This window comes from Tasmannia lanceolata, unplaced genomic scaffold, assembly GCF_043159265.1.
Source record: "Tasmannia lanceolata isolate RefF3 unplaced genomic scaffold, GAP_Taslan_0.1 ptg000019l, whole genome shotgun sequence".
In the NCBI taxonomy this organism is placed as follows: Eukaryota; Viridiplantae; Streptophyta; class Magnoliopsida; order Canellales; family Winteraceae; genus Tasmannia; species Tasmannia lanceolata.
The window spans coordinates 28755744-28827832 of NW_027518696.1; the positions used below are offsets into that span (position 1 = coordinate 28755744).

The 72089-nt window shown below is 40.0% G+C and overlaps 2 protein-coding genes across 2 annotated transcripts; both read right to left on the minus strand.

The window, feature by feature from the left end:
• Positions 1 to 19460: 19460 nt before the first annotated feature.
• LOC143852475 (uncharacterized) lies at positions 19461 to 40644 on the minus strand. The gene is made up of 5 exons (XM_077361860.1): positions 40075 to 40644; positions 39746 to 39918; positions 39174 to 39487; positions 20549 to 20677; positions 19461 to 19534 (listed from the first exon to the last, which is right to left on the minus strand). Exons 1-5 carry the CDS (start codon positions 40642 to 40644, stop codon positions 19461 to 19463), a joined length of 1260 nt encoding a protein of 419 aa, XP_077217975.1.
• Positions 40645 to 40764: 120 nt separating this feature from the next.
• On the minus strand, positions 40765 to 45827 carry LOC143852476 (uncharacterized). Its single transcript, XM_077361861.1, has 7 exons — positions 43659 to 45827; positions 42830 to 43571; positions 42521 to 42697; positions 41949 to 42109; positions 41371 to 41693; positions 41017 to 41179; positions 40765 to 40896 (listed from the first exon to the last, which is right to left on the minus strand). Exons 1-7 carry the CDS (start codon positions 45825 to 45827, stop codon positions 40765 to 40767), a joined length of 3867 nt encoding a protein of 1288 aa, XP_077217976.1.
• Between the last annotated feature and the right edge of the window lie 26262 nt (positions 45828 to 72089).

The following is a 72089-nucleotide window of genomic DNA, read 5'->3' on the forward strand; positions in this document are numbered from 1 at the left end:
TTCATCTTTTATGTGAACTTGGGATCACTAAGGCAATCCGAATTCCACACAAAAGAGACTGACAGAGTGCCACCTAGATGTGGGATCTAGGACCCATAATTAACCAGAAATCTAGACTCATTACCTGGTTACAAGAATGGAAGGTATGGGGAGTTATCCACCACATGTACCATTCCTGCCCGATAATCGGTCTCCAATTTCAGAAGTTAACTCTTTTAAATTTATTTTAAATGACTCATTCAACTCTTTGTTAATGTGCGAACTATGTGACATGCATCCTATGATCTAATTTCAATGTAGATCCTAAATGTGTATCTTGACTTCTTAATTTGTTTGAATTCAATCTAAGTGAATGTTCTCCTAAAATTGACCTATGGCACGGTTGCTATACATAGCAAACGTCCGTGATGAGGTTGGACTCCTAACTCTAGGACTCCCTAAAACCTAAGACTCCCTAAAACTTAGGACACGACACGACACCAGTGTTCCTAAATTGGGCTCTAATGATTCTTATGACGGAAACCATAATCCAATGGTTTCGAGAGACACGAGATGAATCGATTTCAGTTCTTGAGGTTAATTAATTTCAGATTTCAAGGATTTTCAGTTTCTGGACATTTAAGGAATACCAGAGGTTCTAGGGTTCACCAATTTCGGCCCAGAATAGCATCCACGGAAGGGAATCGTGCGCTCTTTCCTTGTGCAATTTAATACTTAAGTTATAGCATCTTATTGCCTGGCATATCTCAGGATTTCCGTGGACAGTAACCTCGGAGCCAACAATATGCTATAGCTTAAATATTCAAATTGTCAAAGATCGGTTGCAATTGAGATACGATTATGGATGCACTGGCCATTTTTCCAGGAAAATTTAATGATCCTAAGATTTCTGTTTCAATGGATTAAGGACTTAATATGTGACAGAGATTTAAGGTTCTTTAGAGATTTTCAGATGAATTTCAATTAATTTCAATATTTTAATGGATTTTATCAATTTTAAACCACATGAGTGATTTTACAAGTGAACTTATTGTAAAGGAATTCGAAATGAGTTGAAACTTCTACACCAGCAAGATATGATGAGATGTAGCTTACTGGAAGATTTTTACAGATTTTTACATTAAGCTCATATTTAATTTTGATTTAACAATTAATTGACCAGATTGTAAAAATAACACAGAAACTACTAGAAATAGAAATCTAAATTAATTGAAACTTCTACAGTAGTAAGATATAAGTAATAATAGCATGGTGTGAGATTTTCATGAATTTTAAAAACTATTTACTATCAATTTCGGATTTTTCAATTTTCAGACCAGATTATGAATTAACACTACATCCCATAAAAAACAGGATCCAAATCATTTGAAAATTTTACAAGAACAAGAAATGTAGAATATAAGACTACTGTAAAAAGTGTGAGAATTTTATCTGTGATATGATGTCAGTAAAAATTCTCCCAAAATCTGATAATTTTCAAAGAAAGTATAAAATAATATACCAACAAAAATCCAAAAATTCTCAAAAAGTCATGGTAGAATGTATCGGTATCATATTATTTTTTCACGAAATTTCATTAATTTTAGAATCCGTTCAGTATATAATTTATTTTTCTTCGTCAAAAAGATATTTTTGAAGAGTTTTCTATTTTTAAAACACGATTTTCGAGAAATTACGACTCCGGAAAACGTCCTTTAATCTTGTTCTGATGTGATGAACACAAGAAAAATTTAAAATTCCAAAAAATAGATCATCCTGAGATGGCTATTTTTTCGAATTTCGTAATTTCTCGGCCATTATTTTAAATAAAATTCCACTCTTCACTCAAATTCTAAAAAACCTTTGATCCAATGTCCGATCCGATCCGATAGTTATTTTACTCTATTTAGATAGATCATTGTATTAAATTTCGAAACGAAACGGAATTGAAACACTCATGCAGATCATGATTTTAAGTACACACATTTAATATTGAATTAAAATCATTTAAATGCTTGAAAATCATGCAAAAATCTAAAAAAATACCAAATAATTTGGGAAAAATTCGAGAACAGTGTACCTACCTGTGGTGGAGATCCCCGCCGAATCTGAGAGCTGAAAATCCGAAAGTCCCGCCTACGTGCGACCCGCTTCCGCTTTCTTCTTCCTTTTTCTCTTTTTTCTTTGCTTTTTTTTTTCTTTATTTTTTCCTTTGTTATCTTCACTGTAAATGGGGAGAGAAAGAGAGATGGGGAGACAGATAGGGAGTGAATGAGACAGAGGTTGAGAGAGAGGCTGAAAGAGAGTAATAGAGAACGAGAGAGAGAGGCCAAGAGAGTGTGAGATATAGGCAGAGAAAGTGAGACTAAGAGAGAGTGAGAGAGAGATTTCGAGAGAGATGTAGTGAGAGAGAGAGCTGCAGATAGAGAGTGAGAGAGAGATACAGACAGAGAGAGAGTGAGGGATAGGCAGAGAGAGTGATATGGCTGATTTGTATAGAGAAAAAAAGAAGAAAAATAGACTCTGTTTTTCACTCTCTTCTGTTAGAGGGAACGTGGGTGAGAGAGATGGGGAACACGGAGGGAGATAGGGGGAGAGAGTGAAGGAGACAAAGGGTGTGAGAGTAAGAGAGAATGAGAGAATGGTAGAGAGAGAGAGAGAGAGAGAGAGAACGTGGAAAAAAACAGAGCATGCGATGCTCTGTTTTTTTTCATGTTTTTTTCTTTTTATTTTTTTTAAAAAAAAACTGCTGTTGGGGAGGGGTAGATGAAGGAGAGTGAGGGAGAAGAGTTAGAGGGATGGAGAGGGAGGAAAATACTCGATGCTCTGTTGCTTTTCTCTTCTCAAAAAATAACAGAGCCACTATTCTTTTTGATGGGCTGGAGTGGGTAAGAGGGTGAGATGAAATTGTGTTGATGGAGTGAGAAACGGAGATGTTGGAGATGGAGCCAAAACAGAGTGAGGGGGTTGGGCGATGGAAGAAGCCGAGAGATCTTCCCCTTTTTTTTTCAGAAAACCGAACCATCTCCTCCTTTTTTTTTCTTCTTTTTTCCTTCCTTTTTTTTTTTAGAGTTGCCGTTCCCTCCTCCTCTCAAAGTAGAATGTTGCTCTCTTTTCTAATTCTCTTTCTCTTCTCTTTTTTTTTCTTTCTTAGAATAGAGGAAAAAGGATGTTGCCCGAAGAACTGCCGAGAGTGCTCTCTGTTGCTATATCTTCTCCCCTTTTCTTTTTTGTTTCTTTTTCTTTTCTTACAAAATAGGATATTTTCTTAAATCAATCCATTCTTCCTTTCTTGATCGAACCCATATAGCAACCTTCTTCTTACAATGTTCAATTGCCAAGCATATCTCAAGATGGGGCCCACCCCATGGAGCCATCCGAACCAACTATTTGACGAGCCGCAATGCAAATTAGTTGCACCCAGCGAATCCTTTTTGTCGCATAATCTGAACCGTCCATTAAACATGCATCAATATATGAATTAGTTGCGCCCCTCTAAATCATTTCGGTGGGCCGATCCGAGCCGTTCAAATAACTGGCTATCAATTAATTGGCTAGGATTACTCATAACGTGGGCCCCCTAAGTCACTCCCATGGGACGATCTAAATTGTCCAATTTGACGAGCCACAGCTTTAAATTTTAATTTTTCACAATGATGGGTCCATATCAGATTGGCAAAAATACACTCCGCCCATCATGGAAATTGATCTTGTTTATCGGATCCAAATGAATTTAAAAACCATATTCTTCATTAAAAACAATGCAGGGCACACCTGTTTGATCTCATTTTAATAGGAAATGCTCAATGCGGGCCCCCCAAACGGGTCCAAATTTCAATAAATGTTCAATGCGGGCCCACCGAATGGGTCCGAATTCTCCCCTGGCTTGGATTCTTCTGAATAACCATTCTCGACACTTAGCGAAAAGAAAAATGCGGAACATTGCGGAAATGATCGGAAAGATTGAGAAAGCATAAGGGACGGACACGGGAATGGGAAACACTGAAAAAGACTGATAACAAGAATACTAACTTCTTTGTTGATTAAAGCAGAGCAAAATGGGGTGTCTACAACAACCTGAAGATACGCCCAAGAGAATTCCGAGCAAGAGACCTAGTCCTGAGAAAGGCTGCTATCTCACAACCAAAGAAGGTGGGCAAACTCTCCCCGACCTGGGAGGGGCCGTATCGAGTGAAAGAGATAATTCGCCAGGGGAGTTACAGACTAGAGACGCTCGGGGAGTACCAACTACCCCACGCCTGGAATTCAAGGAACCTCGGAAAATACTATCAGTAATTGGCCGCCCGGCACGAAAGTGACGTTGAAAAAAATTTTTGTTTGAATGTGAATGATAAAAGGGACTCTTTGGAAATCTCCCAGCGCTCCTACTCGGAAACCCAGTTCACTAAAACTTGGGTACTCGCTGCTTGGTTCGCCTCGGCTCGTCTCCACAAAGACCGAGAGCGCACTCCTGGTCAGGAACGGGCTCGGACAGAAAAACCAAACCTACTCGGAAACCCAGTTCACTAAAACTTGGGTACTCGCTGCTTGGTTCGCCTCGGCTCCTCTCCACAAATACCGGAAGCGCACTCCTGGTCAGGAACGGGCCCAGACAGAAAAACCAAACCTACTCGGAAACCCAGTTCACTAAAACTTGGGTACTCGCTGCTTGGTTCGCTTCAGCTCGTCTCCACAAAGGCCGGGAGCGCACTCCTGGCCAGGAACGGGCCCGGACGGAAAAACCAACCCTACTTGGAAACCCAGTTCACTAAAACTTGGGTACTCGATGCTTGGTTCGCCTCGGCTCGTCTCCACAAAGACCGGGAGCGCTCTCATGCTCAGGAACGGGCCCGTAAAGAAAAACCAAACCTACTCGGAAACCCAGTTCACTAAAACTTGGGTACTCGCTGCTTGGTTCGCCTCGGCTCGTCTCCACAAAGACCGGGAGCGCACTCCTGGTCAGGAACGGGCCCGGACAGAAAAACCAAATCTACTCGGAAACCTAGTTCACTAAAACTTGGGTACTCGCTGCTTGGTTCGCCTCGGCTCGTCTCCACAAAGACCGGGAGCGCACTCCTGGTCAGGAACGGGCCCGGACAGAAAAACCAAACCTACTCGGAAACCCAGTTCACTAAAACTTGGGTACTCGCTGCTTGGTTCACCTCGGCTCGTCTCCACAAAGACCGGGAGCGCACTCAGGGTCAGGAACAGGCCCGGACAGAAAAACCAAACCTGCTCGAAAACCCAGTTCACTAAAACTTGGGTAATATAGCTGCTTAGTTCACCCCCGTTCGTCTCTACAGAGACCCAGGTTAATAAAAGCTTGAATGCCCGCCCGGAGTGCCGTTCTGTTCGGAAAAAAACTGTTTTACAAGTATTACTGGCCCACAGTGTTGAGTTAATTAGTATTAGCCAGAGGCAGACATGAGTGGAGACAGTGGACAACGAAATGTTACTTCTATTCATGAAAAAGTGGGCCTCGAAGGGCTATTACAAAAAGTAGGGCCTCCAAGGGGCATTACAAAAAGAATCAAGAAACCGTGCCCAAGAAGGGAAAATGGGGAGCTCAAGACACCCCATGACCACCATCCCGTGGGGGATCTGCCCCCGGAACCTCTGCTGGTACGATGGTGCCCTACTTGTCGTCACGGGCCACCGGCGGATCGGGAAGGATAAGGCCCGTCAGAACGACAGCCGGGTTGGATCTCTTGACCTGCTCGAGGCAATCCATGAATCCCAGTTTGTAGGATTCAGTGGGCAAACTAATGAGCTCGTCCTCTTTCTTCTGCACAGCCTCTTCTATTGCCGCTATCTGTCTCTCCCGGGCTCTTTCCCTTTGTGCATTGAGGGCTTCGGTGGCCTTATGCTTCTGGGCGGCCATCTCAGCCTTGAGCCACTTTATCTCCACGCCCCTCTCCCCGATGGACCTATGGAGCTCGGTTGCCTCCTGCACCAGTTTGTCGTTCTCCTCCTCGGACTTAGTGATAGCGGCAGAGAACTTCCGACTCTTCTCGCGGAAGTCACTATAGTACAATCCGATCTGATAAAGTGAGGAGAAAATGGCCTCATCAGTCGGTCTGGAGGCTCGTTCAAAACCTGAAGCTGGTCCTGGGTCAGTAGGCCTTTTGTGACAATCTCCATGGCCACCCGGCTATCACCCAGGCCGGTGTCGCTCTTCTGAACGGCCCAGTTAGGCGGGAAGACGTTGTCCCCGGACCTCGCGGGGGTGGGACGGGCTCCGATAGCTGAGTCCCCCGACTTGGAGCTCCCCACTCCCCGGCCATAGAAGCCGACCAACTTCACAGTGGGCTTGCCCTTGGGGAGTGGTGCGTCCTTAGTTGGCGCAGGACTTGAAATCTCGGGGGCTTTCCTCTTCTGGCCCTGCTGACCTTGGCCCCTGCCGAAGGCCCCTTGCCACACCTTCTCCAGCTTTGATTGCGTCTGCATTTCTGAAATCCAACAGCACAAACAAAAAAGTGGTCAGGGACAAAGAAGAGAAAAGAGGACTTAAAATCAGGACTCACCACATACGTGCCGGGGTCGCAGTACTGATGCCGAGCCCGACATGAACCTCTTCTCTAGAGAAGTCCGCACAGTGAATCACACCCTCCCGATGTAACTCATCACAGACTAGGGCCAACGTTCTCAAATCCTCGCCCTCCAAGAGCGGTTTGTGGCTCAGTGCAAGTGTGTCTGGGGTATCCCACTTCAAAGGAATCGACCAGGGCTCCGTGGGCTCGCCGTCCTCAATATAGAAAAATCTGTTCTTCCATAGGTGTATGGAGGATGGAATGCCAGTAATCATTTTCACCTGGGGGCGTTGGCTAATATAAATCCAACCCCCATCCTTGTGTCTCTTCAGGTGCGCACACATCCGAAACAGTGGTAGGGACAAGGTCTTTTGGAGCCAGCCCTGGACGAGGTATATGAACCCGACCAGCGTCCTCCACGAGTTCGGTACGACTTGAGCCGGAGCCAGGCTGTAATAGCGAAGGACCACGACGAAGCACGGATGCAAAGGGAACCTGAGCCCGGCTCTTAACGACTCATCATATATACAGATGTCGGTGCTGTCGTTGCAAGCCTTATCTCCCTATATCGCAGCCCTCAGCCTGAACCTTTGGGGAATACAATATCTATCTCTAATGTCCCCTAATCTGGACTTATCAAGGATATTCTCCTCGTAAAGAACCTGAATGTTGGGATCGGCATCCATCCGAGCCCTAGCAGTGACCTCGACGGTCCGGCCCGGGCGGAATGTGGTGGACGCCTCGGCGGCGTCACTACCTGCGCTCGCCTCTGTTCGGAAGAAACTATCAGTTGGGGGCGAGGTGGTATTCAGATCGAAAATCACCTCGTCCCCACTATCTACGACCTCTACACTAACATCAGGACTCGCCATGTACGGGCCGGGAGTCTTGGTCGGATTAGTTTGGGTGCTCTCCGACGAACTAGACTCTGAACTACTCGAAGATGCGGACTCCCCTGAAGAGGACCTAGAACCGGACTCCGAACCAGACTCAAAGCTAGAGGCACTACGGGACATGAGGAACGCAGGAAAAGAAACGAATAAAAGATGCGCTCAAGAAGATTACCGGTCTGAACAGAGCTCCTAATTCGCGGACGGCCACAACCACAAGCTATCCGAGCCGAGCAGGCAGAGCAAAAAGCAAGAGTAAAAAGTTAAAATTGAAAAAATGAAAGGTGAAAACCCCTTCTTATAGCCTCCAAGCTTGAGGCGGTTCGCATTCATGAACCAGGTAACACCACGTCTCTTTCATTAATGGAGGGCACACACTTCGAGGCAAGGACGTGAGTAAATGCGGGCGTATAAACTACGCGTGTACGGAATGGACGAGCGTATAAACTACACCCGTCTAAAAAAAACTGCCCGTCCCAAGCCATTCAGAATATGACGCGTCCACTAAAAGACAAAAAATCTGCCCGGCCCCAGCCGGACAGAATATGACGCGTCCGCTAGACGACAAAAATGTGTCCGTCCCAAGCCGGCCACAATATGACGCGTCCACTAAAAGACAAAAATCTGCGAATATGACGCGTCCGCTAAAAGACAAAAATGTGTCCGTCCCAAGCCGGACAGAATATGACGCGTCCGCTAAAAGACAAAAATGTGTCCGTCTCAAGCCGGCCAGAATATGACGCGTCCGCTAGACGACAAAAATGTGTTCGTCCCAAGTCGGCCAGAATATGACGCGTCCACTAAAAGACAAAACTCTGCCCGGCCCAAGCCGGACAGAATATGACGCGTCCGCTAAAAGACAAAAATGTGTCCGTCCCAAGCCGGCCAAAATATGACGCGTCCGCTAGACGACAAAAATGTGTCCGTCCCAAGCCGGCCAGAATATGACGCGTCCACTAAAAGACAAAAATCTGCCCGGCCCAAGCCCGGACATAATATGACGCGTCCGCTAGACGACAAAAATGTGTCTGTCCCAGGCCGCCCAGATAGCTTGGCCGGACAGATTTCACGCCAAGTTTCTGTCCGTCCCAGGCCGCCCAGATAGCTTGGCCGGATAGATTTCACGCCAAGATTTTGCCCGTCCCAGGCCGCCCAGATAGCTTTGCCGGACAGATTTCACGCCAAGTTTTTGCCCGTCACAGGCCGCCCAGATAGCTTGGCCGGACAGATTTCACGCTAAGTTTCGTCCCGTCCTAGGCCGCCCAGATAGCTTGGCCGGACAGATTTCACGCCAAGTAGATTTCACGCCAAGCTTCTGCCCATCCCAGGCCGCCCAGATCTCTTGGCCGGACAGATCCTCCCTCTTAATTTTTCCACCCGCCCCAAAGTACAGCCTCACACTTCCCAAAATCATCACAATGACTTGGAGAAGTGGGGGGCAACTGATGGGGGATGAAAAACAACAACTAATGAGTTGTCGACACGCGGCCCCGGAAGGGTCCACCACGAATTCGACACCTGTCCAGGGGTAATCTGGTAATTACCTGAGAGTAGGTAAACCTAAACCCACAGAAGGACCGACACCTGTCCTGGGGTAGGCAATGCAACTACCCCATGCCTCCCTCTATAAAAGGCCTCTCAAGGCTCAAAGTAAAGGGTAATAACTTCTAAGCTACCACTCTTAAAATTTGGCTCTGCACTCCTGCTCGTACTGACTTGAGTGTCGAAAGGCCCGTCCGGAGCAACGACTCCGGGTCGGTCTTCTGACCTCGTTTGCTCTTGTGCAGGACTTAGTCTCCTTCACTTCAGCTCCTCGAGTCCTCAAGCCCAGCTCTTACGTCACTGCCGTATCTGTTACCGATTTTAGGCCTAACAGGATGCGTTAGATAGCCCATTGTTCTCCTTAGGACGTACAGCCTAGTTGCACATAGGATGTAGAGCCCACCTGCGTTAGCTTAAGATTAACTTACATATTAATTAGGGCATATAAGAACTCCTAAAATTCACAATTCACTGTAACCTAAATAACGTTCCAGAAGCTTTTAAAATCAATCCAGTCTTTTAGGTCGAGTCTAGTTTAATGGTCCAGATGTCTTAGGCATCATAGTGTAGAATAGGCATGCAAGAACTACGTTGCCTTGATTCCTGTGAGGCGGGGATACGTAGACGGCTTTGGATGAATACTAGACCATCTAAAGATTCCGACAACAACGTTTAGAGTCTTAGGGTTTGTTGTTAGTGTTTTTTAGAGTTTGTGTTTGTGGTTATCATTTTTTATAGTGTGTTTTCTTTCAGATTGATGTTATTTCTTTATTTGATTATTCACATGCTTAGTTGTAGAGTGTTTATGTCTATATCACTTTGCTTGTTCACATGTTTAGCTATAGTTCTTTATTGCTTATTTGTTCATTATCTCCTGATCATATGCTTAACTGTTGCTCTCTATCTTTGCTGATTATTATTCTTGTTATTATCTACTAACGTTTGTTCATTTTGCAAGTTTATCTCATTACCTATAGATGTGCATGTGTTTGTTTACTGCTTTATTCGATGTGATGAGTTAGGACTAGATGGGATGAATAGAGACCGGAAACAGGGTTATCTGTTATTGGATTGACTCTATTTTTTTTCGCCTCTTTGAGAGACGGTGGATTCTAGTGATCATTCTAATGACAAATGATACTGGTTCTACCTCTCTTTAAGCATGGATGTTAGATATGGTGTGGAGATAGGTAGTAGGATTATCTGTTCTTGGATAAACTCTACTCTTCTCTGCCTCTTTTAGAGACAACAGATTCTAGTGTTCTTTCCAATGTCAGATGGTTCTGATATCAATTCTCTTTAGGACTTGGATGTTTTATTTTCTTTTACTCATCCCTGGGTCATGCATGTTTAGGTAGACGTTCTCTCGGAGATATTTTTCCCATTTCACATGATTTTCACCCAAAACTCTTCAAAATTAATAAAATATGGCATAATAGACCGAGTGCCTGCGCTCGGGCGAGTTGGATGCTCTTCGGACCTTCTCAATTCGTAATCAGGCACGGACCCATATATATTTCTGGTTATCCATTGCACAGAGGATTAGTTTTTTGTGTTCCATGGCCTATCAATGGATGGCGACTCTGAGTTGTTTTAGGTAGGTCTTGGTTTTGAGCATTGGCTCCGGATCAAGAGGTATCTCAATTATATCGCCACTCGTGCTATGCTATGAGGGTGACACCATTTCGAGAGTTCCTTGGTAGAGCTCTCCTTCATGTGGGGATCCAAAAGGACCGACGAGGGACTCTTCCTTGCCACCTCCTCAGGATCAGGGTCCACAAAAGGCAACATCTCTCTCTTAAATTTTACATGGTGTAAGCCTGTATGATCCATTATTTTTCAAAATGTAATGTAAAGGTCACTCCACAGGATGATCCAAACCCTCCAATTGATAGGCCATAACATAAATATATAGGCTATGGCCCAAAAATCATTTTCATAAGATGATCCCAACCCCCAAAATTATTTTCATAAGATGATCCCAATCCTCCGATCTATAGAGGTTTCCATATAATGTAGGATCGAAGGGTAAGATTATCCTATGGAAATGATTTTGAGGCCACAACCTATTTAGGCTGTAGCCCATGACATGGAAAGTTTGGATCAACCTATGGCGTGGCTCCCAAAGTAGCGTTTGAAAAAATAATGATGGACCACACGGACTTACAACATATAAACTCTCCTTTAAGAGAGACATCTTGCCTTTTATTTAAGAGAATGAGAGAGGGAGAGAGATTTTTTTTTCAAATGATTTAATGTTGCTTTTATGGATGAAATGAAAGATTCTAGGTATATCCAGGGTTTTAAATTTCGACCGGAATCTGAAATTTCAGGTTTCTGTCAACCCTAAAACTGAAATCAGCAATATCCGAAACATCACAGGATTTCGACCGAATTTCGGTCGAAATTTCATATTTTCCAAAATTTCATCTGAAATTTAAGGAAATTCAACCAAAAATCTTGATTTTTTTAGTTATTTAATATTTTCCTGAAATTTCGATTGAAATTACCGATATTTCGGCTGAAATTTGGTATGAAATAAAATATTATTTTTAATTGTTTCGTCGGATTTCAGCCGAAATTTCGATTTCGGTGAGGACAAAAACGCATTCCGGCACCAAAATATGAGGACAAAAACACATTCCGGAACCGAAATTTGAACCATGGATATCTCTACATTATCTACAACTAAGTTGTTGTAATGAATGATCAATATAGGTAAATGAAAAAATTAACAGCTATTTAAGGCACACAAACATGCTATTAGTAATTAAAAAAAAAATTGAGGGCATTTTCGTAGATAAGTTTTTATCTATGGTGATCCCCATTCACGCATCGTTGGTCCTTCAAAGGTAGGTTTAGTCACGCCGGACTTTGACGGCCAGCGAAAATGGGGCGATAAAGTCGTGTTCCCTCTTTCTCGGTTCCTTGGCTTAAAAACTTTTTTTTTGAATGATTTGGCCTAATAAACTGGTATTTTCCATGCTCCTCCACAGCTCACCGTGCCGGCGAGTCTCTCCTCTAAATAGTATATTTGAATGAATAAAGTCACCGTATTTCAATCAATAAATCACAATAAAATATCCACAGACACAGTCCAAGCTTTTGAAAAAAGAAAACCCTAATATTCCAATCTCTCCGTTGGAAGATGATCAGAGAGAGAGACCAACAATCAAAAATGAAATCTTACTGTCTAAAATTTGCTATTGATAACACAGCAGCATGCAATTAATCAATTTGTTATCATTAAAAAAATTCAATCTGTTGATGAAGTACAAAACGCTCTTCAAATCTAAAAAAACCCTTTCTCTCTTTCCACTCCTCTATCAATATTTTTTCCTGTCAAACAATCGAATAAAGAATGATTTCTTGAGTATTATCTACACCAAAACCGCTTCTCGAATTGTAACCCCCCATACCACCAACAGCAGCAGCAGAGTCTGAATCCCTGCAAGCCTTACGGCTCCCGTTGGGGTTGTCTTCCCTTTGAGGGGGTTTGTAATACATGCGAGCCGTCTGAGGGCAGTGAGAGTGAAAGCGAGCCACGATCCTCACCCCCAAATCCAACATCTCCACGTATTTCCCCATCTTTCTCTCTTCCCCTTTTTTCCCTCCTCTTTCTTCTTCTTTCCTGTATTTGCTTCTGCCGTTCTTACTCTATTCTTCTCTTGTAAGAAGGGGAAGAAGCAAGGATAGAAAAAAAGAGGGATAAAAATGTGATTTAGAAGACCTCCCAAGTACAAGAGCCCATGAGATGGGTTGCTTCTTGTTGAGGTTTGAAGAGAGGAGAGCGTGTATTTATAAGACCCCTCTTTACTAATTTCCTCTGTATTTCCCCTCTTTGCTCTTTTCCGCTCTATTTCCTTTCAACCATTCGCTTTACTCGTTTCCTTCGAGTTTCCTTTCAACCAATCTTTTTCTCTGTTTTTTTTTAATTTCTTTTTGGCAATTATAAATTCGCACCCACTGTAGGATAATTTGCACTCCTTTAAAGGAGAGTGTCTGGCAGACTTTAACGCTTTTTTAAGTGGGTGAATTATCTTACTGTGGGTGCGAATTTATCATTCTCCTTCCTTTTTTATCCTTCTTTGACCGTGTGGAGGAAGAACGTTTCAATGTTAGCCGCGTCTTCATTTGCGACCCAAGCGTGTCAGTGCGAGTTCGTACTGACCGTTTGTAATGACTTCGTATGGGAAACTACATAAATGCCCTCGTACTCTCTATTGTCGTTGCTGCTACTTCAGTCAAGATTTCAACTACGTATTTTAATGACTTCGTCTGGATACTGATATTGGCACTACCATGTTTTGATGATTGCACTAACTCTTTCTGCTTTTTTTATTATTTAAACAGTTGTCTAAAGTTAATTCAGTTCCCAAGAAGCTCTTGGAAGCCAACTAAAAAAAAAAAAAAAAAAGTAGAGACAAGCTGAGTTTGATCAATTATCAAAACATGATATTGGCTACATATTGGCACTTCCATAGTACCATGTGTAAATAATTGAACAGATTCAGCTTGTCTTTCTGTTTTTTATTGCCTTACATGAGCTTTTTGGGAACGGTAATACCTCTCACAATTATTTAAATAATAAAAGACAAGAAGTACATATTGGCACTACCATGTTTTGATAATGGGCCTAACTCATCTTGTCGTTTTTTTAATTGGCTGCTAAGAGCTTTCTTCGAGCTTTTGGGGACTAATAATAATTTTGGTAATTGACAACAGGTTAAATAACAAAACACAAGCCGGTTAAATAACAAAAGACAAGGTGAGTTCGGCTCCTTATCAAAATATGTTGTGACAATACGAGTAGCCTTTAAATATTGCCATATATCCCCAAACATTTCATATGCCCACACATAATCTTACGCCCAAAATCGGTAACAGATAAGGCAGTGACAGAGGAGCTGATTTGGTGGGTCCAAGTTGCTGACTTATTAGAGAATTGAATCCTGCACAGAAGAGCACAAGGTCAGAAAACCAACCCGGAGTCGTAGCTCCGGATGGATCCTTCGACATTCAAGTTAGTAATGGGCACAAAAAGGAAAAAACCAAAGCTATGAATGGTGGTCTTTTAGGGATTCCAATCCTCTACCTTGGCATTTGTGAAGGCTATTTATAGTGAGGGCCTTAGGTAGTTGGATTACCTGCCCCCTGACAGGTGTCAGCCCATGAGTGGGCCAAATTTTACCTGCCCTTGCCAGATTACCTGGTTACCACTGGGAGTGGTGTTAACCTGTTAGTAGGCCCTCCCTCTTGTGGGCCACATGTTGACAACTGATTGCGGGTTACTTTTCATACCCCATCATTTGTCCCCCGGTTCCTCAAGTCTTGTTGATGGCTTGGGGAAGCATGAGAGATTGTGCTTGGGAGGTGGGACTTGCGGAATTGTAGATCATATTCTATTTGGCTGGAAGGACAGCGCCTAGGAGTGAAAGTCTCTGGTCGGGTGGAAGTGCTCTGAACGACTTTGGACGATCAGAACTTCACAGTGAAATATCCTGTCTGGTCGAAAGCTCTGAACGGCCTTTGATGAGTAGAATTTTGCAGTGAAATATTCTGTCCTGCCGAAAACTCTGAACGGCTTTGGGCGAGCAGAACGTTGAAGTGAAATATTCTGTCCGGTCGAAAACTCTGAACGGGTTTGGACGAGCAGAACATCAAAGGGAAATATCCTGTCTGGCAGAAAACTCTGAACGGCTTTGGACGAGCATAACATCAAAGTGAAATATCTTGTTCGACCATACATTCTGAACGACTCTGGACGAGTAGAATTTTGTAGTGAAATATCCTGTCCGGCCATACGTTCTCAACGGCTTTGGACGAGCAGAGTATTGAAGTGAAATATTCTGTCCGGCCGAAAACTCCGAACGGCTCTGGACGATCAGAACTTCCAAGTGAAATTCTTGTCCGGCCATACATTCTGAATGGCTTTGGACGAACAGACTATTGAAGTGAAATATTCTGTCGCAGTGAAATATCCTGTCCGGCCATACATTCTGAACGGCTTTGGACGAGCAGAGTATTGAAGTGAAATATTCTGTCCGGCCGAAAACTCCGAACGGCTCTGGGCGATCAGAACTTCCAAGTGTAATTCTTGTCCGGCCATACATTCTGAATGGCTTGGGACAAACAGAGTATTGAAGTGAAATATTCTGTCCGGCTGAAAACTCTGAACGGCTTTGGAAGATCAGAACTTCCAAGTGAAATTCTTGTCTGGCCATACAAACTGAACGGCTTTTGGACGAACAGAGTATTGAAGTGAATTATTCTGTCCGGACGAAAACTCCGAACGGCTTCTGACGATCAGAACTTCCAAGTGAAATTCATGTCCGGCCATATATTCTGAACGACTTTGGACGAACAGAGTATTGAAGTGAAATATTCTGTCCGGCCGAAAACTCTGAACGGCTTTGGACGATCAGAACTTCCAAGTGAAATTCATGCCCGGCCATACATTCTGAACGGCTTTGGACGAATAGAGTATTGAATTGAAATATTCTGTCTGGCCGAAAACTCCGAACGGCTTCGGACGATCAGAACTTCCAAGTGAAATTCCTGTCCGGCCATACATTCTGAACGGCTTTGGACGAACAGAGTATTGAAGTGACATATTCTGTCTGGCCGAAAACTCTGAACAGCTTTGGACGATCAGAATTTCCAAGTGAAATTCCTGTCCGGCCATACATTATGAACGTCTTTGGACGAACAGAGTATTGAAGTGAAATATTCTGTCTGGCCGAAAACTCCGAACGGCTTTGGACGATCAGAATCTCCATGTGAAATTCCTGTCCGGCCATACATTCTGAGTGGCTTTGGATGAACAGAGTATTGAAGTGAAATATTCTATCCGGCCGAAAACTTCGAACGGCTTTGGACGATCAGAATTTTCAAGTGAAATTCCTGTCCGGCCATACATTCTGAACGGCTTTGGACGAACAAAGTATTGAAGTGAAATATTATGTCCGGCCGAAAAGTCTGAACGGCCCTGGACGAGCAGAATATTGCGGTGAAAAATCCTGAACGGCTGGGGACGACCAGGGTTTTGTCGTTTTGTGAAACACGTCATATCCTGAACGGCTTGAGACGACTAGGATTTTGTTGTTTTGTGAAACGCGTCATATCCTGAACGGCTTGGGACGACCAGGATTTTGTCGTTTTGTGAAACACGTCATATCCTGAACGACTTGGAACGACCAGGATTTTATCGTTTTGTGAAACGCGTCATATCCTGAACGGCTTGGGTTGAGGACGAACTGCCATACTTTTAATTTCCATGATATTCTTTTCCTCTTATATACGGTATCAATATGGTAACCACATGCGGTAATTACCTCTTATATACGGTATCAATTCGGTAACCACATTTGGTAATTACCTCTTAAATACGTTCATTTTTACTTCGTGCCCCTCATTAATGCTCCTCAATTAATGCTTGCCATGTGGCAAGCCGGGATTAGCAGACGTGAATCTCCTTCTGGCAGGCTCAGCTATAAGAGGTCCTTGAGGCCTCATTTTTCCTCATTCAGATTCGTGCTCCACCTTCTGTTTTTGCTCTTCCTGCTCGGCTTAGTTTTTTGTTGCCGTTGAGTTTGGGGTTGTTGAGTTTGGAGCCTTTCCGTTTTTGTCCGGTAATTTTCTTTCAGTTCGTCTTCCCTTTGTATTTTCTTTTCTTTTAGATGTCCAGTATCAGCGGCTCTAGGTTAGAGTCAGATTCTAGATCGACTTCAGGAGGGTATTCCTCCTCAAGTGACTCAGATTCTAGTTCGTCAGAGAGGACAAGGTCCGATCTGCATAGGCTTCTAGGCCCTTCTATGGCCAGTCGGGGAAAAAACATAGTTGTTGACTTCGACGAGGAGTATGCGGATATTGGAGAAAATGAATTCATAGATTTGAATGTAGCTCTTGTTTGGGTAGAAAGTGCAGATCGGACGAAGGTGAGAGGGGAGAGTTATGACCTGGAGGTGTCCAGTTCTTTTGTTCTAGGACGAGTGGCGGAAGTCATAGCTGAGGCCCGGATGAATGCGAACCCCCAGTATAATATAGCGGTCGTTCACAAAGAGAATGTCCTCGAAACGTCCCGGTTAGGAGATGCTCAGAATAGATATTGTATCCCTGAAAGGTTTAGGTTGAGGGCGGCAATATAGGGAGATCGGGCTAGTAACGACAGCTCTGATGTGTGCGTTTATGACGAGGCCTTGAAGGTCGGACTTATATTTCCAATAAATTCCTTTTTCGGAGAGGTTCTCCGTTACTATGGTCTAGCCCCAGCTCAGGTTGCGCCGAACTCCTGGAGAATGCTGGTCGGCTTCATGTACCTGGTGCGAGGTCGTCTACAACGGAACCTATCCATACCATTGTTCCGTATCTGCACGCATCTGAAGAAGCATCGGGATGGAGGTTGGATCTATATTAGCCAGAGGCCCGAAGTGAAGATGATCACAGGAATCCCAGCCTCCATTCATGGGTGGAAAAATAAGTTTTTCTACGTCGAGCTCACGAATCCTGCTGAGGCGTGGTCGGTCCCTCTTAAATGGTCCTCCCCTAACATGAGGGCGTTAAATAAAAAACCCTTCTTGACAGGAGAGGATGAGGTAACATGAAATACAGGTGTGACAATCCAAGAGGGGGGGTGAATTGGTCAATTAAAATTTTGGGCTTAATTAAATGAATTATTAAAATTAATTTACTAATTAAGCACTAATTAATCTAACCCTTGTTCAAATATTCAAAATACTGAAATTTAGGGTTTAGATATTACTTTAAGCTTATTTACCCTAACCCTTGTTTTAATAAAACATAAATACAAGAAAGGTTAGAGTTTACCAATCGCCATAAAGTGCAAAGAGAAAGAGGAGAGAAAGCATCCACAAGGCACAATATTTATAATGGTTCGGTCTATCACAAGACCTATTCCACTCTTTCAAGTTTACCTCCTTGGGGCGCTCCACTAAAACAATGAGATTCTTCAAAGGGCGAATCTTGAAGCCATACACCCAACTCCTCCGATCTTCAAAAGGAATAAACCCTTTCTGCACAAAGCCTTGATGAGGGGAGACACCCTCACAACGTCTTCACCTTTGTTACTATGCCGAAGAGAAGACCCTCAAATATAAATGAAGAAAATAAAAGAAAAACTCTCTTGTCTCATAGATAGGCAGATTACAAACTTTGATAGTTCACCAACACTCCAAGGAAAGATAAAATGAAAGCCTATGGAGTTCTTTTTGATAAAATGTGCAAATACAAGATCAAAGAGGTTTAGCTTTTGATAAGAAAATTTTGGCTCAAAGAAAATGAGATTTGATCTTTCCAAAATGTTCAAAAGCTTGTTTAGATAGGTTTTAATGATGTATATAGAGTGTATTTGAAAATAAAACCGTTTGGGGGTAAAATTGTAAATACAGTGTTGAAAAAGTCAACCTGCGCATAGTCTAACAGTTTTGTATTTTCTAGGTCAAAGACAAACATCCAACCAAGCTCCATTGATCTAAATACATATTCTCATATTATAATCTGATTTAGATCATATTATAAAGTGAACAAAGAGTTTTACACAAGATCCTTTGTACAACAAAAGGAATCCATTGATTCAACTTGCGGTTTCGTGTCGATTATATCTCCGATGGATTTTCGAGGAGTAGATCGAGCGTATGATTTATTTTCTACTCCAATTAAAGGTATTTATATTTGTGTTTATTAAATCACAATAAAATCAATTAGTCCCTAGAAATCAGTCCCTAGGAATCCTGTGTTAGAGAAATTTTTTTGTTCTACACAGTTTATTCTTCCGCTACGTGTAGCGATTTTGCTCGGGTTTTTTCAACCTTTCTAACAAGTGGTATCATAGCCAACTAGGTATTAAATTGGGAGGCTAACGAACCAAAGATAGATAATGCGGTAATCCACTGTGAGTCCGGTGTAGACACCCCATTTTGACCGAACCCTAAACCCTTGTATGTGAATTAAAACCCATCAAACTAGAGAACTAGAGTCCCAAATTTCTTCCTAGAGTAGGTTAGGATCCCAAGTAGGTCCCTGTAAAATTTCATAAAAATCTGATGAAGGAATAAGACAAGTTTGAGTGAGCGAATATCAAAGCATTAGTGTGCTACTATCATTTCTATTTACTAAAGAAAGAGGGGAGTGCATTAGAGAATGGGGTGTGTGTCCAATACATAAAAGGAGGAGAAATTAAAATTTTTTTAAGACCAAAGTGGTGGTTGTCCAGAGGAAGTAAAAGGGGGTAAAATATATCACTTTCATAGACAGGGGGTGTCCCATTTGGCCCGGGTTTAATGTCACACAGAATCCTCCACCTAGATATGTTGCAATTCCATCAGCTGCTGTTAAAGCTAACTCAAAGGTTGAGCCTTTTGAAGATCCCATTATCATCACCTGTCCCACCTTCGAGTTAGGAAGTTCTTCAGTTGTAAATTTGAGAATGTTAGAGCTTGAGATGTCACGGCGTAGTTATATGCCAGAAAAATGTAGCTAATACCAATTATTGAAGATCAGCTCAAGACAGGTCAATAGGACCTACACCAGGGTTGAACCTCTCAGTCATTGTTATCATGGAGGAAGGCATGCTACCTGTGAACCTCCAGTGCCAGTTCATTACCTTTAAAGAAGTGTCTAGTTTTAAGAGTTGTTCTTTTGTCGAGTCTATGTCAACTCTCGTTTCAAAGTTGGTAAGTCTAGTCATGTCCATGTCAGTCCTAAGTCTGTTGAGTATGTTAGTCCTTCTCGTTGAGTCAAAGTTTAGTCGTCTGTCAAATCTGATGTAGAGCCCATTGAGGCGCGTCGAAAAGAAAAAAAAAAGGAGAAATTACTGATGTACTTAAGAGTCTTCAATTCAATAAAGTTGTTGCTTTCATATGTTTGATATCCTTTGATTCGCTCTTGGATTTCATGGTTAAATAATTAAAGACACCCTTCTCGGATGAGAATACAGACGACATTTCCCTTGAGATATGAAAGATGGTTAAACGAGAGGAAGAGCGTCGAGCATAGCCACTCAAAGAAGAAATGGAAGCTGTTGATGGTGGTATTGAAATCTGAAAGTCAGAAAAGATGGATTGGCAAAATGTTACCTCCTAAGGAGCGCGAGGAATTGATAAACCTACTTAGAGGGATTTGAGGTAGTCTTGCTTGATCCTATAAGGATAAACTAGGAGAATGTCCTCCTGTGTTGTGCAAGGCAAGACTCTATCAGCTTTAGACATGTAGTCAAAAGTAGAAATCTTAGAGAGATGAACATCAGACATCTAGGAGAGCTGGTCAGGAGTTGAGAGAAGACTTTCAGAAAATGAAGTCATAGATTTAAGCCCTAAAAGAATACTTGGGCTGTATATTTTCAATGAAGAATCTGAGGTGGAATATTTCAAGAGTAAGGACATTCATAATATCAGAAAGCAGAAGAGAACATGAGAGAAAGATAAGAAGGAGAAGGGAATGTATCCCTAAGACAACTCCTTAGAAATATCAAAGACCCAGATGATGGAGTCAATGTAATAGATTGAATAAGAGAATCGTCTTCAACATTTGGAGACAAATGAGAGTAGTAGAATCTTGAATGTAAATTCGAGATTTTTGAGATGAAAGTACAGCATTGTGGTTGAAGTCTTGCCTGAAAAACTTTAGACTCCTCGACAAAAATGTTCAAAGCCATTGAACCATAAACATTCAAAAGCTTGTACACCAAGACACCAGGACGCCATCCTTGGACGTCTGAACCTAAAAGCCAAAATCCTAACGTTTGAAAATTCATTTGCAAACTCTTTGAGCTGAAAATTCAAATTAAATATTTCTTTTCAACCACATTATAAACCAGGGGCATTATGCACCCGAACTACGCGGACCTGATCCCCAACTGTTCAGGGGTATGTAGGCAGCCTGGTATGTCAGGTTCGGTTAACCTTTGGGATAAAAGCAAAATTATTTCCTGTCAATCTTTTGAAGCTTAAAGCTACACCATTCTTTGCTAAACTCCAAAAGGGCGAACTACGCGGACCTGATCCTCCATTTCTGGAGTAAGTAGGCAATCTGGCTAGACCAAATCTGGTTCAAATCCTTAGAACTATAGAAATATCTAACCCCTTTGAACCCAAGCCCACCTAGAAAGTCCTTCTGGTGAAACAAGCGAAGGTTCGAGGCAAACAAGAACAAAAATAGAAAGAAAAGAAAAGAATGAGAGTCTGAAGACCCACTACGTTGAAAACCCGAAAGGGCGGCCTAGATAAAGTCATGTACTGGCTAAGTCAACAACCAAAGGGATTGGCTTATGCAAAGTAAGGATAGCGGTCTGCTGGACTGAAAACTTGAAGAGGCAATCCAATCAGGCGCAAGGACTTCCCACTAAGAGTGAGCTGATGAGATGTAAGAGTTTCTCAGTCATGAAGAACTCCGAAGTTTGAGTAATATGAGAATTCCAGGCAAAAGCTAAGACAAGTAGTTTGCTAGACTAGAACCTGGAATGCAATAGTCATGGGCTCCCACCAGAGGAGACTCGAAGAGATGGAGAAACAATCATTACGTAGGGCAGGATCTTGGAATCCGAGTAGTATCAGTGAGACTTACTTTGACACCTTTCTAAACTTGGGGCATTAAGACTGAGCAATCCAAAAGGGGTAGTAACTATGATGGAAATCCCGATAGAGAAAATTAGAGCCTCTTAACATATTCTTCGAGATTACTTTGAGAGCGGCTAGCCTTACCATAAAAAAATAACACATTAGATCTAAGGGTGAATCAAAAGTGAGTCAAGTTCCTCGAATAACGTACATCATCTTTGATAGAGTCCTTGAAAGTCCATTCCTCATTCATATTCATTTTCTTTCAAGGTCCAATTTGTTTGGCACTGGAAGAATAGGTGTATACCTTCCGAAGTGAAAAAATCAGAATGGACCCTGGTTTAGGTATCAGAGAAAAGCAAGAAAGATCATGTTCAGATACGAGGAAGATGCCAAGTTTCAAGCAGTGAGTGGTGAAAAGAACGAACCTCAAATAATGGTCAATGAAAGGAGGAAACCTCAAGTGATGAACAACAATGAAAGGAGAAATTTTCGGGCTTAGCCATTATCCTATCTTTATTTTGAAGAAAGAACCCATGCAAATCCAAATTTCCTTACTTACCCTGGTTCTGCTTTCCTTGGGACTCTTGTTATGGAAGTACAATACACTAGGGGCATCTTTTATGACTTGCGTCATAAAGATATTGTAAGCCCAATGGTTCCCACCTTGGCATTCCCATCTTCTTTTGATGATTCCAATACACAAGTGATTTTATATCACTAATGTGTTTGAATGTCTAAGTTGTAGATCATAATTGTGCTAAGACAAGATTGCTTGGATTGAGGCAAAGAAGCTCTCATTGGACCACATTCGGAAGACCAAGACATCGGAGATCCAAGACGCATGAAGACTTGAAGCATCACAATTGAAGATCGAAGTCGTTTTAGAATGTAAAGATCCAATCTTAGTTTAGGTGTTTAGAGGCATAAATAAAGTAAATCACACACACCCTAAATGCTTAAGTGGTTGTCCTTGTGGTGTTCCAACAATTTGGAACCCTCATAACAATCCCACTTGGTGAAGATTTGGAAGCCCAAAACAAATAAGAAACAAGAATTGAAAATCTGTGTTTGTAATATTGAATAACCGCAAGTGCACGGATCGTGTATATACGGGTCGAACTCAGGGAAGAGAAATCTAGTTGTCAATCCTATTCTTGTACCGATTAGAATACTAGCTATGATATAATGTTGCCTGGAATGGACTCAGGATTTCCGTGGACTTGACCTCGGAGCCAACACTATATATAAGCGTATATTCTAATCAATCTAAGAATCAAATTTAACTAAGATCTTTTTGATTTAAAATCCTAATTTAGGCAAAGTGTACCAAGGTTCTAATGATATCTTTTAACTACATATCTAATTTAATTAGATAACCAAAATTCTAAGGGCCTAAGTTAATTGGAAAATTGCAAAAGTAATTTGGAATAGTGTAAAAACCTTAATTCAATATAAAAGATTACTTAGGGTTAGAATCCACCATGGGTTCGGATTAGATTGATTAATTAAAACAACTCTTGAACTGGGTTGAAAATTCGATTAACTAGTCAATAAGTGTAAGCCCAATGGTTTTTACCTTGGCATTCCCATCTTGTTTTGATGATTCCAATACACAAGTGATCATTTATCACTAATGTGTTTGTTTGTCTAAGTTGTAGATCTTGATAAAGTAAGATCAAGGATGCTTGGATTGAAAGCCAAGAAGCCCACATTGGACCACTAATTGGAAGGCCAAAGTCATCAAGCAAGAAGTCATGAAGACTTGAAGTCATGAAGACTTGAAGAAATGAAGAAATTAATATTGAAGACCATTTTTTAATGTAATTGATCCAAACCTAGATTAGGTTTTTACAGGCATAATTAAGGTAATCTCACACACCCTAAATAAACAAGTGATTGTATTTGTGGAGTTCCAACACCTTGGAACCCTCATAGCAATCCCATCTTGGTTGAGAACTGGAAGCCCAAAAACAGAATTGAAAATCTGCTCTGCATAGGCTTCTCGGAACTCCGAGAGTTTTTCTCGGAACTCCGAGAATTATTCTCGGAACTCCGAGAAATGGTCCAGTAGACTTTTTCCAAATTCTGTGTGGCTTCTCGGAACTCCGAGATTTTTTCTCGGAACTCCGAGAACACTCCAACGGTCTGAAAAAGAGCCGTTTGGAATTTTGCTGGAATTACCGTAATGCCACTGAACGGTCATATTTTGTTTTTCCTATAAATATGGGTGTTCTAAACATACAAACTATCAATCCTAACACTCTTAAACTTCATTTGAATACCCAAGAGTGAATCAAGCTTCAATTGTGCCTCTCATCACCAACTCTAGGATTTGGATCATAGGCTCTCAATTGTACATCTTTTGTAACCCTTGTGAAGGGATTTTTTAGTTCTTTCTTTCATCTTTCAAGATTTGTATTCGGGCGAGTATTCGGAGAAGCGGAGCCCTTTTTCTCCGTGGTGAGGATTGCCACCAAGGTTAAAGCAATTGTAATTGGCACCGATCTTCGCCAAGGTTAAGAAGATCAAATAGTTAAGCCATCAACGGGTTTGGTTGGTGGAGTGGAGTAGGCCTCGGGTTTGAGGACCGAACCACTTTAAATCTCGGGTGCACTCTTTCTATCTCTTTGCTCTTTCATTTGCATTGCACCATTAGATTTAACTTGTATGCTTAAAATATTGTTTTTGATCTCTTAATCGGTTTAAGTTTTTCAAATTGGTAAATTCTAGTTTTCTTAAACAACCGTATTCTCCCTCCTCATAGTTGCCATTTCTATTATAACTTGGGACCCCCTATATCGGTTTTTCACTTGGTATCAGAGCCTTGGCTCTTAAAAGATTTTAAAATTTTTGTGAAAGTTATTTCAAAATCTAACTAGGGAAAGATTTTATTTGGCAACTTCTAATTGTGAAATGGCACACCAAATTGGAACCGGACTTCCGGAAGGCCATTCCACAACTAGACCTCCTTTCTTCAATGGGTCAAACTATGGACATTGGAAAACAAGGATGCGCATCTATCTTCTTTCGATAGATGTGGAACTTTGGTACATTGTTGAAAATGGTTACAATGTACCTTCCAATCCTTTTGAAGAATGGAATGTGGTAGAGAAAAGGCAAGCTAATTTGAACTACAAAGCAATAAATTCCTTGTTTTGTGCCTTAGCTACCGAGGAGTTTAATAGAGTTGCTCTTTTTGATTCCGCCAAGACTATTTGGGATACCCTTGCAACTACCCATGAGGGAACATCACAAGTCAAGGATTCCAAAATAAACTTGTTAAAGAGCAAGTATGAAATGTTTAGAATGAGTCCAAACGAGAGTATTTCGGAAATGTATACTCGTTTTTCTATTATTTCTAACGAACTAGCTAATCTTGGTAAATCTTATCCTAACGATGAGCTTGTGAGTAAATTACTTAGGTCTCTTCCTCCCCATTGGGATCCAAAGGTGACCGCGATTCAAGAGTCAAAAAATCTCAAGACGCTAACCATAGAGGAGCTCGTAGGATCTCTCATCACCCATGAGATGCTCCTTACTAGCCGACAAGAGGAAAAGAAGCCAAAGGAGAAGGAGAGGGAATTTAGATCCCTAGCACTCAAGGCTTCCAAGGAAGACTCATCAAGTGAAGCGGATAGTGACGAAGAAGAAGCTTTACGAAGATTCAAGAGCTTGTGGAGAAAGTAGCATAAGAAAGATAAGAAAAAGAAAGAAGAAAGTGATGTTGATAGAGCCTTAAGATGCTTCAATTGCAAGAAGATAGGACACAAAAGACCGGATTATCCACTTCTAAAATCAACTTCCTCTAAGTACAAGGGTAAGAAGGATTGGAAGAAGCATAAGGCTCTTGCCGCCGGTTGGGATGCGTCAAGCACATCGGGCAAAAGCTCAAGTGAAGGGGAAGAAAATAAAAAAGATGATCTTTGCTTCATGACATTCGCCCATGAAGTTGAGGTAAACTCTAACCCCTCATATTCTTCATCTAGTAGTAAAAGTGATAGCATACCTTATGATGAATTATGTGAAACCTTGCATACCCAAATTTCCAAAAACAAAGTTCTTAAAAAATCCATTTTAAAGTTAGAAAAAGAACTTGATTTTTTGAAATGTGATTTATCTTCTTCCATATCTCAAGAACAAGTTACACTTGAAAATCATAAACTTGAGATTAATACCCTTAAGGGTAGTTTGGATGAGAAAACTTGCCAACTTTTCAAATTTCAAAATATGGCAAGCTCCTCCAATTCTTATGAAGATGAAAGAAATGAGCTTTTAGTTCAAACATCCCATCTTCATAATGAAAATGAAAGACTTAGATTATGTTTACATGGATTTCTAAATGGAAATAACATTATTGACATAATCCTAAGTAAAACTAGTCTTAGACCTCAACATGCTTATCATGATAGGACTAGTGTATCTAACCCTCTTGTTAGATGTCATTTTTGTGGAATGAATGGTCATTACCAATTCCAATGTGCATCCAAGAGTAGGGCTAGATGTGGGACCAAGAAATCTTGGGTTCCCAAAACCCCCATATGATGATATTCATATTGTGTAGATTAGGGGTTTTTGAACTTAAAATTGAATATATTTCATTTGTATGTTTTTTTTGATAACCCCTCTTGTATTGTAAAATTATTTTAACTAGGGGGAGTTAAAATTGAATTTTTCTTTGAAAAATGGGGAGCTTTAAAATTGTAACTTTTAAACCCTTGTTTTTCTTACCCCTTCTTTTTGTTGATGACAAAGGGGGAGAAGAATCTAGAGTAAAGTCTCTAGTGTAAGAGAAATGTGAAAAGAGTATATGCTTTGATTTGTAAATCTCTTGTGCTTGTCATCATCAAAAAGGGGGAGATTGTAAGCCCAATGGTTTTTACCTTGGCATTCCCATCTTGTTTTGATGATTCCAATACACAAGTGATCATTTATCACTAATGTGTTTGTTTGTCTAAGTTGTAGATCTTGATAAAGTAAGATCAAGGATGCTTGGATTGAAGGCCAAGAAGCCCACATTGGACCACTAATTGGAAGGCCAAAGTCATCAAGCAAGAAGTCATGAAGACTTGAAGACATGAAGAAATTAATATTGAAGACCATTTTTTAATGTAATTGATCCAAACCTAGATTAGGTTTTTACAGGCATAATTAAGGTAATCTCACACACCCTAAATAAACAAGTGATTGTATTTGTGGAGTTCCAACACCTTGGAACCCTCATAGCAATCCCATCTTGGTTGAGAACTGGAAGCCCAAAAACAGAATTGAAAATCTGCTCTGCATAGGCTTCTCGGAACTCCGAGAGTTTTTCTCGGAACTCCGAGAATTCTCGGAACTCCGAGAATTATTCTCGGAACTCCGAGAAATGGTCCAGTAGACTTTTTCCAAATTCTGTGTGGCTTCTCGGAACTCCGAGATTTTTTCTCGGAACTCCGAGAATTCTCGGAACTCCGAGAATTATTCTCGGAACTCCGAGAACACTCCAACGGTCTGAAAAAGAGCCGTTTGGAATTTTGCTGGAATTACCGTAATGCCACTGAACGGTCATATTTTGTTTTTCCTATAAATATGGGTGTTCTAAACATACAAACTATCAATCCTAACACTCTTAAACTTCATTTGAATACCCAAGAGTGAATCAAGCTTCAATTGTGCCTCTCATCACCAACTCTAGGATTTGGATCATAGGCTCTCAATTGTACATCTTTTGTAACCCTTGTGAAGGGATTTTTTAGTTCTTTCTTTCATCTTTCAAGATTTGTATTCGGGCGAGTATTCGGAGAAGCGGAGCCCTTTTTCTCCGTGGTGAGGATTGCCACCAAGGTTAAAGCAATTGTAATTGGCACCGATCTTCGCCAAGGTTAAGAAGATCAAATAGTTAAGCCATCAACGGGTTTGGTTGGTGGAGTGGAGTAGGCCTCGGGTTTGAGGACCGAACCACTTTAAATCTCGGGTGCACTCTTTCTATCTCTTTGCTCTTTCATTTGCATTGCACCATTAGATTTAACTTGTATGCTTAAAATATTGTTTTTGATCTCTTAATCGGTTTAAGTTTTTCAAATTGGTAAATTCTAGTTTTCTTAAACAACCGTATTCTCCCTCCTCATAGTTGCCATTTCTATTATAACTTGGGACCCCCTATATCGGTTTTTCAATAAGAAATAAGATCAAAGAGATGTCATCCCTTATAAGTAATTAATCAAATCCACTATCCAATTTACATTGATTATATAGAACTTTATATTTGTTAATCAACAATCATTCATATGAAAGGGGAAAGCCAATGGCATGAATGATTGGGATTTTCCAAACACAAAATCCTACACAATTTTTCAATTGAGTAGATTGATTTAATTATAAATATTTCTCCTTCCCCATGGCTTCAACTAAACCCTAAGTAATTAGGATTTAGTTATTCATGAAGAAGTGAAGAAAAATAAAAATAAAAGAGATAGATGGGAGAAGAATTGCCATATAGAACTTGAAAGGAAATGAAACAAAAGCAAATTACTTCTTCACTAACTTGAATTGAAACAAAATTACATCAAATTGAACTTAAAATAAATAACAAAAATTAAATAGAACTTAGTCTTTTTCTCCTCCAACTTTGGCCAAATCCTCCTCTTCAAGCTTTAGTATCACCTTAGAATGAACGATGGATGATTGATCCTTGGTTGAGAGTAGAAAAGAAAAAGAACAAGAAAACCTAAGAGAGAGAGAGAGAGAGAGAGAGAGAGAGAGAGAGAGAATCGTGGAGAGAGCTAGAGACAAGAGAGTGTAGAGAGAAGAGAGAGAAAGAGAGTTGTAGAGAGAAAGTAGGGAGAGCTTTTTTTTTTAATGTAATCGACCCTTTTCTTTTTAAGCCTTAAAACGTTGCCCAAAATATCTTGGTCGAATACCCAATTCAAGGTATTATTGCTAAAAAAATTATAGTAAGTCTTCATCTCTTCTTTTTAATAATAGAATTCCATATGCTTAAAGCATGTAATTGCTATTTTTTTAAAAGGAAGCAACGAATATTTTGCACTGAATATAGCTTTTGTCCCAATTTAGCAACTCCATCTTTTTCATGAGAATGGTTGTTGTTTCAGCAACAAGGAAACAACAAATGGCATAAAGTCCATGTAGGTCCCACATATATTGCTTCTATTTGCAGTAGGATTAATTAGAAAGTAGGTCCAAAAATGTGAAAATCGTCCATCATAAGATGCCAATAGTAGGGCTATTTTGGCCTCTTCCTTCCCCATAATAGAAAATTTCTATTTGTAACCCATTCCAAAATAGCAAGGAAAGAGAGAAGTAGTGTCGGTTTGGATTTTTCTAAGAAAGAGATAAACATGCATGGCATAGAGTAGACCCCACTTTCTATTACTTTTAGAATTCAAGCTTCTATTTTGAACACTCCTGGCTCTTAGTTTCCATGCACGTGTATGTTTGCCTTTTTGACCATCCAATCCATGCAAGGTATATCAGTACACGTTGCCTTCTAATTTGTTTTGTACTAAAAAAAAAACAGCACCCAAATTGGCTAGACATTTACGCATGGGACCCACCCATATATAGTGTATCTATACTGCAAGAGGACTGATGTAATTCACATTGGATCAAATGATCCGAACCATACAAATGATGAGCCACAATGTAAAGTGGTCGAACCCTAAATCATTTCCATTGGTTGATCTGAACCGTTCACTTGTTAGGCAATATTGTAAATGGGTTATCCCTCTAACTCAATTCCATAAACTGATATGGGCCGTCCATTTTATAAGCTGCAAAATAGATGGGCCATATCCCCTTAAATAATTCTCGTGGGCTGATCCGAGCCATCCAATTGATTGCACAGGTGTGGCCAAACCTTTTCCATTGGTTAATCTAACCTGTACATTTGTTAGGCCACATTTTTAATTAGCCACCTCCATCTCCACTAATTGTACACTTCCTGGATAAATTCAAGCTCCCATTTTTGATTCTTGAAATGATCCAAACCATTTGTTTTAATTGGCTGATCTTATGGTCGGTTGGGCTATTTCTATAAAAAGTGTAACCGTAGTCAACTTTTATAAGGAATGTAAATACAAACTCTAAGTGGGACCCACCATTGAAGGAGCAAGTTACCAAAAACTATCACCGATCTCAAGGATAGAGAGTAGCTTGCCCAATTTCTTCTTTTAATGGTATCACTTAAATGGCAAAACTACCCTTCTATGGTTCAATTATTAACAGCCTACTCTCACCAATTGAGATACAATAACAGCAGCCCACTCTTGCACGTTTCTGAATTGAATAAGGGATATGAACTTTTACAAATAGTGGGTCCCACCATTGCCAAAACATGTAATTCCCCAACACAACCGAACCTTAGCAGGCCATTATTTCAATTCAATATCAGCCCATCACTTTTGATATCCACAGCCCATCCAAAAATCTATAGGAATTTTGCACCCAAAATCCACTTTATCAAAACCATCAAAATTGTGAACCTAGATGGAATTAGTTGTGGCCCAAACCATTTTTATGCGCTTTTTATCGTTTTAGGTTCATTTTTTGTAAAAATCCATAGATAACCCTGTAACACCAGAAACACACAAAATATTAGTAGCACCACTTTAAATGATAAAAATATGCGTGTTTTTTACCACTACCATTCACACATAAATGTGTTCATCAATCTGCTAGAAATAGGCTTCTCGGAACTCTGAGAGATTCCTCGGAGCTCCGAGATTTGGTCCAGTAACATTTTCCATCTTCTGTTTCAATTCCCGGAACTCCGAGAGAAATTCTCGGAACTCCGAAAAAATCTCTCTGAACTCCGAGACCACTAGTTCGGGAACAAATTATAGCCGTTGGGGATTTTGCCAGATTTACCACTATGCCCCTCAAATGGTCATATTTGGGTTTTCTATATATATGGGTATTCTAAACTTCCCAACTATCAATCCTGACACTCAAAAACTCTATTTGAACATCCTAAGAGTGAATCAAGCTTGTTTATGCCTCTCATCCTCTAGAATTAGGATTTGGATCATTATGATCAAATTTGTACATCTTCTACAAACCTTGTAAACGCTTGTGAGGAATTTTTTAGTTCTTTCTTTCTTTATCAAGACGATTGTATTAGGGCGAGTGTTCGGAGAAGCGGAGCCCACTCTCCGTGCTGAGGATTGCCACCAAGGTTAAAGGTAATTGGAATTGTAATGGGCACCGATCTTCGCCGAAGTTAAGAAGATCAACATAGTGAAGCCATCAACGGGTTAGGTTGGTGGAGTGGAGTAGGCCTCTCGTTTTGCGGACCGAACCACTTTAAATCTCGGGTGCATTCTCTCTTATCTCTTGCTTCATATTTGCATTGCACTTAGGATTTAACTTGTGGGCTTAATTGCCTTTTTTGATCTCTTAAATCTTCAAAATTGTGTTAGAAGTTTTAAAAGCTTAAAACTTGTTAGTAGCCTAATTTTCCCTCCTCATAAGTTATCATTAGAATAGTATTCGGGCCTACCCTTGGAATTTCACTTGGTATAAGAGCCTTGGCTCTTAAAAGATTTTCTTTTCTTAAAATCTTTGGTAAATTTTTTTTTAAAATTTTAACAAGGGAAAGATCATAAGATCATTGGCAACTTTCTAATTGTGAAATGGCAAACATAAATGGAACCGGACTTCCAGAAGACCATTCCACAACTAGACCTCCTTTCTTTGATGGGTCCAACTATGGACATTGGAAGACAATGATGCGCATCTATCTTCTCTCTATAGATGTGGAGCTTTGGCATATTGTTGAAAATGGATACACTTTGCCTTCCAAACTATTTGAAGAATGGAATGTTGTAGAGAAAAGGCATGCAAATTTAAATTACAAAGCTATAAACTTTTTGTTTTGCGCCTTATCTACGGAGGAGTTTAATAGAGTAGCTCTTTTTGATTCTGCCAAGGTTAATTGGGATACTGTGGACCCCGATCCCGAGGACGATGGGCGAGAGACACGAGGTCCCACATCGATCCTCTAAGATCTCCACAATGTGAAGGAGAGCTCTACCAAGGAACTCTCAAAATGGTGCCACTCACAGCATGGGTGGCGATATAAATGAGATACCTTTCGATTCAAGGACCAGTCCGGAACCAAGATGTACCCATAACAAAGAAGAGCCGCCATCCAAGGAAGTAGGCCCTGGATCCCATGAAATACTCTGTTGCAATGGATAACCAGAGATACAAAAGTCCGTACCTTATGACGAATGGGGAAGGTATTAAGCGCCCCCAATTCGTCCAAGTGCAAACACCTGGTCTCTTATGCCATTTTTAATTAATTTTGAAGAGTTTTGGGCTAAAATCATGTGAACTGGGAACGAGTATCCCCAAGAAAACGTCTATCTAAGCATGCATGACCCAGGGATGGGCAAAAGAAAATAAACATCCAAATCCTAACTCACCGCATCTACTCCTAACCCATTACATCTAGGAAAGCAATAACATCCGCATGCACAGCTACAGCTAAGCAAGTAATAGCAGATATGATAAGCAGAAAAGCAGTAAATATCTACAGATAAGCATGTGAAACTAATCGCACAAGGAATAAGCAAGCTGAAAGTAAACACACAAGGAATCAAAGACAAACACACGATAAACTAAAAGATGTGAGGAAAGAAAGGAATCAGAAAATAGACGGTATGCAAAACCCAAAATGCCAGGGAAAAGAAAATGGGACATACGATAGACTCAGGGAGCGATTCTAAAGGAATCGAGCTCAGTGATCCTGATCCGCTAAAAATCGGACAAGTCTCGCGATCGTCATAGCCTATCGTTGGGCTTAGCGAGGACAATCCCTGTAAAGGGGCCACGCTACGTCGTCGCCCATCCCAAAACCCGATAACGTCGGAAAACCGATAAAACCGGCAAACCCCGATCAAAATCGAAAATGAAATGAAAAGAAGGCTCCAAGTGACTTGGCAATCACCATCCTTGCCCATTTTGGTTTTTGTATTTTTGGGAAAAGCTTGAAAGATATTTTTAGATGCTGAAATGATTTCTTTGAAGGGTTTAAATGATTTTATTGAAAAGTTTGACTGAACTTGGGATGAAGATCCCAAGCTGCCTACGTACCCTGTAGAAAGGGATCAAGCCAACGTAGTTCGTACAGCTTTTCGAAAAACGCTTTTGTTGCTTTTTTGATATTTTTTGGATTTTTTGTTATTTGATTTTTATGTATTTTTATCCCTTTTGATCGAAAGGAGATTTTGGCTCAAGAGGTTGCCGTCCGTCATCGCCTTAACCCGACAATGCTGCTCCCAAAATCGATGAGATGTCTAAACTCGAAGACCAACCCAAAAACATATAAGAGGTAACCCTGGAGGTCTAAAGCTAACCCCCAAGACACAGAGATAATCTCGGAGGAGCTGAAGAAATCATGACTATAGATGCAAGTCACAGAAATCATATACAAATCCCGGATATCGGAGCAAGAGGAAATTGAGGAGATGATGTAAGCATGGCTTCAGAACCCAACCAATTGAGAGGGTGTACCCAAAAATGTTCCTCAAGCATGCAAACATAGAGCCAAAAGTGACACCCCTTCTAAGTATATGAGCATGGTGCTAAGTAAAGACATACACATGACTTTCGGTTTATCGAAGCTGATTATGTGGACTACTTTTTTACATGCACTCGAGGACAAACCTGGTAGAAGACCCTCACATAGCAGGAGAATTTGGTGAATTGAATATGACCACAGTTTAAGCCATGTGAAATGGAGCTGCTCTCACTAATCTGGTTCCATCCCTTATAATTAAATCCTCATCAAATTGGAATAAAGACCAATTGACCCTATGGGATTACTAAATCATGGAGCGGTGCTGACCTCAGAAGCATTGATAGTTCTACCTCCAAACTGACTTAGAATAAATGACCAAGTAGAAAACTCCATCCGACCAAATAGCATGACCCAATCAAGAAGAAAAATTAGGAGAAGGATGACTACCGATTGCGCTCAAAATAGGTACACAGGGCCTATGTTGAATCTTAAACTCTTCTGAACACAAGGATCGAGAATTGCCAAGCTGTAGAAACGAAGACAAATTGGTGCTGCCAATGGAATCGGAATAGAAGACTCGACACGCACATGGACAAGAAGATAATATCTCAAATCTCTTACAGAAAAGACATTGCAATCTTCAGGACCTGATCATAGGAGCGAACCATGTTCTTCTTTCATTTTCAAATCGCAAGACAAATCAGAGTAGGGCTGATTAAGAATAAAACCTTCGATTGCAAGATAAAAAAAAGAACACATTACAGGGAGCATGAAAACCATTTAGCAACTGGCGTTGAACAGAAATCACCACATTGGAACAAATGAAAATCATTGAAAATTAAATATATTACCAAATATGGATGACCGCAGATCTCCTTGCCCTCTTTCCCTTGTCTCTGAGAACCTTTGCTCGAATCCTCGACCTCTTCTTCTTGCTCTGACTTCAACTTCTTGACTTAATAGAGATCTATTGGGTTAGGGGTAAGAAAAGGGGATTGGATCTGTTGTGGAGGTAATGGCCATTGAAATGAATGTGATCCTAGGGTTGTAAATGAAGAGGGATTTGGTAGAAATGAAGAAATGGTGGTGGATAGATCTGATTTGCAGAGGTTAGAAATGGAGGGTTTTGGGTTTTGGTAGATGTAGGTCGATGTGTGTAAAGGGGTTTTTATAAAAACTGGGTTAGGAGCTCAAGGAAGAAGATAATGGATGGTTGGATGGAGGAGAATAGATGGTGGCGGTGCCGGATTCCGGTGGCCGAGGTTGGAAGAGGGATTGGACGGAGATGGGTATGGTGGAGGGATGGGAGAACGACGGCAATGGAGGTGTCGGCTGGAGGAGTAGTGGCCGGAGAAGAGGGGTTGGTCGGAGATAATGGAGATTTGCCGGAGGGAAATGGGGTTTCCAATGGAGGTGGGGTTTGTAAGCTCGGTTGGGTGGGATGAGATAGAGAATAGAAAAAGGGTTTTGATGGTAATGGGGATAGAGGTGATGATGGTCGGATGGTGGTGGATAGAGGTTGCAGATGGTGGTGGTGACAGAGATGGTTGGAGATGGGTTTGTGAAGGGTGGTCGGATTCCGGCAAGCTTGCCGGAATCAATGGGGATGATGGTTGCTGCAAATGGAAAAAATAAAACAAATGGGTTTTGATGGTGGAGTCGAGGATGGTGGTGGTGGATGACGGTGGTGACCGCGGAATGGGTGGAGAAGGAGGCCGGATTGAGGCTGGAGAAGATGGCCGCCCAGCTCTCAGCTTTTCTCCCTCTCTCTTCTCTACTACTCCTTTATCTGTTTTTTTTTTAATGGTGGTGTCGGTGGGATGGGGAAGATGGTGGAGGTATTGGAGGAGATGGAGGCGCAAATGAGGGTGGGTTGCAGAGGGATGGTGCCGGAATTAATGGAGGAGGTTGAAGAAGATGGTCGTAGGTGGTAGTGGCTGGAGATCGATGGAGGTTGAGATGGGTTTGGGTTTGGTCGGATTCCGGCAAGCTTGCCGGAATCAATGGAGATGGTGGCGGAAATGAAGAAATGGTGGTGGTAAAAAATGGTGGAAGAGGTGGAAAAGGGAACTCGGTTTGGAGGTGGTGGTTAACGGTGGTGGTAGAAGGAGGAGAAGATGAGGTGGCTGCAAATCCCTTTCTTCCTCTCCCTCTCTCTGTTGCTGCTCTTTTTCTTGGAAAATGGGGCTCCCCTCCCTACCCACGAGACTCTTTTTTTTTTATAGCTAGGGTTGAAACCCTCCTCTAATCTCAGCCATCCATTCCCCCTTTTTGATGAACCGGATCATCCCCACCCTTGTAGAAAAACCTAGAACTTTAGGCATGCTCCTCAATCACTACCCTACACCTAGTCCCCTTTTGATCCTATGGTCCTTGCTTATTGCTTGTAGAGGAAGCAATAAAATGTTCCAAAAAAGCCCTCTTGTAAATAGGAAATGATATATTCGGCCCCCCCTTCTCTCTCATGGGCAGCCCCCGTCTAATGTATTCTATTTTATTATTTTGTGACTAAAGGGGTGGTTTGGGCAAAGGGGAAGGGACAAAATATATCATTACTTATCATTTGCAATGATTTAAGCACAATTATATTTTAATAATCGCACTAACTCGTCTGTCCTTCTTCCTTAATTAGCTCGCGAGAGCTATCTTGGGAAATGTGATAACCCCTTAATAGCTCCTTAAACACTACGACAGGGCGAGTTAGCGTAAAAATCAAAATATGGTATGCGAATAAACACTAAAACTCAGGAAACCCAATGGAGTGCCAATACCAAAACCAGGGGTCTTTTGTAATTTTTTTATTTATTTTTGTTTTGGGAAGATCAGTATGGGGATTGAGGCCTTGAAAAGTTTCACAAGACTAACCACAAATGGACTTCTCAGGTCTATCAATCACTCGGGACTCAGCTCCTCGGGAATTTTGAGATTTTGCTCAATTTTGGGACTTTGCTCGATCTCAGGATCTTATTCGACTTTTGGGTCCGGTCAAAATGGGGTGTCTACAGATGCCCCTCTGTGGCAGAGGGTGCTTGTCGCACGAATGCCAGAGTTGAAGAGACAACACATTTTGATCGGCCCGAAATTTCAAATGAAAAGATACAAAAGGGATTGGATTTTTTTATTGAATGGCAATTTGGACTTTGAAAAATCAGGCGGAACCCACACGCCCTGAAAATGAGGCTGGAATAATCAGGCGGAACCTTCACGCCCTAAAAAAAAAAAGAGAGAATTTTTAGTTAGGCGAGACCTTCGCGCACTAACGGGATATTTGGTTAGGTGGAACCTTCACACGCTAACCACAGGGAAGCTTTGTCATGCGGAACCCTCACACAGTAACATGCAAGAAAATTTTGTTATGTGGAACCCTCACACAGTAACAAAAGGGGGGAATTTAATTAGGCGGAACCCTCACACACTAATCAAAAGGGAAAGCTTTGTTATGCGGAACCCTTACGCAGTAACAAGCAATGGAAATTTGTTATGTGGAACCCTCACATAGTAACAAAAGGGAGAATTTTAATTAGGCGGAACCCTCACGCACTAATCAAAAGGGAAAGCTTTGTTATGCGGAACCCTCACGCAGTAACCAACGAATGAAATTTGTTATGTGGAACCCTCACACAGTAACAAGAGAATGAAATTTGTTATGTGGAACCCTCACACAGTAACAAAATGGAGAATTTTAATTAGGCGGAACCGTCACGTACTAATCAAAAGGGAAAGCTTTGTTAGGCGGAACCCTCACGCAGTAACAAGCGAATGAAATTTGTTATGTGGAACCCTCACACAGTAACAAGCGAATGAAATTTGTTATGTGGAACCCTCACACAGTAACAAAAGGGAGAATTTTAATTAGGCGGAACCCTCACGCACTAATCAAAAGGGAAAGCTTTGTTATGCGGAACCCTCACGCAGTAACAAGCGAATGAAAATTTGTTATGTGGAACCCTCACACAGTAACAAAAGGGAGAATTTTAATTAGGCGGAACCCTCACGCACTAATCAAAAGGGAAACCTTTGTTATGCGGAACTCTCACGCAGTAACAAGCATTGGAAATTTGTTATGTGGAACCCTCACACAGTAACAAAAGGTGGAATTTAATTAGGCGGAACCCTCACGCACTAATGAAAAAGGGAATGCTTTGTTGTGCGGAACCCTCACGCAGTAACAAGCAATGGAAATTTGATCGAGGAGTAAAACTCTTATGAAAAGATTGACACTCTCCTACTTTTGATTGATTGATTGATTTGAATTGATGGATTTAGATTGATTTCTTTGGAGATTAAGATTGATTTCTTTGGAGATTACTCTGTCTCTCCAAAGAAGCGGGAACTTTTTTTTTTTATATATGCTTGCTTGATTGATTGATTTGGATCAGATTGATCCCCTTGAGAATTGCTTGTCTCTTGCCGAGAAAATGGGAGTGCGAGTTCCTTGCTGAGGACCGGACTCTCATGATTTGCTGGGATTTTGGATATTGACCCTTTTTTAAAGAAATGGATTTTGCTGGGGATTGAATGCTTTGAGCAGCTGCCAGTGGACTCTCTGGGAAGTAGATGCTAGACTCCATTGGGGACTAGCTCTGATGATGAGCTGACTATAGAGTAAGCTTAGCTGGGGAATGTGGAGGTTTGACTCGAGATGTGCTCGAGCTTCTCTCATCTCAACTTGCTGGAGACATTGGTTTATTCTGATTGTCCTTGTGGATTTGACAGCTTTTATGACTTGGCGTGATTTGCCAAGTCATAAAATATGCCCCTAGTTATTTCATACTTCGATGACTAGAGTCTTAATAAAGCAAATACAAATGCAGGGAAACAAATATTTCATTTCATGAATATTGGATTTACAAAGCTCTCTGTGTAGAGGAAACATGAGAACCATAAGATCAATTCTGCCTGAAAGGTCTCTTTCGAATCTGTCAGCTGACAAAATTTCAATAGGCCCGACAGCTTGCTATTCTTCTGAACCTTGCTCTGATTTAATCTGCCTTCCGGAGAAGGGACTTCTTGCTTTGGTGCCTGTCACCCCAGCTCTGGGAAAGGTACAGACCATACAAGACCTTGGAGATTTTGACTTGACACGCGACAGACTTCGACAAGTGACAAGTAAAAGACATTGACAAGCACACTTGGATTTCAAGAAAGACTCAACTTGCTTCTTGACTTGACAAATATTTTAAATTGGTGAAGGTTAACCACTCTTAGAGTGACTCGAATACCATGCTTAAAAGTGATTCATTCCCTGCTCGGTATTACCGTCATGATCATTAAACCCCTTTGATTGCTTAGTCTTAAATGCCCCTAATTTAGAGGAATATCAAAGTAAGTCATGCTGGCACTATTCAGACTTTGATGATGCCATTATTGGGTTACAAGTCTTGTCTGCCTCCAGTTGTTCAGCTTCTTTAGAAGTCACTGCCACTAACCAGATTGCCATTTTCAAGTTTTCAATCTGTCGGACCGCTTGCCTTAATTTTTGCCTGAATTGCTCTTGCGAGTTTTCAATCCAACAGGCTCACACCTTGATTTTTGCCTAAGCCGCCCTTTCGGGTTTTCAACTTAGCAGGTGAATGACCCTAACTTTTGCTTAGATCGCCCTTGCGGGTTTTCAATCTAACGGGCCTTTAGACTCCATTTTTTTCTTTTTCTTTTTTCTTTTTTCTTAGCCACAAACCTTTGCCTATTGCACAAAAAGGACTTTTTAGGTAGGTTAGGGTTTGAATGACCGGAGTTTTGATAAGTTTTTCAAGGTTTCGACCGAATCCGGACTAGCCAGACTGCCTACGTTCCCCCAAAAGATGAGGATCAGGTCGCGCGTAGTTCAAGGCACAAATGCCCCTAGTTTGTGGTTTTTCAAAGAGAATGGTTTTGATTTTGTGTAAGCTCAAAAGGGTTTTGCAAAGGATTCTTTTGATATGTTTTTTTTTTTTTTTTTTTTTTTAAAGGTTTTTTGGTTTGGAGTTCTGGTCGATGAAGGAAGGCCTTCTGGTGCTTTAAGCATAGTATTTCTTGAGTTGGTCAAGGTTTGTTGGCTCTGTTAGCTTTTCTCCATTTTCATCGAGGAGTCTGACGACTTTTCCAGGCAGGACCTCGTCAACAATGTATGGACCTGACCATTTCGGCTTGAATTTACCCCTGGGATCATATACCGGTGCCCGGAAGGATTTCAGAACAAGATCTCCTTTCTTGAGGTCTCGAACTCGACCTTTCTTGTTGAAGGCTCTCTCGACACGGCGTTGATACCCCTGAACATGGTACAATGCTTTCAGCCTCTTTTCGTCAATCATTTGTAACTCTTGATATCTGGCTTGAGCCCAAACAGATTCTGGCAACCCAGCTTCCATCATCACTCTCAGGGAGGGAATTCGCAGTTCAACAGGCAAGACAGCTTCCATTCCGTACACCAAAGAATACGGAGTTGCACCTGTAGAGGACCTGATCGACGTCCTATAGGCCCACAAAGCATACGGGAGTTTGCTCGACCAATCTTTGTAAGTCTCGGTCATCTTGCTGATGATCAGTTTGATGTTTTTGTTAGCAGCTTCAACATCTCCGTTCATTTGAGGTCTATAGGGCGAAGACTTATGATGCTTGATCTTAAACTCTTCACACAGATGCGCCACCTCCTTTTTGAAATGGGACCCATTGTCTGAAATTAGTTCATGTGGTACTCCATATCTGCAAATAATATTCGCTTTGATGAACCTTGCAACAGGAACCGAGGTCAGTGACGCATACGAAGCAGCTTCTATCCACTTTGTGAAGTAATCAATGGCAACCAAGATATATTCATGCCCACTAGAAGACTTCGGACTTATCTTCCCGATGATATCTATTCCCCATACCGAGAACGGCCACGGTGAAGTAAGAGAATGCAACTGAGAAGGCGGCACATGGATGAGATTGGCGTAGACCTGACATTTGTGACATTTCTTCACATAGGCGTAGCAGTCTGCTTCCATTGTCGGCCAATAATATCCAAGTCTGAGAATCTTCCTTGACAGCATCTTTCTGTTCATATGCGGTCCACAGACTCCTTCATGTGTTTGCTCTATGAGTTCAGCTGCTTGATCCTCATCTATACACAAAAGCTGGATTCCATCGAACGACCTCCTGTACAACTCCTCACCACAAATGATAAAGTTAGAGGCCAATTTCTGAAGAGACCTTCGCTCTTTTCCAGAAGCTTCCGGTGGATGCCCCTTGCCTAAGATAAGGTTTTTGATATCTGTGTACCAAGGCTTGCCATCTGAACACCTCGCTGCTATTTCAATAGCGTTAACATGTGACGGGGCCCATTGAAGCCGTACTTCTAATGGTTGAACCTCCATTGCTGCAGAAATATCGAGCATTGAAGCCAGAGTAGCTAATGCGTCCGCAAAATGATTCTTTGTTCGAGATAGGTGAGTGAATGTGATATTTCTGAATTTTCTGACCAGAGACTCTAGGTACGTATTATACGGGATCAACTTATCGTCTCTTGTTTTCCAGTTTCCATTGGTTTGACAGATAATCAGAATTGAGTCCCCGAATACATCTAGGTCCTGAATGTGCAAGGCCATGGTTACTTCCAAACCTGCAATACATGCCTCGTATTCTGCCATATTGTTTGTGCACTTGAATTGAAGTTTGATGGATATAGGGATATACTCTTTTCTTGGTGATACCAACACCGCCCCTACACCTTGGCCTCGATTGTTGACTGCTCCATCAAAGTACATCAACTACTTTGTGTCTGGAACTTCATCTTCCACAGTCATTATCTCCTCATCTGGAAACTCTGCTTTCAAAAATTCATTATTTTCTGCTGGTGAATCGGCTAACTGTTCAGCTATCACACGCCCCTTAATTGACTTCTGAGTGACATAAGTGATATCGAACTCAGACAATAACAACAACCACCTGGCGGTTCTTCCGGTGAGAGCTGGCTTCTCAAACAAATATTTCAATGGGTCCATCCGTGAGAGTAGAAGAACCATATTCGATAACAAATCCTCAGCTTCTGAGTAGCCCAAACCAGTGCTAGACACGTCTTTTCGAGGATGGTGTACTTCTGCCCAAACATTTTCTTGCTGACGTAGTAAATGGCTCTTTCTCGCTTTGACTCCGGGTCTTGCTGCGCTAACATACACCCCATCGCTGTGTCAGTAACAGACAAGTACAGCAACATCGGTTGTCCTGGTATGATTGGTGACAAAACTGGTGGTAAAGCCAAACACTGCTTGATTTTCTCGAAAGCTTCTTGACACTCTTCGTTCCATTTCTTTGAAGCATTCTTCTTTAAGAGCTTGAAAATCGGCTCACAAGTCGTTGTCAACTGTGCAATGAACCTTCTCAAGTACTGAACCTTTCCTAAGAACCCACGGATCTGCTTCTCAGTCTTTGGCGGAGCCATTTCTTGAATAGCCTTTATTTTCTGCGGATCTACTTCAATCCCTCTCTGGCTGACCAAGAATCCCAGCAGTTTTCCTGATGTAACCCCAAATACACACTTATTCGGGTTGAGACGGAGCTTGAACTTTTGGAATCGCTGGAAGAACTTTCTCAATGCCCCTGCATGCTCTTCCCTGGTCTTCGCTTTAACGATCATGTCATCAACATATACTTCGACCTCTTTGTGTGTCATGTCATGCAGTAAAGTGGTAGCAGCCCTCTGATATGTTGCTCCAGCATTTTTGAGTCCAAATGGCATAACTCTGTAACAATATGTCCCCCATTGAGTGATGAAGGCCGTCTTGATCATGTCTTCAGGAGCCATCTTGATCTGGTTGTATCCTGAGAATCCATCCATAAATGAAAGGAGAGCATGGCCCGCTGTGTTGTCCACCAAGATGTCAATGTGTGGCAAAGGAAAATCATCTTTCAGACTTGCTTTGTTCAGATCTCTGAAATCCACACACATTCTGACCTTTCCGTCCTTCTTGGGCACCAGTACTATGTTAGCTAGCCATTCCGGGTATTCAGCAACTTGTATGAAGCCAACATCCAATTGTTTCTGAACTTCATCTCTGACTAACAAGTCCCACTCTGGTTTCATTTTTCGGAGCTTTTGCTTTTTCGGCATGGCACCTGGGATTAGGGGAAGTCTATGTTGAACAATGTCCTCACTTAATCCCGGCATGTCATCATAGGACCAAGCGAAAACTTCTTTGAATTCCTTTAATAGGGCAATTAATTCCGCACCCTCTTCGGGAGTTAATGTTTTGCCAATTCGAATTTCCCGAATTAGGGTTTCATCACCAATATTGATGGTCTCGATTTCCTCTTCGAATGGTTTTGCTCGACGCTGCTCCTCCTGCCTAATCATGTGTTTGATTTCAGAGGGAGTTTCGTCGGCATCCTGATTAGAGGGGGAGTCTTGATTATTATTATTATCAATTTGATCAGATAAAGAAGCAGAAATTGAAGTAGAGACAGGCGAATAAAAAGAAGAGTCTTTTATTTCATTCAAAGAAATCGAAGTTACATCTGTTGACGCGCCTTCAATGGGCTCAGTATTGAAATCTTTAGAAATCTTTACAGACTCATCAGACTGGACTATTGTATGAACAGACTTGACAGACTCGGTAGACTCAACGGAAGATGCAACGGACTCTGCATCGGACTGAACAACGGCATCAGAAGACTCCTCATCAACGGGCTCGATCACAACTTTACCTGCATCAAAAGAAACATCAGATATAGAAAACTCTATTTTTGACTCGGAAATGGACATATAGTTAGAGACAACAGACTCTTTGATAGAAACAGGACTGTACTAGATGACGACTTGGGGTATGACCTGGGAACTCCAGTTCGTGAGAGGTCCCTCGGCTGGGGTGATAAGGCTTTCAGGATCAAGGATCAGCGCATCTCCTCCGATCATGGCTACAATCGGTAACTCAACCTCGAACGGGGAATTTAGAAGACACGGCTCAAGGATATCGGCCCAATCAACCTCTTGTTCGATCTCGTGAATCTGCAAACTCGGGTACTCATCTGGCAGCTCCATATCAAAAAATATCTCAAACCCCGGCAGCTCTTGCCCTGTTAGCTCATCAACCCACGGCTCTGCGAACCCACAGAATGCAAAGTCATCTCCCTCTCTGCGGTACTTACCATTTCTGATCAGACTAAACGGTTTCATCGGCAGCTCTAGACCCTGGCAACGGAGCTCGGACCATTTCCGCATGTAATTTCTCATTTCTCTAATCTCATCACGAGAAGGTTCATATCCGAGTCCGAACAACCCTTCATTCTTTCTAATTACAGGCCATTCGACTATCCCCTGATGATTGCGACCCAAACCTGCACCGGGAAGGTACCCCTGTTTACGCATCATCTTTACAACCCGGGGATTAGTGCTGGTGAGGAACAAAATCTCTTCATTCTTTGCTTTCTCAAATGATATGGCTGTGACTTTTACAGAGAACCCGGTCAGACTAACATCACCCTTCTTTTCTGAGGTACCCTCTTGCGAAATTTGGCCTACCTCTAAATCAGGATCACCCTTGACTGTTATCACCCTGTTGTTTCTGATGAACTTCAGTTTCTGGTGCAGTGAAGAAGGGATAACTCCAACCTTATGGAGCCAAGGTCGGCCCAGCAAGAGAAGGAAAGACGTTTTGATATCGAGCACTTGGAACTCTACTTCAAAGATTTCTCCTCCTATCAGAATTTCGGTTGCTAGTGTTCCAATAACATCGCGTCTGGTACCGTCATACGCCAAAATTCCTTGTTCAGAAGGGATGAAGTCACTCGGCCCAAATCCCAGGACAGTAGCAGTGGCTAACGGACATACGTTCAGCGCAGACCCATTGTCAACTAATACATCTGGAACCTTCTTCCCGTTACAGACAACAGTGATCTTCAGGGGACGCGTATGATTGTGACCTTCAGATGTCAGATCTTCATCAGTGACAGAAAGAGTCTTGGACACCCTTGCCATTGCTACTAAACCAACCAGCTCATCAGACGTAATATCTACAGATACCTGTGCAGCATTCAACTCTCTTAGTACAACTTGACGGTGCTTTGGGGAAGCCATAAGCAAACCCCAAATTGAAATATTAGCCTGGGTCTTTTTAAGTTGACGTAAAAGATTCTCATCCTCTTCTTCGCAACTCGGCTTGTTATGCTTCTGCGCTTCTGCGGCCCTTACGACTTCAGCTGGGTTCTCGGCTCTCAACTCAATAGGTTTGAAGATTCGCCCACCACGAGTAACATGGCGGACTTCGTCACATTGATCGTTCAAGAAATCAAAATCGTCATCATCAAAGCTTAGAACATACGGAGCGACATCTGGGACTTCCTCTTCATCACATTGAAGGATGTAGGGACCAGCAGAAGACTCAGCATAATCATCTTCATCTCCACCAAGCACATAAGGCTTCTCTTCCCCTACTTCTTCAATTTCCTCGCCAAATGCCAAGACAGTCGGGGAATCGGAAGCGATAGCACAAATCAAGGAAGCAGGGTCAAGAATAGGCTCTTCAGTAAAAACCGCCCCAACTGTAGGTGGAGGCCGCGCAGCATGAGCTGGTAATGGATTCCGGGTAGTGTTTGGCATAAATACAGTAATTTTTTTCGCTTCTATCATATCCTGGATTTTATGCCTCAAGGCCATACAGTTATCTGTTAGGTGCCCTGTTCCTTGATGATATGCACAATGCTGATCCTCACGCCAATATCTGGGGAGAATAGGTGGTGGAAGTCTCGGTTCTAAGAGAGTGATCTTTTTGTCTCTTAGTAACTTTTTGAGAGCGACAGATAAAGGGTAAGGTAGCGGATCAAAATGCCTTGGCGCTTTCCTCGCTGGCTGCTCTGTCTCTGCTATAACTCTTCTCACAGGGCGCGCAGCAACCACATTGTTAACTTCAGGCTTTGAAACTACCATTGGTTTCTTTCCATTCCTAGGATCAAAAGATGACTTCGCCAGAGAACCCTTCAACAACTCATCTTCAGTTATGGTTCCTGTCTTGATCGAGTGATTGAAGTCAGAATAATACTGCGTCGCCATGAAGTGGTAATACTGCGGAGACAGGTTCTTGACCACAATTTTGATATGATCTTCTTCAGAAGGACGGTTAGTCATCTGGGCCGCTTTTCTCCTCCATCTTCTCACAAAAGACGTAAATGTTTCCTGGGGTCCTTGCTTGATCGCTTTCAGATCCCTCTTTGTAACCTCTATCCCTTCTTCCATCGAAAATTGCTCAACGAACTTGTTAGCAATTTCGTCTAAAGTTCCGAGTTCTTCGGGTTTCAGATGAAGGAACCACTTCTTAGCTACTCCTGTTAGAGACATCGGAAACACTTTAGCGATCTGCTCTGGAGACAGCCCATACCCTTCTAAATTTGAAATGAACGACCTCAGATGACTCCACGGGCACCCCGTCCCATCATATTTATCAAAGTCTGGCATTCTGAATTTTGGAGGAAGGGTGACACCAGGGAAAAGGGAAAAATCAGGCATATTGACCTTCTTTGGGCCCTTAACTTGCATGCTTTCAACTTGTTGGGTCAACTTTTCAACTCTATCAACCAATTCCTTCTCTTTGCCTGGCTTAGCTGATTGCGGAAGACAATTCTCCTCTACATATTGTTCGTCATAGAAATCATCTTCAGGGGAAATGACAGACCGATTAAAGCCTGGAATCACATTAGTAGGATTTTGGACGACAGGTGCTTTCGAGGTAGCGGCTTTCTCGCTCTTCAACTGAGTAACCTCTTCCTTTAGGGAAGATACCTCTCTTGTAAGGTTCCTCATCATGTCTCTCATTTCAGCAAGCATCTCATTTGACTCGGCCATTTGTTTAAGACCAGGGGAGATAAGTGGAAATAAAGCTGGTGGGAGAGGTGAAGAAGATCTACGACTTAGCCTCAACGTAGAAGATTGCCGGGACCAAGTAGGCTGTGAAATGGTAACTTTTTTCAAAGCAATGGCTATTGGTTAACTCAGACTCCTGAAATGGAAGTAAGAACACTAATTTAAATTAAGATAATCAGAAAGAATGTTATGCACAAATTAAAACAACAGGTAATACAAACACATCTCTCCTCTGGGCAAGAACCAGCAGTACAACAATTGTAAGAAGGGTCATGACGGCCCATCAAACCTAAACGGATAACCATCACACTTAGAGTGTTTCAGATAAAAATCCGACAACATAATGGCCTTACAAAAGGATCATGGCATGGTAAACTCATGGTTTATCACTAACCCTAAACAATAGCGGTCACACTCAATATATTCCGGGTAAAATCCGGTAGCATAACGATTGTACAAAGAGATGTGGTAAGGTAAGTACATGGTTTAGCAACAAGCCTAAAAAGATGATGACCACACTCAGGACATTTAGAAAAAATCCGGCAGCATAACAGCTGTACTAGGAGATATGGTACGGTAAGCACATGATTTATCAATACTCCTAAAGGATAATGGTTACGCTTAAGATTTTTGGAGAAAAACCGGCAGCATAACAACTGTACAAGGAGGGTCTAGGCAACCAAGCATAAAGAATATGCCGACAAGGTCAAAATGAAACAGGGCTCTCAGCAAGAACACACACACTCTGGTAGTGATAATGGCAAAGTAGACTCACAATTGGCATGCGGAGCGATCTGATCAAGATCGATCAAAGGATCAAGCCCAGGGAAGATAGATCATGGCTATAAAGATAATGATGTGAAACCAATGATCTGATCATAATCCAAAAGACGGATGGATGGGAAAAAAAAGATTAGATTATGAAAGAAAATCTAACTATGAAGCAAGCCCTAATCTAGTAATAAATATATGTACATATATATCCTAACCAGGGGCACCAATCCTAGTCTAATCTTGCGGAGTCAAGGAAGTCTCGACTCATGACAGACATGTGAGTGTACTAGGACCGCGTTGTAGCCACTTAAAGTGAACTACAATAATCTATAGACAGGACAAGGCTCCTAAATCTAGGCTCCACATGTGTAAGCAACACATGTTCGTCCATAAATGCAAACAAAAGACCATGCAATATATAGAAGGGGTACCGTTGCGAGGTCCACTTGGCCGGGTGCATAGTTACTTGTACACTGTGACAGAGAGTCCAGTGTACGAACTATGTCCGTTTTACACACGAAGTGTCCAGGTGCTGAGTATACTACTGGTGCGGTAGCGCTAGAAGGCGGGTATAGCCCTCACGGCTTCTACTCATAGTATCTCTCCGAGGTAAGCAGTCTGATAGCACATCCACAGCAGAAAGTAACCACAAAACAGATAATATATGCAAATGATGGAAGTGAGTGTGTGAGCCCTTGTTTTATTTACGCACCTATCTGGTGCCCCTGGCATTCTAACGGAAAATGTTCCCATTTAAAATTATTTTAGTCCAAATTTCTTCAAAATCAGTAAAAATGGCATTTTTACAGAGTTAGGCAATGTTCCAAGAAATCCCCAGCATAGTCGCCAGCCTGTGGACCCCGATCCCGAGGACGGTGGGCGAGGGACACGAGGTCCCACGTCGATCTTCTAAGATCTCCACAATGTGAAGGAGAGCTCTACCAAGGAACTCTCAAAATGGTGCCACTCATAGCATGGGTGGCGATATAAATGAGATACCTCTCGATTCAAGGACCAGCCCGGAACCAAGATGTACCCATAAGAAAGAAGAGTCGCCATCCAAGGAAGTAGGCCCTGGATCCCATGAAATACTCTATTGCAACGGATAACCAGAGATACAAAAGTCCGTGCCTGATGACGAATGGGGAAGGTATTAAGCGCCCCCAATTCGCCCAAGTGCAAACACCTGGTCTCTTATGCCATTTTTAATTAATTTTGAAGAGTATTGGGCTAAAATCATGTGAAATGGGAACGAGTATCCCCGAGAAAATGTCTATCTAAGCATGCATGACCCGGGGATGGGCAAAAGAAAATAAACATCCAAATCCTAACTCACCGCATCTACTCCTAACCCATTACATCTAGGAAAGCAATAACATCCTCATGCACAGCTACAGCTAAGCAAGTAATAGCAGATATGATATGCAGAAAAGCAGTAAATATCGACAGATAAGCATGTGAAACTAATCGCACAAGGAATAAGCAAGCTGAAAGTAAACACACAAGGAATCAAAGACAAACACACGATAAACTAAAAGATGCGAGGAAAGAAAGGAATCAGAAAATAGACGGTATGCGCAAACCCAAAATGCCAGGGAAAAGAAAATGGGACATACGATAGACTCAGGGAGCGATTCTAAAGGAATCGAGCTCAGTGATCCTGATCCGCTAAAAATCGGACAAGTCTCGCGATCGTCATAGCCTATCGTTGGGCTCAGCAAGGACAATCCCTGTAAAGAGGCCACGCTACGTCGTCGCCCATCCCAAAACCCGATAAAACGTTGGAAAACCGATAAAACCGGCAAACCCCGATCAAAATCGAAAATGAAATGAAAAGAAGGCTCCAAGTGACTTGGCAATCACCATCCTTGCCCATTTTGGTTTTTGTATTTTTGGGAAAAGCTTGAAAGATATTTTTAGATGCTGAAATGATTTCTTTGAAGGGTTTAAATGATTTTATTGAAAAGTTTGACTGAACTTGGGATGAAGATCCCAAGCTGCCTACGTACCCTGTAGAAAGGGATCAAGCCAACGTAGTTCGAACAGCTTTTCGACAAACGCTTTTGTTGCTTTTTTTATGTTATTTGGATTTTTTGTTATTTGATTTTTATGTATTTTTATCCCTTTCGATCGAAAGGGGGTTTTGGCTCAAGAGGTTGCCGTCCGTCATCGCCTTAACCCGACAATGCTGCTCCCAAAATCGATGAGATGTCTAAACTCGAAGACCAACCCAAAAACATATAAGAGGTAACCCTGGAGGTCTAAAGCTAACCCCCAAGACACAGAGATAATCTCGGAGGAGCTGAAGAAATCATGACTATAGATGCAAGTCACAGAAATCATATACAAATCTCGGATATCAGAGCAAGAGGAAATTGAGGAGATGATGTAAGCATGGCTTCAGAACCCAACCAATTGAGAGGGTGTACCCAAAAATGTTCCTCAAGCATGCAAACATAGAGTCAAAAGTGACACCCCTTCTAAGTATATGAGCATGGTGCTAACTAAAGACATACACATGACTTTCGGTTTATCGAAGCTGATTATGCGGACTACTTTTTTACATGCACTCGAGGACAAACCTGGTAGAAGACCCTCACATAGCAGGAGAATTTGGTGAATTGAATATGACCACAGTTTAAGCCATGTGAAATGGAGCTGCTCTCACTAATCTGGTTCCATCCCTTATAATTAAATCCTCATCAAATTGGAATAAAGACCAATTGACCCTATGGGATTACTAAATCATGGAGCGGTGCTGACCTCAGAAGCATTGATAGTTCTACCTCCAAACTGACTTAGAATAAATGACCAAGTAGAAAACTCCATCCGACCAAATAGCATGACCCAATCAAGAAGAAAAATTAGGAGAAGGATGACTACCGATTGCGCTCAAAATAGGTACACAGGGCCTATGTTGAATCTTAAACTCTTCTGAACACAAGGATCGAGAATTGCGAAGCTGTAGAAACGAAGACAAATTGGTGCTGCCAATGGAATCGGAATAGAAGACTCGACACGCACATGGACAAGAAGATAATATCTCAAATCTCTTACAGAAAAGACATTGCAATCTTTAGGACCTGATCATAGGAGCGAACCATGTTCTTCTTTCATTTTCAAATCGCAAGACAAATCAGAGTAGGGCTGATTAAGAATAAAACCTTCGATTGCAAGATAAAAAAAAGAACACATTACAGGGAGCATGAAAACCATTTAGCAACTGGCGTTGAACATAAATCACCACATTGGAACAAATGAAAATCATTGAAAATTAAATATATTACCAAATATGGATGACCGCAGATCTCCTTGCCCTCTTTCCCTTGACTCTGAGAACCTTTGCTCGAATCCTCGACCTCTTCTTCTTGCTCTGACTTCAACTTCTTGACTTAATAGAGATCTATTGGGTTAGGGGTAAGAAAAGGGGATTGGATCTATCGTGGAGGTGATGGCCATTGAAATGAATGTGATCCTAGGGTTGTAAATGAAGAGGGATTTGGTAGAAATGAAGAAATGGTGGTGGATAGATCTGATTTGCAGAGGATAGAAATGGAGGGTTTTGGGTTTTGGTAGATGTAGGTCGATGGGTGTAAAGGGGTTTTTATAAAAACTGGGTTAGGAGCTCAAGGAAGAAGATAATGGATGGTTGGATGGAGGAGAATAGATGGTGGCGGTGCCGGATTCCGGTGGCCGAGGTTGGAAGAGGGATTGGACGGAGATGGGTATGGTGGAGGGATGGGAGAATGGCGGCAATGGAGGTGTCGGCTGGAGGAGTAGTGGCCGGATAAGAGGGGTTGGTCGGAGATAATGGAGATTTGCCGGAGGGAAATGGGGTTTCCAACGGAGGTGGGGTTTGTAAGCTCGATTGGGTGGGATGAGATAGAGAATAGAAAAAGGGTTTTGATGGTAATGGGGATAGAGGTGATGATGGTCGGATGGTGGTGGATAGAGGTTGCAGATGGTGGTGGTGACAGAGATGGTTGGAGATGGGTTTGTGAAGGGTGGTCGGATTCCGGCAAGCTTGCCGGAATCAATGGGGATGATGGTTGCTGCAAATGGAAAAAATAAAACAAATGGGTTTTGATGGTGGAGTCGAGGATGGTGGTGGTGGATGACAGTGGTGGCCGCGGAATGGGTGGAGAAGGAGGCTAGATTGAGGCTGGAGAAGATGGCCGCCCAGCTCTCAGCTTTTCTCCCTCTCTCTTCTCTGCTACTCCTTTCTCTGTTTTTTTTTTTATAATGGTGGTGTCGGTGCAATGGGGAAGATGGTGGAGGTATTGGAGGAGATGGAGGTGCAAATGAGGGTGGGTTGCAGAGGGATGGTGCCGGAATTAATGGAGGAGGTTGAAGAAGATGGTCGTAGGTGGTAGTGGCTGGAGATCGATGGAGGTTGAGATGGGTTTGGGTTTGGTCGGATTCCGGCAAGCTTGCCGGAATCCATGGAGATGGTGGCGGAAATGAAGAAATGGTGGTGGTAAAAAATGGTGGAAGAGGTGGAAAAGGGGTTTCGGTTTGGAGGTGGTGGTAGAAGGAGGAGAAGATGAGGTGGCTGCAAATCCCTTTCTTCCTATCCCTCTCTCTGTTGCTGCTCTTTTTCTTGGAAAATGGGGCTCCCCTCCCTACCCACGAGACTCTCTTTTTTTTTTATAGCTAGGGTTGAAACCCTCCTCTAATCTCAGCCATCCATTCCCCCTTTTTGATGAACTGGATCATCCCCACCCTTGTAGAAAAACCTAGAACTTTAGGCATGCTCCTCAATCACTACCCTACACCTAGTCCCCTTTTGATCCTATGGTCCTTGCTTATTGCTTGTAGAGGAAGCAATAAAATGTTCCAAAAAAGCCCTCTTGTAAATAGGAAATGATATATTCTGCCCCCCCTTCTCTCTCATGGGCAGCCCCCGTCTAATGTATTCTATTTTATTATTTTGTGACTAAAGGGGTGGTTTGGGCAAAGGGGAAGGGACAAAATATATCATTACTTATCATTTGCAATGATTGAAGCACAATTATATTTTAATAATCGCACTAACTTGTCTGTCCTTCTTCCTTAATTAGCTCGCGAGAGCTATCTTGGGAAATGTGATAACCCCTTAATAGCTCCTTAAACACTACGACAGGGCGAGTTAGCGTAAAAATCAAAATATGGTATGCGAATAAACACTAAAACTCAGGAAGCCCAATGGAGTGCCAATACCAAAACCAGGGGTCTTTTGCAATTTTTTTTTATTTTTATTTTGGTAAGATCAGTATGGGGATTGAGGCCTTGAAAAGTTTCACATGACTAACCACAAATGGACTTCTCAGGTCTATCAATCACTCGGGACTCAGCTCCTCGGGAATTTTGAGATTTTGCTCAATTTTGGGACTTTGCTCGATCTCAGGATCTTATTCGACTTTAGAACTTTATTCGATTTTGAAGGTTTTAGGGTCCGGTCAAAATGGGGTGTCTACAGATACTCTTGCCGTTGCCCATGAGAGAACATCACAAGTCAAGGATTCCAAAATAAACTTGTTAAAGAGCAAATATGAAATGTTTAGAATGGGTCAAAATGAAAGTATTTCCGAAATGTATACCCGATTTTCTAAAATATCAAATGAATTAGCTAATCTTGGTAAATCTTATCCTACTGATGAGCTTGTGGGTAAGTTGCTTAGGTCACTTCCTCCACATTGGGATCCAAAGGTCACCGCCATAAAAGAATCAAAGGATCTCAAGACAGTAACTATGAAGGAGCTCGTAGGATCTCTTATCACTCATGAGATGCTCCTCACTAGTCGACAAGAGGAGAATAAGCCAAAAGAGAAAGAAAAAGAGAGTAGATCCTTAGCACTCAAGGTGAAAGCGGACTCATCTTCCTCAAGTGAGGCAAATAGTGATGAAGAAGAAGCTTTGAGAAAATTCAAAAGCTTATGGAGAAAGAAGCACAAAAAATATAAAAAGAAGAAGAAAGAAGAAAGTGAAGTTGATGGTGGTATAAGATGCTATAATTGTAAGAAGACGGAACACAAAAGACTGGAATGCCCTCTTCTCAACTCATCTTCCTCAAAGTACAAGAGAAATAAGAAGGATTGGAAGAAGAACAAGGGTCTTGTAGCCGATTGGGATGCTTCTAGCACTTCGGGAAAAAGCTCAAGTGAAGGGGAAGCTAATAAGGATGATCTTTGCTTCATGGCACTCACCCATGAAGATGAGGTAAATTCTAACCCCTCTTGTAATTCATCAAGTAGTGATAGTGGAAACATATCTTATGATGAATTGTGCATTACCTTGCATTCTCAAATTTCAAAAAATAAAGATCTTAAAAAATCTATTTCAAAATTAGAAAATGAACTTGATGTTTTGAAAAATGAATCTTCTTCTTCCAAATCTCAAGCTAAAGTAAAAATTAAAAATTTTAAACTTGAGATTGAAACCCTTAAGGGTTGTTTGGATGAGAAATCTTGCCAAATTGCTAAACTCCAAAATGTGGCAAGCTCTTTCAAATCTTATGAAGATGACTCTAATGAGTTTTTAAATCAAATAACACATCTTCATAATGAAAATGAAAGGTTAAGATTATGTCTCCATGGATTCCTAAATGGTGATAAAATTATTGACATAATCTTGAAGAAGGCTAGTCATAGACCTAATCATGTATTTTATGATAGGACTAGTCTATCTAACCCTCATGTTAGATGCCATTATTGTGGAATCAATGGTCACTACCAATTCCAATGTGCATCTAATATTAGGGATTGTGGTGGAACCAAGAAAGCTTGGGTTCCCAAAGCCCCCATATGATTCTCTTCATATGTGTTTTTAGATTAGGGGCTCACACTTAAAATTGAATATCTTTTTATGGTTATTTAAATATTCCCTCTTGTGTTGAATAAAAACTCTAAATAGGGGGAGTTTTATGTTTGTCTTTTTCCTTGAAAAAGAGGGAGCTTAAAATTATAAATTTCATCCCTTTGATTTTCTTTTACCCCATCTTTTTGATTGATGCCAAATGGGGAGAAAAATCTAGTGTAAGGAAATATATGTATGCTTTTATTGGAAAATCTCTTGTGCTTGTCATCATAAAAAAGGGAAAGCTTGTACGCCCAACGGTTCCCACCTTGGCATTCCCATCTTCTTTTTATGATTCCAATACACAAGTGATTTTATATCACTAATGTGTTTGAATGTCTAAGTTGTAGATCATAATTGTGCTAAGACAAGATTGCTTGGATTGAGGCGAAGAAGCTCTCATTGGACCACATTCGGAAGACCAAGACATCAGAGATCCAAGACGCATGAAGATTTGAACCATCGCAATTGAAGATTGAAGTCGTTTTAGAATGTAAAGATCCAATCTTAGTTTAGGTGTTTAGAGGCATAAATAAAGTAAATCACACACACCCTAAACGCTTAAGTGGTTGTCCTTGTGGTGTTCCAACAATTTGGAACCCTCATAACAATCCCACTTGGTGAAGATTTGGAAGCCCAAAACAAATAAGAAACAAGAATTGAAAATCTGCTGGAAATAGGCTTCTCAGAACTCTGAGAGATTCCTCGGAGCTCCGAGATTTGGTCCAGTAACATTTTCCATCTTCTGTTTCAATTCCCGGAACTCCGAGAGAATTTCTCGGAACTCCGAGAAAATCTCTAGGAACTTCGAGACCACTAGTTCGGGAACAAATTATAGCCGTTAGGGATTTTGCCAGATTTACCACTATGCCCCTCAAACGGTCATATTTGGGTTTTCTATATATATGGGTATTCTAAACTTCCCAACTATCAATCCTAACACTCAAAAACTCTATTTGAACATCCTAAGAGTGAATCAAGCTTGTTTATGCCTCTCATCCTCTAGAATTAGGATTTGGATCATTAGGCTCAAATTTGTACATCTTCTACAAACCTTGTAAACACTTATGAGGGATTTTTTAGTTCTTTCTTTCTTCATCAAGACGATTGTATTAGGGCGAGTCTTCGGAGAAGCGGAGCCCACTCTCCGTGGTGAGGATTGCCACCAAGGTTAAAGGCAATTGGAATTGTAATCGGCACCGATCTTCGCCGAAGTTAAGAAGATCAACATAGTGAAGCCATCAACGGGTTAGGTTGGTGGAGTGGAGTAGGCCTCGTATTTTGAGGACCGAACCACTTTAAATCTCGGGTGCATTCTCTCTTATCTCTTGCTTCATATTTGCATTGCACTTAGGATTTAACTTGTCGGCTTAGTTGCCCTTTTTGATCTCTTAAATCTTCAAAATTGGGTTAGAAGTTTCAAAAGTTTAAAACTTGTTAGTAACCTAATTTTCCCTCCTCATAAGTTGTCATTATAATAGTATTCGGGCCTACCCTTGGAATTTCAGATATCAAACACACAGACAATCAGTGCCAATGTTTACAACAAGTTGAGATAGGAGAGGTACAAGCACATCTTGAGCCAAATTTTTTAAACTCCTGAAATGAGCCCTCTTTCTATAAGAGTCCATTTTCAAAGAATATCAATTCCCCAACGGAGTCTAGAATTTGCTCCCACAACCTTCAAACCCCCAGCAGAATTCTATTCTATAAAAAAGAAGGGTTAGTACCCAGAAAATCCTATGAAGTTACTTGAGTCCGATCCTCAGGAAGGAACTCGTACTCCCAATTTTCTCGGCAAGAGATGATCAATCTTAGAAAAAACTCATTCAAAAGCAATCAATTTTCAGCAACGCCTATTGGTTCCCGAGGCTCTTCGTGGTTTGCCAGTCAGGCACACCATGGACCCTTGTTTTATGAGTGACTCTTCGTGATTTGTCTTTTAAGTTGAATCATGGACCCATTATCCTAGATTCATTGCTTGGCTCTTCGTGGCTTATTATCATGGACCCTAGATTCATTGCTTGGCTCTTCCCGGCTTGTTGTCGTGAACCCTTGATTACTTCTTGGCTCTTCATAGCTTACAGCTATGGACCCTCGACTTCCATTCTCCTCACAACTCAATCACCCCAATCTTTCTAGCGAGGCTCTCGTGGCTTACCACCATGGACCCTCGATTTTTGTTTGCGGGGCTCTTCATAGATTATTACTATGGACCCTCAATTCCTTTTTGGTTGGCTCTTCACGGCTTGTCGTCATGGACCCTTGAATATTTCTTGGCTCTTCGTAGCTCATAGCTACGAACTCTTGATTTTCAGTGTTTTTAATAAATCAATCACTCAATATCTTTTGGCGTGGCTTTTCATGGCTTGTTACCATGGACCCTCGATTCCTGTTTTATTGGCTCTTCATGGCTTGTCGCCATGGATCCTAGATTCCCGATTACTTGGCCCTTTGCGATTTATCACCACGGACCCTTATTCTTTGCTTGGTTCTTCATGGCCTATCGCCATGGACCCTTGACCAAAGTTTTCATTCAACTGTCGTTCTTTCTTGTCTAGTTTGGTGAAAAGATGGACCGCAACTCTCTCTAGTTATTTTTGTTGTTAGTAATGAAAAGTCAAGTCATGATCCGTCGTTACGCAGGGTACCGCTGCCCAAGTGTGGATTTAGGTATATCTGTGTTTTTTCGATGTGTTATCATGTTATATGGCAGTGGGGTGTTTTCTCACCAATATATTTAGAATGCTGAGTTATGTGTCCAGCGTTTCACAAAATTACTCACAAGTCATGTTAAATGTTGAAATTTTAAAACTAAAATCCATTTTACCCTTGTGAAGACCATTTCAAAACAGTAAAACAAATTCTTTGAGTGATTGGTTTGTACTTGTTTTAGTAAATTTTCAGTATAAAAATATGTGTGTTTTGTGTATACTTATTTTTAATAAAAGTCCTCATTAATTGATATATATTGACGAGTTAAGGGGTTAGAGAGAGGCTATCTCATTAAGATGTCGTGATTGCCGAGCTGAGAGTCAGTGAGGGGCTATCTCCCCACTGCTTGCAAACTTTGAGTCTTGTTGTGAAATCATTTTACTGTTTTACCTTTGTCAATACCATTTTAGAATCAAAACCTAAACATTTGTTTTACTTCGTTTTCGGGTCTGCCAAAATGTGTTGTCTGTTCAACTTTGGCATTCACGCGACAAGCACGCTCTGCCAAAGAGGGGCATCTGTAGACACCCCATTTTGAACGAACCCTAAACCCTTGTGTGTGAATAAAAACCCATCAAACTAGAGAACTAGGGTCCCAAATTTCTTCCTAGAGTAGGTTAGGATCCCAAGGGGGTCCCTATAAAAGTTCATAAAAATTCGATGAAAAAAGGCGAATAAGATAAGTTGGAGTGAGCGAATATCAAAGCCTTAGTGTGCTAATATCATTTATATTTACTAAAGAAAGAGGGGAGTGCATTAGAGAATGGGGGTGTGTCCAATACATAAAAGGAGGAGAAATTAATTATTTTTAAGACCAAAGAGGTGGTTGTCCAAAGGAAGTAAAAGGAGGTAAAATATTTCATCTTCATACATATATATATATATATATTTTTTTTTTCATTTTCGAACTAGGGCATCAACAGGGGGTGGTTTATCGCAACAGGGTTGTGCCCAAATCAATCTATGGGTACAAATAATTAAAGAAGCAAAGAAACTAAATGGGGGTTCAATTACCAAAATAAGGGTGTGCTGATATCAATACACCCCTAGCTTATAAAATGGTCTCGTGTAGACCTTAGGAAGGAGGGGTGAATTAGAAGATGAGAGGAGCTGTCCAAGGAAAATTTGGGAGAGCAAATTAGTTATTTTGTTTATGAAAAGAGGCTGTCCAGGGAGTGGAAGGGGGAAGGCAAAATATCTTATTTCTTAAGTTTTTTTTTTACCCGAGCCACCCCCTTGTAGAAAAATGGTAGTTCAAATTCGTGTAAGTGAGCTGTCTAAAGAGAAAAATGGGGGGATTGAATTTATCACCTGCCTATAAAATATCATCGAATGAGGGTTTGAAGGGAATGGTTCTTCTTCATTTTTTAGATCCAACGAAAAATCAGATAGAAATAGAGAAAGAGAGAAAAAGAGGGATGCGAGGGTTTTTACACTTATCTCCTTCTCCAGCAAGATTGCCGGAGCTCCGGCCGGCCGTCACTATCACCATTGCTTCAATCTTATCTTCTTCCTCAAGCTATTACCTTCTTCTATTTGCTTTGAAACCTGAAGATCTAACCTTTTTCAACCTTTAAACCCAATCTTGGATTTCTTAAGTCTCAGATCTAACCTCCATTTGCATCTTTCTCAATTTTAGTTTCTTCTTTTCTAACTATTTTTCCCTTTTATTTTATAAATTTCGGTAAGATTCCTCTAGATCTGACCTATTCTTTGTCTAATCCAACAACGATTGCCGTAGATTCTGGCAAATTCGTCGGAATCCTGTTGATATCCTCTTATTCACATCTTCATCTCTTTTATTCATATGAAAACCTTAGATCCTATAATTAGCCAGCACATATTTATGTTTTCTTCAATAATTCTTGTTGAAACCCTATCTGCTTGAACTGTAAGAGTGATATCGGATAAGGAATTTAGGGTCAAAAGGGAGAGAGTTGAGTAGAAAGGGATTACATAGAGAAATCAAAATGATCTGAGCTTCAGCATCTTTTCCATGGTCTTGATGTGGTAAGGAGAAAGTATTTCGAATTTTGGCGGTATCTTTGTAGATTACACAGGTTTTTTTTTTATTTTCTTTTCTGTACATTCACGAATTAAATTATGCTTATAGATTAAGGTTTCTAGTAAGTTATCGTTGTCAAAGGCTCATGCTTTTGTGACAACAGGTTTAGGAATTGGTTTGAGTTTTTCATGACCTTCAAATTCCTTTGAATCTATCATTCATTCAAAATAATCTCTTTTATCTTGATTATTCCGGAAGATAAATTACTGATATCTGAATGTAATTTTTCTTTTAGTTTGGTTTAAAACCATCGTTTATAGTTAACAAATGAAAACAACTAGGGCTAATGTGTCGAGTGTATAGGAGAGGTTAAATATTCTGTTGATAGTGCCAATATTTTGCTGATTCATGTTCTAATAATCTCATTAATTCATCATTTGTTTTTTTTATCTCTTTGTTCAGTTTTTATAGTGACATTAAATTACGCTTTCACTACCTTATAATAATTTGAGCTTGATTGGTTTTATCTTTTCAGTTGATTTTATGGTTAAAATTTCATAGGCTTGAGGGCTGAATAGTAGTTCAAATGATTTTTAGAAGGAGAAAATAGAATGGCAACTGTTGTCCACATTTTTAATACATTTGAGCTATAGTTCATGTTCATAAGAAAAATCATTGTGAGAGAATAAGAAGGCATTAGCAGGTTGAGTCCAAAACAATTATTAGGATTGATGTAGTGTATATTTAGAGATGAATTTTCTTTTCTTGAGCCCATCTACCATGAAAGGATTTGTAATTAGTGCATGTTTGCCTATGTATGAAAAGTGATCTGCACTATACCTGATATGGATGTCTTTTGAGTTAACACTTGCATGCCTGGAAAGTGTTTTTGCATGCACTCATTCAATCTGTTACATTTTGAATTCATGGTATGTCATCTTGTAGATAGTGTATTTGGCTGAATGTGGCCAAAATGACTTATAGGAAATAAAAATCATTGCAGTTCATTTATATTGTGCTGAAATAAAAACCATTGCAATCCCTTTTACATTGTGCTTGAACTAAAAACTATGGTTCATCTTTATTGTGCTTGAACGGGAAATTATGGTTGTCCATCTTCATTGTGCCTGAACTGAAAACTATTATAGTTCATTTTCATTGTGCTAAAATGGAAACTCTTGTAGTTCATTTTCATTTTGTTGAATTGGGAGATGTTGTATCTTATTTTTATTGTGATGAATTGAAATTCATTGTGCTTGATGGTTGATTAAAAGAAATTGAAGCACATTACATTGAATTGACTCTTCTAAAATGTAGTGTACATCTATGTAATTCGAATTCAGCTAAGATGTTAATTGTATTGTCCATAAATTGTCAAGGTAAAGGTATTAAACATTTCTATGTCTTTAGGCTATTCATAGAAACAAAGTTGTAGGTAGTAACATCCCTATTTGGTTCAGGCAATTGTGTTAAACTCGTTTGTATTGTTCTACTGTTTATGTAAGATTCAAATTTGTATACACCCATTTCTTTGATTCTGTAAGCTTAAGGTGTTCAAGACACTTGAAAAGTCACTTTCAATTAAACTTACAAATATTGAAGTTGTATTAGTATTCACTCCTTCATTATCTGGTAGTAAAGACTCAAGTAACTTGTTATGTATGAAATCTTTGTTATCATGTTGGTCTCTAAGTCATGTTCAATTAAAAGAAGAGGGTAATATTTCATTGTGTCAAGCAATTTTGTAGTGCTAGCTTTTATAGCAGTAGGTCTAAGTGGTTAGTGTTATTGGTTGTATGAAGTTTCCTTTTTCCTTTATCATTATTTAAAAAAATAATAATAACTTGGAAATATTTGTTCAAAAGACTCTGAATGCTAGATAAGTTTCAAATAAAGTTCAATTGGACTATTGGAACAACTATCGCATTGCTATTTATTTTTTATGCTAGACTAACTGAATTGTCCAATTGCCTATGTATGATAAATGATCATTTAGTAATGCTTTTCAAAAGTTAGCCTAGTTATGTATTTTGTCATTATAATTGATAGTCTATCCCCTCAAGTATCACTTTAAGAATTTTTTTTTTTATGATTGGGTAGTTTAAATCATCCAATTTGTTTTTTTACTGTTGTTCTGGAAAGATGATAGATAGTGTGGATGGGAATAGTTATTAGAATGTAATAACTATTAGAATGTAACGAGAAATTGTTAGGGATTTTTTAAATAATGCTTAGAAATACTAGCAGTGCAATTGTTTAAATAAGGTATTGGCTGTGTCATTGCTTTTGTTGATAGTGCAAGTACTAGTATGCTTTAAAAGTTGTACTTTCATAATTTGATATTTTATTCATTTTAACATAAGAAATAGAAATTATTTGATATATTCAGATTCAGAAGATGCATGATCAATGTCAGTATTAATTTCTATTGAAGTAAATATTGTTATAAATGCTTTGGAGTTCGAATGATTTTTTTATAACAAAACTATGATGATCAATTTGCAATAGTATTTGCAATACAGATGAGAAGATATTCATGTTGTTGTTCCCTTAAGTGTTTTAATTCCTAGTATAAAAATAGCTTATCATTTTCTATTAGAATCAGTTTCTTATGACACATTCTATGAAGTTATGATGGTTTAGATGGTTGCCTTGGGAATATTTTTTTATGAAATAATGATATTTATTGTACCCCTTTACTTGCCTATATGGGTGCTGTCATGTCACAGTAATTATATAGACTCCATTCATTCCCCTATCTTTTAATTGTTTTGAAAAGACTATTCAAGAATTATACGGATATTTGAATATTCTTAAATAAGAGCAACCCTGTATTTCTTTCTTTCTTCTTTTCTCCCTTATAATACCTACCTAGTCTTTTACAATAGATATTTTGTCTATAAATGCAGGGGCAATGAAGGAGTCATCCCAAGCCCATCCTTAGAGGACTTGCCAAGTCCCAGTAGCATTTTCCCTCTTTTTTTCATTCATTTAGGGGGCTTACTTAGTCCCTAAAATATTTTTGTTGTCTGTTTTCTCTATCATTGCGAGGGCAATGAAAGAGTCATCTAGAGCCCCTTTAAGAGACAAGTTTTGTCTCATTTAGAAAGTTTACTCTTAGGAGGCTTACCTAGCCTCGTCTCTAGAACACTCTCCTTTTCTTAAATTAGAAGACTAACTTAGTCTTTTAGCTGCCTCTTTCCTATTTATCATTGCAAGGGCAATGATAGGGATACTTTGAGCCCACATCTGTGTTTAGGAGACTTGCGTAGTCTCACTAGCACACCCGTGTTTATCTCCTCTTCTTTTAAGAGACATGTTTAAACTTATTTGCACCCCCTCTTTTAGAGTTGTTAGACATATGTTTTGATTTATTTGCACCCCCTCTTAGAGTGGTTAGTTTATAGTTTATCTCATAGACTAGTAATCTATCCACTAGTTAGGAGTTTATCTTGTAGACATTGTTTCTTCATCTTTCATGGAGACTATATTAGTTTTATTGGAGCTTACCTACTTGGGATCTTACCATTTTTATTTCGGGACAATAGTTTACTTGTTTAGGGATCGTTTCATTTTTCTTGACACCAGTTTACTTGTTTAGGGTTTCCCCTTTAGCCCTAGGAATTTTGCCTTAGTGTGTTGTTTTGTATGTTCCCTTTGGCCAAAAGGGTAAAATCATTTTTAAAAAATACAAAAACATTTGAAAGTATTTTAAAATTCAAAACATCTCAAAAATTAAAAAAAATATTGAAACTTCAAAAAATTAAAAAATATTAGGAGCGTATTAGGAAAGTTTGTTTCGGAACTACGTTGGATTGATCATCTCCCACGAGGTACGTAGACAGCTTGGGATCTTTACCCCAAGTCCAGTCAAACCTTAAAAAAGAAACCATTTAAACCTTTTAAAAATATAAAAATCTTTCAAATAAATCTTTTCAATAAACCTTTTTAAAAAAGATCTTCCTATAGAGTTAGGAATTTATCCTAGATGTTTATAGTGTCCTAGAGTTAGGAGAGTCCTAGAGTTAGGAGCCTCTGTACGGTTAGTTTGACTATATAGCTTGGCGCATAGTCTGCTGATATAGCCTAGTCGTACATAAGATGTAGGACTCACCTGCTTTAGTTTACGAAAAAACTTGCATTTAGTTAGGGCATATAGGGTGTCCTAAAATGCACAATCAACTTCAACTTAAATAATCGCATTCATGAAGTTTTAAAAACAAGTCAAGTCTTTTAGTCGAGTCTAGTTTAGTGGTCTAGGCACAAATAGGCATCGTAGTTTAGAATTGGCCACAAAACTACGTTGACCTTGATTCCAAAAAGCGGCTTGGATACGTAGGCAGCTTGGATGGATGGTCATCCTGGTCCAGATCATACTATTGCACAGTTTTTTTTATTGTTTTAGAGGTTTAGGAGTTTTTCATCTGGTATTTGTCTCTGTTTATTGCATAGGTGCGTGATAGTTTGTTTATTTACTTGTCTTAGTTGTTTATCATTACCTCTTGTATAGGGATATGCTATTGTGTTTTCTTCCTTTATCTTGAGTGTTTATTTTCGTTAGATACATTTCTTGTGTGTTTTTACTTGTTTATTCACCTGCTTAGTTATAACTCTTTACTTTTACCTTTTTCTTGTCTCTTGTTTATAGTTCTTTACTGCTTGTTCACATGCTTAACCGTAGCACTTACCTGCTTACTTATCTTGATTATCTGTCTAGTTGTAGCTCTTTACTGCTTTATTTTATTTATCATTTACCTGCTTATTTCCTTGATATTTTCTTATTTTATCTCACTATTTTTATCTCATCATATCTACTTTTTATATCTGATATTACCTGCTTAGCTGTAGCTATGCATGTGTATGTTTACCGCTTTCTAGATATAATGAGTTAGGACTAGATGTGATGAGTTAGGATTAGTGGAGACAGGTAGCAGGGCTATCTGATATTGGATTTGCATTAGACTCCTCCACCTCCTCTTGAGCGATGTAAGCTTATTCATATGTTGTACGTGCTTTTGCCTGTATATTATTTCTCATCTTGAGAGGGGGAGACGGCGGATTCTAGTGTGTATTCCAATGTCAGATGACTCTAATATCAACCCTCCATAGGATTTGTTTGTTTAATTTTTTCTTTTGCCCATCCCCGGGTCTTGCATGCTTAGGTTGATGTTTTCTCGAGGATATTTATTACCATTTCACATGATTTTTCTCCAAAATTCATCAAAAATAATAAAAAATGGTATAACAGACTGAGTGCGCTCGGACAAGTGGGGTGCCTAACACCTTCCCTACTCGTAACTAGGCACGGACCCAATTACTTTTGGTTGTCCATTGCAAACAGAGTATATTTTTTGGTTCCATGGCCTATCCATGGATGACAACTCTTTACTGTTCTTAGGTACGTCTTGATTCCGGGCTTTTGTCTCCAATTCAAAAGGTATCTCATATATCGCCACTCATATTGTGACGGAACCTTTTCGAGAGTTCCTTGGTAGGGATCTCCTTCACACTTGGAGATCTAAAGGATGAGGGGATCTATATCCTCATCATTCTCAGATCGGGGTCCACATCCGGACGTTTATCCTAGCTATCCAAGGTTTCTAGTCTTTGTGTGTTTTAATAAACATAGGACTAGTTGTCGAAAAATAGCAAAACTGAATCACATGGTGGATTTCTGGACTGATCTCTTTACGTGGTTGGAAGGTAGACTCGAATACGAATCTAAAGCATCAAGAATCATCAAAATCCGACGAGCTGTTTAGGAGATATGATTTTTTAAAGTTTGGTACAAGTTGCTAGAATTCAGGAAATTAATTTCGAAATTTGATTTGGGTTTTAGTTTCTACACCCCAAAACAATTTGTAAAGCCTATAACCCAGGCATAGACTTTTCAAATAATGTCTTAGGATGTATGTAGCATATTCAGATCCTTGATAAAGCATGCAAGTAACTATATCCCACTCAAACTTACTCGAAATGTCATACTATCCGGATTGTGTTCCCGGTAAGGAACAATTTTGTTATTCACAAATCAAACGATCTTGTTTTAGCGCAAAATTTTGTATACTAATTTATTAGACCACATAAAAGTGTTTTATGATGTTTCTAATTAAAATCAGGATAGTTTATAATTTTTTTCCAAGACCAATTGAGGATGAAATCATTCTTTTGGAACTTAATCGATGGATTGTGAATATTACGGCAAAGGAATGCTCCAAATTGACTGGCAGATAGAGGCAGATTCGATCCAACCAAAGAGGGACGCACTTGCCGATATTATTGTGCTTCATATAATGAGGCAAATCTGATTACACTCCTTTGAAAATTCGCTTTGAGGACAGCGAAGTTCCCCTTGTGCCATTGCACAAAGTTGCCTATAATTCACCCTCAATTTGGCAATATGGTGTCGTAGGGATTCCCTTATTCAAGTAAGGTTAGTGGGAAAATCCCTATGATCCAAGATGCCAAATTGGGTTTCATCGATGGTGTGTGTTTATTTCCATGGTTTGTTTGTTTGCTTTTTCATGTGATGGATGGCATGGTTTGGTTTGCTATGTATGTTTTACTTTTGTGCAAAGGTTGCCTAATCAAACATCCAAAATGATAATTTTTACTCCCACATTAAATAACCCTCTTAACAAACGGGGTTAAGTCGAAAGGACAAGACCTCGTGGCCTTCCATAGCCATCTAACCGTTGGCTATTCTGGGAAATTGGACGGTCACATGCCAAAGCAGAAGCCGATCCTATGTCATGACTAGAGTAACCGTTAGATTCCTACTAGGATAAGGAGAATGTGCAAGATACATTGGTCACATGCCAAAGTAGAAGCCATTGTAGAATTGCATAGTTTTCCCAGGCGGTGAGAATAACTTAACCAAGCAAAGGGTACTGATGCCCAAAGGATATTGTAAGCCCAAGGGTTCCCCATGGGTTCATTCAATCACCTTGTTTTGATGATTAACAAACGCAAATTGATTAGTCGTTTATGGACTAATCATCTGCCTTGAGTGTTGTGCTTTAGACAGGTCCTACACAACTCAAATCATACTAGCACACACCTTGTTGGCCTATGCTTGAAGATGAACCAAACACAATGGCAAAAGAGCTCGGAACATACTTGGACCAATCACACCTTGGAGGTACCAAGGAGAAGCTCATCATCAAACATCATCCATATCAAGCATTGAACAGACAGAGAAGATCCCAATGCTGGAGAATCAAGAACCTAATGCAAAGGACCAAGGAGCTTGTACCACAACTTGAAGATGTCAAGCATGGAAGCTCAACCATAGAAGATCCCAGCTCAAGACAAGAGTTCAAGAGAGTGATAGAAAAGGTAGAATGTATTCCTATCTCTCTTGCATTTCCTCTTGTCAAGGCACAGTGTTTTAAACCCCTAAAACTAGTGAAAAATCATGTTTTCCAAAGAGACTACAATATACCCTTAGAGCCTAATTGGTTTAGTGAATGACCATGTGGTGTTCCATCATTGTGGGACCCTCATGACATTCCATTTAACTTGGGAAAATTGAGTTCCAAAAGCCCAAATGAATTCAGCAACAAAAACAGGAAAATATGTTGTTCATAGGCTTCTCGGAACTCTGAGATTTTTCTCGGAGCTCCGAGCTCGGAACTCCGAGAAATGGTCCAGTAGCTTCTGGCCATTTTCTCGGAACTCCGAGAAATGGTCCAGTAGAAAATTTCCATCCTCTGGCCGTTCTCTCGGAACTCCGAGAATATTTCTCGGAACTCCGAGAACCTCGCGACAGACCAAAAATTAGCCGTTGGGATTTGAATTAAAATTTGTTTTTTTGATATTACCACCCCCAAACGGTCATATTGAGTTGGAACTCTATATATACACATTGTATGGATCTAAAACACAAGATGAAGATGTTCCAACCTTAACAAACCCTAGAAACTCATTTGCAACCATTTTTTGGGTAAAATTCTCTCACCAACCTCTTGTGCCTTGATTTGAGAAAATCATTTGAGATTGGTTTAGGCTTAAACTTGTTTATTCTTGAGAGCATCCTTGGAGCTTCAACTTGCATTGTAGCCTACATAGAGGCAAAGCTTTTATCTTCTTCTTTATTCGATCGGTGGCAAGGGCATCCGTTGTTTTTAATTCCCTTGGAAGAAAGCGCTTAGAACTCGGCGGAGAAGGAGAGTCTTTGTAAAGGTGGAAGGGCATCCTTATTTATTCCCTTGGAGTGTAAAAGCCTCGGAGCCGGGCGTCGTAGAGGTCTCAATAGTGGAAATCCTCAAGTGCGACCTTGAGAAGAGTGGAGTAGGCCGTTTGCCGAACCACTATAAATCTTTGTGTCACTTGTGTGATTGGTATTTCTCTCACCTCCTCTCACTCTCTTATTTGATTATTTGTGCTTAGAATTGAGTGAGTAGTTAGCATTGATAATCAACCTAAATATCTTAACCTTGCTAACTAGGCTATTAAAATTACCTAATTAAGTTTGCTAATCAACAAGGGTTTTGAACTTATATTAATTTGTAATATTGTTTAAGTTCAACTATTTCAAACTTAATTAAACAAGGGATAAGTCTTGGGTGAAATCTTAGAAAAATAATTTAAAAAGGTAAAGGTTTTATAAACATCCTATTCACCCCCCTCTAGGTTGCCAAACCAAGTCACTACTTGGATTTCAATTGGTATCAGAGCTTGGGCTCTTGATTAAGACCCTAATCGGTTAAGAGTTAAAAGATCAAATTTTTTGGCAACTTAAAATATGGGATCTAGACTACCTATTTTGGATGGTTCGGATTGTGGATCATGGTTGATCCATATGAAGACATACTTAAAAGGTCTAGATAAAGATATGGTAAAGATAATTGAAAATGGATTTATTTGAAATGCTAAATCTAAAGGATTAAATGAATATAATAAAAAATTATCTTTACTAAATACAAAAGCCCTAATTGCAACATGTTGTGCATTACCACCACACATTTATGAGAAGGTATCCTCATGTACTAATGCTAAATAGATTTTAAACAAACTTGAAAAATCTTGTCAAAATGAAATCCTATGCTTAAGTGGAATAATTGAGAAATCTAATGAAAATGCTTTGAAAAATATTGATTTCACATTTGAAGAACTACATTGTGCTTTTCAAGATTTGAATAAGAAACTTGAGGATCAACTAGCTAAGAATTCAAACTTGAAAAATAATTTAGCTAGTATTCACAAGGAGTTTAGGTCACTAGAAATAGACCATGCACATCTTAGTGAAAAAAATGAAATGCTTAAAAATGATTTTATTGAATTAAGTGAAACTATTGTATCACTAAGAGAAGAAAACCAACTCCTTAAAGAAGAAGAAGAAAAGATAAAAAATGTTTCAATCTCTTGAATCAATCAACTACAAAATGAAAATCAATGATTTGATAATCAAGACTGAAACATTAAGGTTGGAAAATCATAAGTTACAAGAGAATGTAAAATTCAATTACCATCATGATCACTCTTGTAATTCATCATGTTCATCCCGTCCATCTACCTACTCTTATGCATCTTGTGACTATTGTGGTAGATTTGGACATTATAAGTTTAAATGTACATTTAAACTTGTAAAAAGTAGTAAGTTTGTTTGGGTTAAAAAGGACTTATCACCTAGGACAAACTTGCTTGGAACCAAGATGGTTTGGGTTCCAAAACCCCTAACATGATCTATATTGTGTTTATTTTAGATTAGGGGATGTGCTTTAATTGAATATCATTTGAAAATATATTTGTTGATACAATGTGCTTGTTCTTGTTTAATTTTTTTTGTATTAATAAATGTTGTGCCTAAAATTAAAAATCATTTCAAAACATGTGTATATAGATATCATATGCTCATATTTACTTAACATATATCTATATATCACCTTAAAATTCAAAGTCTATATGCTTAAATGTAATTAATTTAAGACTTTGATATGATGAGCCTAATTGAATATCATTTTGAGTTTCCTAGTTTAAGTGCCCACATATACTTAAAAATCATCATGCACTTAGAATATGTCATTCATCCACATGACAACCACAACAAAGTATTCAATGTGAAAGCTATAAATTGTGCTTATAGAATATTCAACCACGCCTCTTGCCCATGTGTTCAAATTAAAGCTTCAAGTACATCTTCAAAACTTGAACCTTTTTTGGTAGTTGCTAGGAGTTAGGTTAAATGATCACATCATTCTAGCAAAACTAAAAGAAAAGAAACCCATAGGTTTAAAGACTTGAACTTAAATGGAAATTTTTGGCAATCGAAATTGTACTTGAATAAAAATTTGACAAAAAAAAAGCCAAAGTATCATTCTTTAAACTCTATCTTAGGACAAATATGGCACTTGCTAGATAATTATGTGCTTAAATTATTTTAAAATATCATTTCTAGCAAAACTAAGATATTTAATGCCTTGTCTAAGAAATCAACTCAAATCCTTTCTTAAACAACTTTATGTGCCCTAAGTGAATAAACTTGTTTATTACTTTGCACCTAGTTGTCTTATCAAACCCATTCTATTACATGCGTAATAATTTTTATAAAATGTAATAAGAATCATAGATGGGTTAAAAATTAGTGTATTTCCAAAGAGCTTTAATTGGATATCTCTTGACTAAGATGAACCCTAATATGTATAGATATGTTATATGTATTTTGTTCAAGTAGTCATGAAAATTTATAAATGGAATACATGTGTCTAAGGTAGTTTCCATCATTTGATACATATATATTATAAAATCCTTGGAACTTTTCCTAAGTTCATAAAATGATATATATTATATAGGAAAGTTAAATCATGAATCTAGATTCAATGTATGACTTGAAATGAAAATATCATAGAAATCTAGAATCATATTTGGGCATTTACTCACTTGAGTAAAATTAAAATTCACTAAGGTGGTTGTATACATTAGATTATGATGAGAACATGTGCCTCCCACACATTTTTTGGTTTTCAATAGGCTTATGCACTTTTGTGCCTAATGCCTTGTCATTTTACATGTGGTTGTGGATGTAGATGTAATGTTTGGACCTTGTACTTCATTTGTCATGTTCACTTTGTCCAAACATAGTAGACTATCCATGAAGGCCTTGATATTGATCATATCCTTCTTGTAAGGTATACTCTCACCTTCATGATTCATGGATGTCTCACTAAGACATGGTATTTTATTGACCATTTTCACTACGTCTTAGTCCTATAGAATTGAACTCAAATTGGTATATATATATTCTATAGTTATCACCCCTTGTTTGATAATATTTACACGTATGAGATGTTAAATCTTAATCTTAAAAGTCACTCAATTGGTGCCCTTAGCCTTCTTATATTCTAAGAGGGAGATGGTACATTCACCTTAATTAAAATATCTAACAAATTGGCCTTGTGCCAACATCTCAAACATTAATATGTATACATTTATATGTGATCTCCCTAGCTAATTATGTATGTTACATACTTAGGGAAGTAAAGTGTGAATTTGAAAATATGATATCACATTTAGGGGGAGCATGAGCCAAAGATTGAAAATCTTTTGTGTTATGCATGTTTATCATGATGAGCTAAACTATGGCTATCATTTTATCATGATAAACCGACACTTGGAGAGTAAGTGTCATTGTAGCCCAAGGCTTGAGTCTAACATGTCATCTTTTGGAAAATATATCCAAAAACCTTTGGAATCTATGCAAGGACATCCCTTTGGATTCATGCATTGCATGATTCATTTTCAAAGGGGGAGCTTAAAGGTAAATTTGTCCTTAGTTACTTATCATATGATTCTTAAAGTGGTTATCACCTCACATATGATAAGTTCACTCATTTGGAGCATGATTGCTCTATATGGGGTGTTCGGGCTTGTCTTGTGCTTTTATTTGTGTTTTAGAGTTTAAGACAAGAAGCCCATAGCCTAGGTCTTAGTGACATATTCTTCTAGGCTTTTTGACTTATCTTGGATGGTCAAATATGATATCATCTATTCCAAGAATAAGTTTTGGTGGCCAAGTATTCCATTGTCATATCTTTGGCCTATTATGTCATGTCATGCCTTAAATCTTAGGTTTATCTAAGGCCAATGACAAATACTAAGGGGGAGAGCTAATTATTGCTATCTTTATGTTTATATGGATCATTGTAAGAGGCTTACACTATCCATTCAAGCATTTTCCCACTAATTATGCTAAAAATTGCATATCATTAAAAAAAATTAAAAAAAAGGGGGCTTATCATGCTAAACTTTAAACTTGCTTGTTTTCTTTCATGATAAGTAAAATATAAGCTTTAACTTGCTAATCTATTATTATATTACGGGTCATAGGGTAGAATTATATTGGATTTATATATATACTAAGATATACCCTAAGAATGTGTACTAAAATTAGAATGTCTCTTTGTTTTTCTAACATAGGCTTGATTTATCTTAGTCGATTCGTTTCCTATGTTGATATGCTCTTATCATGCCAATATACTTTGGATTATACTTTAATTTTAATTGGTAACTCATGATAATTTGTTAGGGGGAGCATCATATTCTCATTTAATATCTTTTATGCTTTATGTAATTGTGCTTAAACGCTTAATCCTTCCTTTTTGCTAATGCCAAAAGGGGGAGAATTTGTATAATTGATTAGATCCATTATCATATGCAATCTTGTATTATAATTTGTTAAATATATTTCATGCATATGTTGAGGGGGAGTAGTAATGATTAAATTGTCTATTTAATCTTAATAAGAGGTTCCTCCCACCTATCTAATCAATTTGGTTTGTCATCATCAAAAAGGGGGAGATTGTAAGCCCAAGGGTTCCCCATGGGTTCATTCAATCACCTTGTTTTGATGATTAACAAACACAAATTGATTAGTCGTTTATGGACTAATCATCTCCCTTGAGTGTTGTGCTTTAGACAGATCCTACACAAGTCAAATCATACTAGCACACACCTTGTTGGCCTATGCTTGAAGATGAACCAAACACAATGGCAAAAGAGCTCGAAACATACTTGGACCAATCACACCTTGGAGGTACCAAGGAGAAGCTCATCATCAAACATCATCCATATCAAGCATTGAACAGACAGAGAAGATCATGAAGGCCAATGCTGGAGAATCAAGAACCTAATGCGAAGGACCAAGGAGGTTGTACCACAACTTGAAGATGTCAAGCATGGAAGTTCAACCATAGAAGATCCCAGCTCAAGACAAGAATTCAAGAGAGTGATAGAAAAGGTAGAATGTATTCCTATCTCTCTTGCATTTCCTCTTGTCAAGGCACAGTGTTTTAAACCCTTAAAACTAGTGAAAAATCATATTTTCCAAAGAGACTACAACATACCCTTAGAGCCTAATTGGTTTAGTGAATGACCATGTGGTGTTCCGTCATTGTGGGACCCTCATGACATTCCATTTAACTTGGCAAAATTGAGTTCCAAAAGCCCAAATGAATTCAGCAACAAAAACAGGAAAATATGATGTTCATAGGCTTCTCGGAATTCCGAGATTTTTCTCGGAGCTCCGAGCTCGGAACTCCGAGAAATGGTCTAGTAGCTTCTGGCCATTTTCTCGGAACTCCGAGAAATGGTCCAGTAGAAATTTTCCATCTTCTGGCCGTTCTCTCGGAACTCCGAGAATATTTCTCGGAGCTCCGAGAACCTCGCGACAGACCAAAAATTAGCCGTTGGGATTTGAATTAAAATTTGTTTTTTTGATATTACCACTCCAAACTGTCATATTGAGTTGGGACTCTATATATACACATTGTATGGATCTAAAACACAAGATGAAGATGTTCCAACCTTAACAAACCCTAGAAACTCATTTGCAACCATTTTTTGGGTAAAATTCTCTGACCAACCTCTTATGCCTTGGTTTGATAAAATCATTTGAGATTGGTTTAGGCTTAAACTTG

What these genes read in the sequence shown, in the direction of transcription:
- LOC143852475 (XM_077361860.1), bottom strand. Translation starts at nt 40,644, where the DNA reads ATGGCAGAATACGAGGCATGTATTGCAGGTTTGGAAGTAACCATGGCC. An exon ending in TAGAGCAAACACATGAAGGA is followed by an intron (nt 39,919 to 40,074) that starts GTCTGTGGACCG and finishes CCGCCTTCTCAG; the next exon opens with TTGCATTCTCTTACTTCACC. An exon ending in AAGACTTCAACCACAATGCT is followed by an intron (nt 19,535 to 20,548) that starts GTACTTTCATCT and finishes GGAGGTTCACAG; the next exon opens with GTAGCATGCCTTCCTCCATG.
- LOC143852476 (XM_077361861.1), bottom strand. Translation starts at nt 45,827, where the DNA reads ATGGCCGAGTCAAATGAGATGCTTGCTGAAATGAGAGACATGATGAGG. An exon ending in AAGGTTCAGTACTTGAGAAG is followed by an intron (nt 41,180 to 41,370) that starts GTTCATTGCACA and finishes TTACTGACACAG; the next exon opens with CGATGGGGTGTATGTTAGCG. An exon ending in AGGATTTGTTATCGAATATG is followed by an intron (nt 40,897 to 41,016) that starts GTTCTTCTACTC and finishes TATGTCACTCAG; the next exon opens with AAGTCAATTAAGGGGCGTGT.